Raw genomic sequence first — 51,673 nt, 5'->3', positions numbered from 1 at the left:
ACTCCATATGATTTCCAAAAAGACTTCCACAATGGACTCCACTTGGAAGAGCAAGGCTTAAGATTGCATAGAGTAGGAAGCCTAGGATAGAATTTCACCTAGGGACCCTTATTGGTCTAACTTGAGGGAAATTTTTTAGAAGGAGCCAACAAGGATGAGAACTACTTCCACAATACATGCAGGTGAGCTTTGGTGTCTACAAATTCTAGTAAACTTTTCCAAACCAAATTTGGAAAGGCACCAACATGAAAGATAGAAAATGGCCACATAGTAGATATAGTTGTTCAACACCATCCTTCCTTAGCCAGATTTGCCTAGAATCCTCTCCACTTTTCTAACTTTCCCTTCAACTTGTCAAGAAACCCATGGTAATGGAGTGGTTGGGCGAATGAATAGGTCGCTCACAAAGATGGGGAGATGCATGCTTAAGGCCAAGAGACTATCACATAAGTTTTGGATGGAAACGCTTCTGTGCTCCAATCACATTTTGGATGGAAGCCCTTATGTGCTCCAATCACATTTTGAATAGGTGCCCCACCAAAGCAGTTGAGGTGATGACACCTTAGCAAGCACTTGAGTTGATTTGGGTTATCTCCCAACATTTGGATGTGTACTCTAAGCCCATGTGCCTCCGAAAACGAGAGGGAAGGTTGATGTCGTGCATATTGGTAGGCTATAGTAGTGAGAGTAAGGGCCACAAACCTTACAATCCTATGAATAGTGTCTTTACTAGTAGGAATGTCATTTTGCAGAAAACTCAAATTGGGCCCTTCTGTTTTAAAATAAAAAACAAGGTTCATTTGATACCTTTGACGGGCAGCTACCCATTTCATTTGATGATGCATCCGAGATGCCTATGGAGAATAATAATTTGCAATAAGACCCTAAAGTGATTGATGCCTCAATCAACCTATGCCTGATCTTATCACTAAACAATACATTGAGCACGCAGTGGCACGCGAAAGTACAACAATGCCAGAAGCTAGGATAGTTTAAGAGAGCAAGTTCACTACACCTCTTTCGCCACACATGTAGTGACACTAGAGATTTGAGGATGCTCATTGTGAATTGTAAGTTACTTGAGATTGATAAACATGATTGCTTTGATGTTGCACGTGACAAAGTGCATTGGATGCAAGCTTTGCAAGCAGAGATAACTACAAATAGAAAATTCACACTTGGGAGTTGGACTTGCATGTGTGCAAGAAAGCAATTAGTACTAAGTGGTGGTTAAAGTTCAAATGCAAATCAAATGATTCTATAGACAGGTACAAAGCCTGTCTTGTTGCAAAGGACTATGTGTAGAGGAAAGGCATAGATAACAATGACACCTTTTCACACACTTATCGTATAACTACCATCACGGTGTTGGTTGCTCTAGATGCAGTTTATGGATGTAATATCCATTAACTAGACATTAAAATCGCATCCTTGGAGGGACCTCCTAGAGGAGTTCTCTCTCTCTTAACCCATTGGTTTTGTGATACCTAGCAAAGAACACAATGTTTGCAAGTTAAAGAGGCTAGAAGTAGGCCTAGTTTTTTTGGGTTCTTTGTGAAATCCATAAGTATTATATTACAAGAAACTATGAAACTGTCCCTGCAAAAAGAGGGGACAAGCAGTTACAACATCAAAAGATCTCATTATAGGACAAGAGTAGGATAATCCAGATGATGTGCATAAAGAATGATTGCTGTAGAGAAGCACAGAAGAAATTATAAACAAGCCAAGGTCACCAAAGACTTATGATTATGGTCCTATATATAGTCCATAGTGCCCAAATATGGACTGACTTCAAGCACACCGGGCACGCGCATAAACACCTTTTTTGTGAAACCACGCACATAAACACACACACACACACACAGAGGATGAGTAAGACAGAATCAATATGAAACGACTGTAAGTCTCTTATCAAATGCCCAACCACAGCGCACGCAGATATCTCAACAGTTATTTTTTTGGGCTTCAAAACCCGAGTTCATGAACCTACAATTACTCCATACAATAGGTCACCCAAGTCGGAAACCACCAAACAGTAAACATGACTCAAATTTCCAAAATGATTCAAGAAGAACAACCCCACAAGAGAGGAGCTTTGACCTCTTCCTGAACTTGCTCTTCTCAAACTATTCCTACTTTTCTTCCAGCAGAATTCAAAGGCATTTTCACAAAATACACTCTGACAGCCCTGTCACTAGGTATAAACCTTGAAATGTCAGGAAACTTTCCAATAGCTCACATGTACAGTAGCCGTGATAATTGAACATATCTAGAAAGGTTCTTAAACCCTTTGGTTGCCACTATGACATTCGTAAGACAAAATGAAAGAAGAGCATGCTTGTTGCTCACAGAACAGCAATGGGAAAATCCACTTTACCAGGAAGACTAATACGGACTTGCAACTCACTCACAAGGCAAGCTCTTGATACCTGTTCTGCTTCCTTTGTAACAATACTTTGCAGCCGGACAACGCCTTTGTCAAGCTCATCCTGCCCAACAACAACCATCCATGGAATTTGTTTGCTTTTTGCATAATCCACCTGTTTCATGATTTTGTTGGGTGAGACACAACTAAACTCCGCTTTAACTTTTGCAACCCAGAGCTCCTTGACAATGTCAATTGCTACTTTCACAATATCACCAAGTGCAACAACAAGAACCTCTGTCTGTGTGGCTCTGAGGTGCTGTTCAAACACACAAGAATGAAACCCTTAGGTTCTTTATGATTACACTGCAAGTTGAAAGTAAGCATCTCAATATTCCCTCAGTAGAGTTGTAACAAAAAATTTACTAAGAGGTTCAATTATTGGCATGCATTATCACAGTACTGATCTGTATTTAGGAAATGGTACCTGATGCTCTGCTTCCATAATAGCAAACACACGCTCTATACCAAGACTAACACCAACGGCCGGCACTTGTTTTCCACTGAACATGCCCACCAGGTTGTCATAACGACCTCCTGCAGCTATTGATCCCACCTAGCAGGTTTGCAATTTTCAAGTGGTTAGAAGCGCATTACATACAATTCATCAAGTATATATATACTTCCATTTCTAGAGTATGGTTTCCTCTCTTACTGCCTTACCTGGGTAGTTCCCTTGAACACAGCTTCATAAATTACGCCTGTATAATAATCAAGGCCCCTTGCTAAGCTCAGATCAAATACAATCCTATGGAGACACTTTGCAGCCTGTAGATACCCAAAAAGAAGTGATAATTCTTCTAAGGCATGACTTGATCCCTGATGCTGCAAAAAAGGGCTGCCAGCTTGTCTCAGTTCAGTAAGAACTACCCAAGGATCACCTTTTTTCTGCACAAAGGTCCCTATTCGATCCGCTGTTGCTGTCGATAAGCCTTTCTCGTCAACCTGCCCAGGAAAAAAAAAAAAGCATGCATGAAATAAACAAAAAGAATGGCAGACCACATTGCTTTGCCCCCCCCCCCCCTCCAAACCCTCTAGGTGGGAATCAAACGTCAGGGCAGGTGGGGAGACATCCGTTACAAAAAAGATGAATCCACAATACAGGGATTTTCTCTGGAACAAACATTTTATTGTATTCCAATGAAATGTTATACAAATGAATGGAGAATCAAGGACTACTGTCTCGGAAAATACATTTTTCCATGCCATCTGCGGGCTCCAAAGGAGATGACAACTATTAAGTGTGACACTAGCATATGATAAAAAATCTTTACACAAGGATAAGAATCCATTTCTATGTACCGAGATCGAGTCTGATGTTCATTGAACGTTACACAAATGAATGGACAATCAAGGATTATTGTCTCACAAAATATGTTTTTCCAAGCCTCAATGCGAGCTCCAAACAAGACAACTATTAAGTGTGACATTAGCATATTGTGACAAATATTTACAAGGATAAGAATCCGTTTCTACGTAATGAGATCAAGCTTAAGAACATTATAAATATTGGAGTGAGGTGGATAGTAAAAGAAACAATAACAGTCTTTCGGGACAAGGTGGCCTTGGGGTTCATGCATGTCCTTGCTGGGGTTCAGGAAGAAATATTTCACACCAGAGACTGTAAAGTCACCCTCTCGACATATCTAAAGTCATCCTTGTTCAGGCAAGAACCTCTTACCACGCAAATAGCATAGGCTTTAACTCCACCCTCTACACATATAGGATTTCAAGGCATCCCTGTTCAGGTGAAGAACTTACACCAAAGTGGGCCCCCTCTTACCACTCAAATAGTAAACGAAATACACTGTTAGGGTTTCAAAGACCCGAGCTTCATTGGCCGCCGGGGGTACAGGAAGAAAGCTCCCAAAGCAGAGGCCTAGATTGTATCAGTTTCAAGGCAACCCTGTCAAGGGCAACAAGCTCAGATATTATAACACGCCATCGCATGATATTCAAGTGGATGAACCCAGAGATTAGGCAGAATGGGCGCTTGCCTCACTCAGGTATTTGCAAAATTCTTTTCAATAATCAATCCACATTGTTCTTTTAGCCTGCAAACATCAAACATTCAAAACAAAAAGCATGGACTTCGAAGTTCCAAAACCAGATTCCGCCTGAAAGCCCAAGAACTCCCCAATGCCCGGTACAAAAGAATTTTACGAGCATTTAGCCCCAACAAACAATAGGTAAAGAGAGGGAATTCAGAATTTGTTCTGCAGGTTTAATCCCAAGCCTAGAAATGTGTTCTGCAGGCTTACTCCCACATCAAATTGCGTTGACACAATGGGCTTACTTTCTCTTGTTTTATGTCTCTTGCTTTTCAAACAGATGTGTGGCTTTTTAGGAGACAATGTACAGGTAATGTGCATGTTTAGAAAGATTGGAAGTCTTGACTGTGCAAGGTATGAAATGCTTTGACCTGTGTTCTTGTAACTGGTAACCAACATCAATACCCTACTTGTTTGCACTGTCCATGCCACCTGTCACTAACGGATAGCACCGCATGCAGGGGTCCCAAACCCTGCTCCTTAGATGTGCAAGCCTCCCCAAGCCCCCGAAAAGCGGCAGGACATTTGAGGAGAGGTTCCACCAAGTCATCACACATCTGCATATGCGACTAAAGCCCCCCCAAATCTACATGTCAAGCAGCACATTTATGAGGCATTTCAGCCTCGATTTTCCCATTAGTTCACATAGCCCACACGAGGGGTCTGCACACACATCACATGTTCCCATGTTCCAACACTCTCCCATGGGCCAAGCACTGAATACAAGGTGACCACACACACAGGGCCAGGTCAGCTTTGTCTATTACTCAAACAGGGCAGAATTCCGACCACCCACACGGGGCCAAGCCAGAAAAATCAAGGCAACGACCCACAACAGGCCAGTAAATACAACTGCCTACACAAGACAGTTCACAGACAGCTCACGGACTAACACAAGCCACCAATCCCCATGCCAATCGTCTTCAAACTTTTACAATAGTTCGCTTTGAACATCTGCGCAACAGGGTGTAGTCCAGTATGCATGCGTAGCCATCCTCTCTCTACAGCAAGAGCTGCCCCTCTCAGACCAGTCACAGTCACTGTGGATTGAGGCACACATGTGGGTTACCACATCCCAGCAAGCATGTGCAGCCACAATACAGTAGTTTTACAACAACAGCCGCACGCCAAAGTGCACAATCAGATACAATTCACAGTAACTGTTATTGCTGTAACACCAGATATTGGAAATGGAAGCAAGAGTTCAGGAGAATACAAAGCTGAAGGAAGCTAAAAGGAGATTGCAGCAGCAACAATGAAAAGAGTACACTCGGCTAGTCATAGAGACAAAACCCTACGATGGACCCTAACTAGGGATGTGTTGTGACTAACTCACCCACACACTTAACCTCTAACTGAGATTAGCATAGAAAAGATCTTATAAACGAAAAAAGTGCCCCTAGGCCTAGCCCCTTATTCCATTAGAGATTAATATTACTAACATTTCCTCACCGAATCCACTAACCCAAAACCCGACCCTATACATACATACATACACATGTGCGCACACACACACGTATATATGTGTCCCTTTAGAGGGGGACACACCCAAAAAAAATTACCAACTAATTAATTTAAAAAATCAACATTTATATTTATATTTATTTATGTATTTATTTACTTTTTCCTTGTGTATATTGTTTTAAACTAATTTATTTATCTTTACTCCTTTTTTCGACGCACCCCTTACGGGAAAAAGGCATTGCTAAGCATCTCTAACGCCCCTCATCATAAAGGACACATTTCAAACCCAACTATAGTTAGATGCAATAGAAACTTTAGGTACTCTCGGGTACTCATTAGGTACGTTAGGTTTTTTACCGTCCCACCAAAAAAATCATTCCGACCTAAAATCAACATCCAGACGTACAATGCCTACTTTGTGAATCTGCTCTTGCCGTCGCTCTCCGCTCCCCTGTTCGGTTTTGCTGGTGGGGTGTGACTCTACTTCAGCCTTGACTACCCGCAGCCCATAAAGCCCTGGCAAGTACCTACAACTGTGCAATAGATGCAAGGAGCAATGCAGAGCATGGAGTCTGGACACCACCGCATTGGGATGCACAGTGTAGAAAGCTATGTGGAGTGCACATTGCAAAGGATGGACCGCAAAGCAACATGAATAATTGGCAGCTTTGTGATCAGCCTTGATGGGACAGCATCAACAGGTTGGTACTCCATGACAACCAACTATGATCTCTACTTTGAATTCAATATTCGACTATGCAATATGAGTATTGCATTTGTAATCTATTTGGCATAGTTGTTAGATAGTCACATACGAAATCTTAGGTACGAGTACCTAAAGTTCCTTGAACTTAAGAAATGTTAGAAATAGGTGAGTGGTTGTGTGTGTATGACTATAACTTGATAGTGTTAGTAGGTTATCACTTTATGGTTCACCTCATTAGAATCTACCTCCTCGTCTTTGGCAACCATCCTTGCTTTGTACTTATCAATAGACCTCTCGCTTTAAGTTTCTTTTTATAAACCCACTTGCATGCAACCACATTCTTTCTAGATGGAAGCAATTGGATCAGTGTGGTTATTATGATCGTGTTGATTTGTTATTTCGTGGCACTCTTCCAATGCATATGCTTGTCAGCTTGTAAATGTCTGAGGTAAGTTCTCATGCAGATATGCAATATAAGTGCTGCATTTGTAATCTATTTAGCATAGTTGTTAGGTAGTCAGGTACGAAACCTTAGGTTCGAGTACACGAAGTTCCTTGACCTTTAGAAACAATTTTCCGATATATAAATATGTGTGTGGTTGTTGTGTGTGTGTGTGACTATAACTTGATAGCCTTAGTGGATTATCACTTTATGGTTTACCTACATTGGACCACCCAATGTCTTTAACTATTGAAGATTACTCTCACCATCAGAGCGAATGCTCCAACCAAATTCCTTCCATCTTTCCTTGATTAGGTCAATAGCACTGTTGATCTTCCTATCTCATCATCATGCGCATTCGTGTGCATTGCCTTGTAGCTCAAGCCTATCCATGTGTCTGTAGCTTCCATAGCTGCAATAGCCTTAATCATTCTCCATATGTCTGTAGCTTGCAATAACCTTAATCATTTTCTTCCACTATGGAGTTTGTAAAACATTGAACGCAAGATTGCATGCAATGATTGTCTTGGCAATATCAATATCAGCAACGCGTTGCTGCTCATTCTACCAACTCCTTGAAATTAAGGTACCCAATATACCTGGATCCCTACAATTGAAGATACTCGTAGCCACATTGTCTCTAGATGCATGGAATTGCACCCTCCTCGATCTTGTTCTCATGTGCATCAAATCCTCCTTTGTAGTTGCATTATAGGATTGAGAGGCTCATGAAAATGGTGTGCATTATGTGTGATAACAGCGTGTGCAATATTAGGGGAGCAAGTAGGAGATGCAAAAATGCCCCTCCCACCAAACCATATACATGATGAATCAATCATGTTGTAGAGCTTGTGAGAAGGTGTGCACAATAGTTGCATTTCCATGCCTTGGTATGTGACCCACTTGGAAGGGTTTGGGTAATGCTAAGGGGGTTGTTGTTCAAACTTGAATTGCTTCAATTGTAAAACAAATGGAGAATTAGAACAACTCTTAAGAACAATGTAATCATACAATAGATGTGGAGCCAAGAAACTCTCCTTACTGCTCTAGCCCTTGTTCAATGATTACTAAAAAGAGGAGTCCCTACAGTGTGGGAACTTGCCAAAGTGCAAACGTACCCAAATGGCAAAGATTGTTAAGGTAACTTCAATGCATGTACAGGGGACAGACAAGTGGGCCTACTTGACATCCAGGCTGATCACCTCAGAGTACCGGAGATAGACCCGACAGAGCTTGGGATAACAAGACGTTCAGAGGATGCACCACATATCAATAGATAAGGACAACATCTACTGGATATGGGAGCTGGATATATGGGCTCATTCAGGCCACGTGGCTTTGTGGCATTTCAAACCCATAAGCATTGTTGCATATAATGGTGGAAGAAACCTATCTCTCTCATCCCTCCTGGGACTTTTTGGGGGAGGGAGGGAGAGAGAGAGAGAGAGCGCTCAAGCATGGCTATGGGACTGTAGAGAAGGGGGAAGGGACGAAATTTGGAGATGGGGAGAGAATAGCAGAAGGAAGGGAGGAGAAGAGAAAAGAAGGGGAAAGAGAGAGGAAGAGAGAGAAGGATGAGGGGATAGAGAGATAGAGAGAGGGAGGAGAGGTTGGTCTCTAAGGCGAAACCCTCATGTATCGCCACCATGTGTGGGCATAGTCTTGCACATGCATACCTGCAAAAATGATGCACTCCTCCTCAAACTTGGGGTAGAAGAGGAAACAGTCTTCCAGCTTCGTGAGTCACTCCTCTAACTCATTGGGAGTGCGACTGTCCCCTTTAAACTTATGCACTGTGAGTTTCTCCTTGATATCCTTGGCTGCATAATTCTTGTGTGTGTAACCTCTAGAAGTGCGGGCATCATCACGCTTGAGGTTCACATAATCGGAGAAGGGCATCTCAAGTTTGATGGCCTCTATATGAACACAAAGAATCTGCCAACATGTCATCAAAAGTGGCTTGCTGCCCACCACCAATCCCCTGCTGCGTAGAAGCTGCTGCTATTTGATGCACTGGCTGCGTATGGCTATATGTGCTCGCTGGGAGAGCGATAGGAGCATGAACCTCGGGCTGGGTCCCTCTGCCAAATGCATCTCTCCGAAATGATGGCATACCAAAGGGCTGAGAAGAGGACTGACCTCTCTTCCAACGGTGTGGGCTGCCATATAAACCCAAGCCATCTCTAGGCATACTCGTTGGTGTGGTGAAAGGAGCACTAGCCGGATGCACACCAACGGGTCGGCCCAAAAGAGACGGCTCAGCCTGCATAGATGCAAAAAGCTTAGAACCAAAAGATGGCCTAACATCCTGCAAGAAGGTGCTCTGTGGCACAGAAAATGCATCATGTAAGTCCAGATAATCCCCAAGATGGGGTACATGCAATGGTCCAGAAGACTGATGCTCATAGGCACCACGGGCATCTGCCATAAAACCCCTGTGTGGAGCAGAAAAAACATCCTAACCGTCTGAATGGTCCCCGTGCTAGGGTGCGGCCTGCTTACCCTTATCCTGCAATGAGAAAAGTTGAAGATTGACCATTGACAAGTTACAAAATGCCAAAGGCAATATAATATATGATTCATATATGTCAAGAGTCAAGACTCAAGACTCAAGTCAAAAGTATAAAATTCAGATTCCCAAAAGCCTAGGAAGGCCAGTTGCTACATTACTGGTGATATGATCAAAATCTAGAATGTAGATTCTAGAATCTAGATAGCTCAACTGCTCAAGAGTCCTCCTCCTCCTCCTCCTCCTCCACTACCATCTCCTCATCGTCGTTGTCCTCCTCCCCCCCCTCATCATCATCAGTGAGGGCGTTATCAGGCTTATGAAAACCAATGAGCTTGTCATGAGTGTACTCCTGTCTCATCTTGTTAAGCAAACGCAAGTTTGCATTAACAAAGACAAGATCGTTCGCCCTGCGCTTTAAGACGGTTCCTCTTCTTTGTATGGATGTGGGCAAAGCTGCTCCACATGCGCTCCTACCCACATCCGCTCACAAGAGGAGCTACAACCCTAGCTGAGAATCCGAATGGCAAGCGATTGCAGCTGTGGGGAATCAGCTCCATAGTCCTCCCACCATGTAATAGACCAAACTCGAAATCTGAAATTTTAAAGCCCATAAAATTCAGATATATGGCAAAGCTCATGAAATCTGAAAATTATGAATCATTAAATAGTATTAAATGAGTTAAGATTACCTGTCATGTTGGGCATCTGGCCATCCAAATATGCCCTCCTTATTGCGGTAATTCGCGAGCTGGTCCTTCACTGTCCAGCGAGCCTCTGACATTTGCACCATCTTCTGAAAAGTGAGGTTCCAACCACGGACCACCTCTGCATCACTTTGTTGTGCAGTGTCCTTGTGTTGAAACTCTGGGTCCAACACAAATGCAGCCGCATGAATGGGAGAGTAGTACTGATTCCACCTAGTCACAACCAAGTCCTCCAACTCTTTCAACCTGCATGGATCTTTCTCTAACACTCTGATATTTTCTATCATACGATCCATCCCCTCATATACGTTGCCAATAAAATGCAACAAGACAATCGGCTTACACAAGTCATAAAAGTGTGATGCATCAGCCCAAAAGTCATCGCTGCCTATGCACAAATAGTAGACCAATATCCCAAGAGCTTGCTTTGAAGTGGGCCATGCATCCCACGATGGGCTTGCCACAACCTGCTTAAGAGCAGGTCTCATTTCAATGAGTCGGCGAAGCAATGAACCCAACTATCTCTCTTCCATTATCAATTACAGTTTTTACCCAAGGTAATTTGCCAATGTCTTTCAAGTTTCAACAGATTATTCAAACAATGGGCAACACAAGAACTCCGTTGAATATGGGGGTACTTTTGTTCCAATAATGCACCTGCAGCCCTATTGGTATTTTCACCATCTGAAACCAACTGCACAACATTAGACGGGCCCACATACTCCATTGCATCTGCCCACATCTGCATCAAAACATTTGCTGTTTTTTGTTGTACTCCGCACTCTATGGAGTGCATGTACAAAGAAGGTCCTCTGCAATATGCCAAAATACCCTCTAGTGATCGACTACGTACATCACTCCAACCATCTACTACCAAAATGACCCCATACTTATGCCATTTCTCCTTAACAGGCTGAATGGCCTCATTAACTGCCTTCATCTCATCCTCTAAAAACTTTCCCCTCAATGCATCAAAAGTTGGAGGGGTGTATGTGGGCCCAAAGGCTGTAATTTCAGTCACCATCTCCTTGAAATAAGCAGACCGTGCCACATTGAAACTAATCCCATTCGAGTAAAAGAGACGGGCCACGGTTGCATCTACCTGTGCCTTCCTTAGTAGATGCCATGCAGTATAAAGGGTGCTTTGCCTTCGTGCAGGTGGGAGAGGTGAAGGAGATGCAATAGGAGTAGAACCTGTAGCTCCAAAAACATGTGCACTCCCAGAAGATGAAATTGTAGTAGCAGCAGCAGAGGGAAGAGGACTCCTTTTTGCAGTAGCCATATGAGCACCTGAAGTAGCTCCTCCACCAGGGGATGCAATAGTCCTACCGTTCTTCGCAGAAGGAAATGCCTCGACCTCTCGTGCCAACCTTGCTTTCTCTTCCTCAGAGATTTCATTGCATATTGTAATCCCCTCTCCCTTGATGCCAAGAAGATGGACCTTCATCCTAACAGGAATCCCACCTCTTTTCAATCCACAAAGCCTGCATTGTCCAACTTTCCAGTAGTCATAACTTCATGGTGACATCATTGATCTTTTTTATAATGGGGAATGGTCCAAATCTCCTGAAAGACAGCTTAGCGCATCGCTTGCCCACCTCTTCAATCTTTGCTTGATGATTCTTAAATAGACCCATTGACCGACCCTCTTTATACTGGACATCTCGTCTGGACTTGTTGGCTTGGTGCGTACGATGCTTGAGATTTGGCTCTCAAGAGTGGCTACCACCAAGTCTGAATTTTTGAAGCTGACATTCCAAAGACAACGTTCCAGACAACGAGTTCGTAGTCATGCCATTTGGTCTGAAGAATGCACCACCCACTTTCAACATGATGATGTCTCGGGTATTCACAGATTATTATTGAAAAGTGCGTGCTCATTTGTTTGGATATATCCTTATCTTTTCCACTACTGCAGAGCATCATATTCACCTTGTGCGAAGTGCCCTACAGTTATTGCACAATAATCAGCTATATGTCAACAGACAAAGAAGCGAGTTTGGGCCGATGGAAATCTAGTATCTGGGCTACATCATTACAGTTGGCTTTTCTATAAGAAAAGTTACTTCTTCATGATGCCCACCCCGCCCTTACCAAGGTATCAATGGCACTTTGGAGAAGCTAGAGCACTATTTCTATTGGCCAAAGATGCGAAAGGATGTATAGGGCTATGTTCAAAACTGTCAGATATGCCAAAAGGTCAAGGCTTCCCACAAGAAGGTGACTGGCTTACTTATGCCATTGCCAATACCAGACGGTCCTTCGTGGGACCACTTCCACAATCCGCAATGTTTTTCATGTAGCTTGGTTGAAGCTACATTTCGGACCTCCTCTTACCGAGATTTCCGATGTGCAATAACCTGAAATCGTTGATGAAGCTGAAGTTTTGCAGCCAGAGCAAACCCTTCTTCATAGATGGAAGCATGCATCAGGACACAAGATCCAGGAGTTGTAAACCAAGTTCCGTGATCGAGGTACCCATGAAGTAGTGTGGTTGGACGAATATTTTTTCCAAGAGTTCCCACAAATTTTGGCGGACTACTTGGAAGCAATGAACCTACAGCCAAGTTAAGGAGGAGGGAATGTCACATGCACCCTTGCACTTGGGTGCAATGTGACACCACTGGCTACATCGACGAGTGCATTATAGTTCCCATAATAGGAGATTTTGTTGTATGCTGTGACCCCTTTGTGAGCCCTTGTCCAGGGACAGTCAGGCACATGCTACGTAGGTCAGTCTCTCAACCTTAGGTCAAGTCAGACAGTTAGTCCTTGTCCACTAGTACCCACTAGAAATACCGAGACCTTGATGCTGTCCACACTAACGATGTAGGGCACTTCTGCAAGGCAAGGAAGAGGCTTGTGCGGTCCACTGGTATGCAGGGTTACTGCCTGAGTGACAGTGAAAGCTGAGAGTAATATAAGCTGAGAGAGAGCTGAGATATGACTGAGAGACAGAGCTGAGAATTGAGCTGTGCAAACTGCAAAAGAGAACTTCAAATAACTGATGAAACAGTACCCAAACCTTACTCCGTTTGCTGGTCCAAATCCCCAACTGTTGTGCTGCGTAGACACCGTCCAAATAGGCTGAACTGAGGGACAAGGGCTGAGGCTGATCAGGGCCAGATCTGGAAGTGTTTAGGGGCTGCACAAGGGGGCTGGAATGGAGCTGTAGGAGTGGCTGAAGGCAGGGAAGCTGGATGAGAAATGAGGGCTGCAGCCTCCCTTTATATAGGGGGCTGTGGGCTGAGCTAACCAGCCCCAAACTGGCCGACTTTTAGTCAGCTGGTTTGGGCTGGCTGGTTGGGCCCTTTGCCCCATAAAAGCCTGCCTAGGGAGGGGCACAGGGCAGCCAATAAAGGTAGCCCTTCCCCAACCCATTCTTCCTCATTGTCCCAGTCCTGAGGGGGTCCTTCTGGGCTCCTATCCTAGGCTGAGACCTAGACCTACCTAGAATCCTAAGACGGAAACACTAACCTACCCTCAGGTCATTCGGTTTGCAATACGTGTGCACAGTGCACTCTTCAAAAGCGCGTTTCCGTGCTCTCTCAAAGCACGCTTTTCCAAGTATTAAAGCAAATTCGCCCCTGATTGGCGGAGGGGGCCCTCAGTGAGTACAGGGACCCAATCGGTTGTCATTTTTATCCTCTCTCTACCCGCATCTGCTCTCTCTCTCTCTCTCTCTCTCTCTCTCTATGGTGCATAACACTAATTCCTCGCTAAAGGTTTAAAGAAGGTCTTGCTGTGATTACACGATCAGTTAACCGTTGCATATTACATTCAATTACCGGATTCAAGTAGAATAGGAAAATTGGGACTACTTTGAGACATGCACATGGAAGGTCATGGAAGCTATGAAATCTCTTATGAACTAGCAGCCATGTGAAGTGAGAATCTCATGCATGGTTTTGAATGAGTGAGAAAATCAAGGATCTCCTTTTCAACTCTAGTGGATATTGGCAAGAACTAATTGAATCTATTGTTTATGCCACTGCTATTGATAACATGATCAAGATATTCCAATTCATTAGACTTACTTGCCTTGGCATAGAGTTGGTGGGTCCTCAATAGCTCAAGGACTTACTTAGCATGCATTAGATGCTTCTTGTTGTAGATGAGTATGTCATCAAAGAAAACCAGGATAGTGTTAGACTCGCAGATGCCACCACGTGTAACGAGGGAAAGCACCAGGTGCGGGGGTCCCACTCTTGTCCCTGTAATGAAGGTGGGAAATAGCACGGAATTAGGTGGGAAATAGGTGGGAAAAAATAAGGGAAACTGGTGGTAAGATAGGAGAAAGAAGGGGGACTATATAAGTCAGCGCCTAATGATTTGTATGGTACCTTTTGATGTGACATCTAATCCTATCTACTCTCCCTCCTCCTTCCTACTACCTACTGCCTCCGCTCACACTCTCTCTCCTCCCTCTCTCTATCTCTCTTTCCCCTCATCCTTCTCTCTCTTTCCCTCTCTTTCCCCTTTTCCTCTCTCCTCCTCCCTTCCTTTTGCTATTCTCTCCCCATCTCCAAAATATGCCCCTTCCCCCTTCTCTACATTGGTATCAGAGCATGACTCCGGCACCTTTGCAACCTACAGCAAACAAGCGGCTCCTCACGACGACTAGCGAGACAGCGCATGCGACCACTCAGCCAACTCCAATGACGCCCATCCAAAAATCGATCGAAGGTCCGTACAAGACCTGCGTCGGCCATCCCTACTCCCCCGCGTCCTTGCTCGATTTGTGACATGTTCACGAAGGTCCATACAAGACCTGCGTCGGCCGTCCCTACTCCCCCGCGTCCTTGCTCGATTTGTGAAATGTTCACGACGGAGGATGATGTCACAAATGGAAGAAAAACGTCACGACGATCCTACTAATGCATCTGCACTCCATAGCCAGCTGCAGAAATCGATACTATAGAGTCGCACGCAGCATGTAATCATTGTGGCCTCAGGCAAAGGGCTATCTACACCGTCATCCCTGCTCCCCCGTCGTCGTTGCTCCCACATCCCTGCTCCCCCATCGTCCTTGCTCCCCCGCCACCACAGCCACGCCATGCCTCATCGCCGTCGCCGTCGCCACTTACGCCTCAGACTTGTCATTTACATTTGTAATATGTATTGATCACTACTAAGTTAACTTCCGCTCTAAGTAATAAGTTCTAATTTGTAACTTGTTCTAAGTTCTAACTTCTAACTTCTAAGTGACATTGTGCCATGTGGTAAGTATTATGCACTATATGTAAGTTACAGATAGGTTATAGGCTATAGCATTCTAAATGTGTGTGTTCTCATCTCAAAACCCCCTTTTCTAAACCCCCCCTTGCTGACGTGGCATTTTCCTTTTTCAGCCCTCCCAAAAATCCCGAAACGTTTCTATTTCCGTTTCCATTCCCCGTTTTCGTTTCCCCTAACTGTGCACTGCACCCTTGCAGACGGCACGACCTACTTGGATATGAGATATTAATGGAATCCCCGATATGCTCTGATCGTCGCGTATCATGGCCGGCTAGACCTTCCAAAATCATGAAGGTATCTTGTTGCCAATAAGGAGTCGGCACATGCTCACGGAACCACTGAATCCCAAGAATCATGCCGCACCCCACAAAGGTGTCAGTATAAAGTCCAGCATAAAAACGGCCTTTTGAACTGAAAAAGTAAACTGGATGGCCTTATGCACGATGTGTGTGCACAAGCCGGGAGTGAACCCATCCACTACAAGCTCGTGAGACACCAAAGTGCACCCCCTGTCTTGGCAAGGTAAGGAGAGATGGCATCTTCGAAATTCAAAAGGACAATGAGCTGATGCCCTTTGGCTGTGCCATACGCTCAAATAAGAGCCTTCTTGGTCTGAGAGGTCGTTGAAAGACGACCAAGGAAATGGCGTTCAAAGTAGGCAAGACTGCATTTGTAGCTGAGGCTGGCTGCGGGACTGGAAGAGCCAATGAAGTGGCGATGGTAGAAGTGGGAGGACAATCCTTCTTGCCTTTGGCAATGAAAGCAATCATGTTCTTGGTGGAACCGTTTCTATTTGTCAAGCTGTAAATAGCCTCCCATAATGCCCGCTTTAGCCTTCTCATCAGGAGTCATGTTGGGCTTGGACTGTTGAAAATGAGAGCAGGAGAAGATGCAAGGGAGCAGAGAGCAAAACGTAGTGCAATAGATAAGATTAAAGAACTACAAGGGTGGAGATGGTTTTGTCTAAGTGACAAAATCACACTAACCCACTAACTGTGGTGAGGGGGAAAAACCTCTAGTGAGGGAAAAGTGCCCCTAACTCACTTATGGATTACATTGGTCACTGCCTAACATGGGCTCCTTCTGACCGCCTAGTCGTCTTTCTTTTGATACCGGTTGTCCTTCTTCTAATCCTTACCCGCTGGGCTTTGGAATCCTTCTAGACTTGCTTGGGCTTTCTCCCATTCAGCATCATTTCTTTATTCTAGGTGAGAGTCAACACCCGCTCATAATCAGGCGGGTCAAAGTTTTGAACGGAAAAACAAATGTTAATGTCCAATCCCCAAATAAATTGTGTCAACTTATTACTCTCAGACACGCCCAATTATTGCGCCAATGTGATGATCTTGTTATTGTAAGACAACACGGGCAACCCATTTTAGGAGAGACGAGAAAACCAATCCTCCAGGTTAAGCATATACTGCGGTGGTAGAAAACGAGCTTTGAGTTCAGTATAAGTCGTTGGGTCAGTAAGCTTACTAGCCCAATGTTGCCACCAGGTAACCGCCTCACCAGTGCGATGAGGGGCTGCTAGGTGGACTCTATCTTGCTCATCCTGAATTCGCGCTAACGGAAAATGAGCAACGAACTGATCAATAAACTGAAGGATAGCTGAGAGTGGTCACACTTACCATCATACTTAACAAAATTTGGTCTGCACCGGATGAGTGTAGTTACTTTTGTCGATGACGAAGTTGTGGCGGTGACCACTGCCACGCTCAAACTGGCCTGCATAGTGGTTAACATTTGTTTGTGTTGGAGAAGCATTGCCTCTCGGTCTAGTTTTTGTTGCCACTTTGCCTGGGTGAGCTCTGCAAGTCGTAGTGCCTCCTCATTTTTGTGTTCCTCACGCATCAACAGCTTGGCTGATCTATTGGAATATTAGGGTCATCTCCCCAATTCTGAGCAAGGAGAATGACATACAGCATAGGATGGGACAAGGAGGGTGCAATTAGGGCTGTCATGTGGGTAGCAGATAGGCTGCCACATAGGCAGATTATTTTGGGGCATCCAGCCCCTATATAAAGAGCCCCATGTGGGGGCTCCTTGCTGTTAGAAATGAGGAGGGAATGAATCACTCAATCCTCCACCCAAGATCTCTCCAACTCTTACACACTCAACTTAGATAGATGATCACAGATGCAACAAACACACACTCAGAAATAACAGCAAGTATAGACGGAGAGAGAGAGTGTATTCATCCACCTGATGGTGGGCAGAAAATGGCTCTAAGGGAGCAATACAAATCACAGCAGGGTGCTGGAGAAAACTGATGAACTCTCTCTCACAAAACTGTCCCAGATCTGAGTGCTGAACACTGCCTTGGAGAAGGGCTTTCTGTAATGCACTGGATGCTGGGCTGAATGTAGAAGTGGGCCTTTTATAGGCTCTGCCCAGGCCCCTTCAAATGACCGACCAGCAGGGTCGGTTACCCTGTCTAGTGGCCAACCATAGGGCCCCATAAACCGACCAGGGTTGGGCCGACTTGGCCAGCCACAAGCCCCTATATAAGGGTGCCCTAGGTGGCCAGTCTGTATTGCTGCTGGTGCCTCCATGTGAGGCCTAGAGCCCCCTTATACCTATTGTTGCAGGCTGCGACCTGCCCTCTGATGCTTGCCTAGGTCTCTCCCCGGCCCTACTACCTCTCACTGCCCCTTGTCCCCTCAAATCGGGGGCTCACAGGTGGGCACAGTGAGATTCTAACACCCCCCCTCAATGTCACAACTGTGGGCCAATCCCCATACATCTGATGAGGTGCTCCATCTGTTCTCGAGGAAGTGCCTTCGTGAAAGAGGTCGGACAAGTCGTCCGCAGTCGCGCAGTACATGAACTCGATCATGTCGTCGATGATGAGCTCTCGAACAAAGTGGTAATGAACTTCGATGTGGTTGGTCCACGCATGGAACACTGGGTTCTTGGCAATGGCTATGCAACTCTGATTGTCGCACGTCAGCACTGTTGCGACGTCCTGACTCACGTCCATGTCCTCCAGAATCCACCTCAACCAGAGTGTCTCATAAGCTACTGTACATGCGGCTCTGTACTCTACCTCGGTAGATGAAAGGGCCACTGTGGGTTGCTTCTTACTCAGCCAAGAGATAGCACCAGATGCAAGTAAGAAGCAATACCCTGTTGTTGATCTTCTGGTGTCAGCATCACCCACCCAATCACTGTCACAGAACCCGCCTAGTTCGATGCCTTTGGTGTAGGTGATCCCGTAGATGCAAGTACCCTTTAGATACCTCAGCACCCGTAAACCAATGACTCTTCCTGGGAGAAGCAGAGAATTGGCATAATAGCCCAACTGCATAACAAATATCAGGTCGAGTATTGTAAGGTAAAGCAAGCTTCCTACCAATCGTCGGTACAAAGGAGTATCGACCGGCTTAGATGTGTCGTGAACACTTAGCTTGAGTCCGACCTCCATGGGAGTTACTACTGTCCTGCAATCCTCCATCTAAAATCTCTTCAGAAGTTCTCTGCAATATTTCTCCTGTGAGATGAAGATCCTGTCTTTGGCCTGCTTCACTTCTATCCCAAGGAAGTAGTATAATAACCCAAGGTCAGTCATCTCAAACTCAGTCATGAGTAGCTCCTTGACCTGGGAAATCTTCTTGACATGGTCACCTGTCAAGATAAGATCATCAACATAGAGGATGAGTACCAATCACAACCCCTTCTCAATGAACAAGTAGAGGTTTGCCTCAGAAGGGCTCCGACTTAGCCCTATCTTCTGAAAGAATACATCTATCCTTTGGTACCAAGCTCTGGGGGCCTGTTTCAGCCCATATAACGCCTTCTTCAACCTACAGACCTTTAATGGGGACCCTAGATCTTGAAAGCCATGTGGCTGCTCTACGTACACCTCCTCCTCCAGGGTTCCATTAAGGAATGCGGACTTCACGTCCATTTGAAAAATAGGCCAATGGAATTGGGCAGCAAGGGCAATCACTGTCCGGATAGTAACCATGCGAGCTGTGGGAGCAAAAGTTTCATCAAAACCCATGCCTTCAGTCTGAGCAAAACCTCTGACCACTAATCTTGCTTTGTACTTATCCAAGCTGCCATCCGATTTGAATTTAAGTTTGTATACCCACTAAGTGCCGATGACTTTCCGACGCGGGGGCTTGGCCACTAAGTCCCAGGTATTGTTCTTCAGGATAGCATCCATCTCTCCCTGCATGGCAGCCTGCGATTCTGGATTGTCCTTCGCCTCCTCGAAGGACCTTGGCTCTTCAAGCTGAGCCACCAACGCAAAGTTCATGGATGAGGTCTTCTCAAGACGTTGGGACCGACGCAATCCGGAACTGCTACTCTCAGGTATATCGGTGACCCGAGAGTCTTCCAATGTTCTTAGGTACCATTGGGGCAACCTCTTATGCTTCTCAATGGGAGGACGAACTGGAACTGCTTCTGGAATATCCTGCTCTTCCTCAGTACCTTGTGAAATATCACCTGGGGCGAGGTGGGTTCGGGGATTGAACAATCTCCTCCTCCTCAACCTGAGGCTCCTCCTGGGGTCCCCCCCTGCCGCCGGGGCACCTCGACCCGCATGGGTCGGGTGAAGGGGCGGCCGGGGAAAGCGAAGCTTTAACCTCAACGTTCAGATTCCTTTTCCTCAAAGATGACAAGGATCTGCTTCTTTACTGGGTCGAAGAGTCGATAGGCCTTGGATCCTTCGCTATACCCAACAAAGATACATTTTCTGCTCCGGGAATCAAGCTTGGTCCTCTCTTCCTTGTGCACATGAACCCATGCGTTAGAACCAAAAATGCGAAGATGAGTGATAGATGGCTTCTTACCATAAAATGCCTCATATGGAGTCTTGTCCTTGACGGCCTTCGTCTTGGTCCTATTGAGGATGTGTACTGCTGTATTGACAGCTTCACTCCAATAGGCTTTAGAAAGGTTTGTCCCTCGTATCATAGCAAGCTCTATCTCTGTGGTGGTTATGTGCTTCCTCCCGGCTACCCCGCTCTGCTATGCTTGCAACAAAATGTGTTGAACTCGTCGGAGGTGAATTCTCCCCCTCTGTCTGTACGGAACATCTTGACATTCTCCCCTGTCTCCTTTTCAACTCTGGCCTTCCAGTCCTTGAATTTCTCGAAAGCCTGTGACTTTTTAGCCAAGTAATACACCCAGATCATTCTACTGAAATCATCCACAAAGAGAAGTGAGTACCTAGATCCTGCCCACGATGCTGTAGACATTGGGCCACAAATGTCGGCATGAACCAACTCAAGTGGTTTGCTGGCCCAAAACGAGGCCTCTTGTGGGCACTTGTCCCTGTGCTGCTTGCCTTCTAGACAAGCCCTACAGACACCATCATTGCCTGTAATGGGTGGAAGTCCATCCACCATCTTCAACTTTGACATTTCAGCCAAGGTTCCATAGCTGACATGACCGAAGCGCTCATGCCAAAGTTTGGACTTTACGTTGTCTCCATGAACCAACATTGCACTCCTTGGGCCACCATCTGTCCATTTGCTTTGGATGTCACGGTGACCTTGCCGTCCTCAAAGAGAACTGACATGTTGTTCTTGTCCATCTGACTTACAGACAGTAAGTTTTTACAAAGGTTGGGTACATAAAGTACTCCAAAGATATCCTTCTCCTCTCCTACGGTCGTAATGAAAGGAATGCTACCAATGCCCTTCACAAGACATGTCCGGAAATCCCCGACAGAAACTTTGAAATCCGGGTGTGTACTTTCCATGGTTTTGAACCAAGTCTTTCTATTAGACATGTGCTTTCAAGCTCTGCTGTCAACATACCAACCCTCTTTTCCTTCACTGACTGCATACGCTGAACAATGTTCACTGATTAAAAACAACTGTCCTGTCGTCACATTGGCAAAATCATTCTTAGGCTCTTCTTTGATCCTGGCTTCTCTCTTCCGCTTCTGATCCGCCTTCTTCTTTCGGCATTCTTTGGCGGAGTGGCCAAGCTTTTCATAGTAAAAGCACTTCATTTTCTTCTTTCGGTCTACGTCCTCTGACTTCTTGAATTCCTTTGACTTGCCTTTTCTAGGCTTGTCTTTGGCCACTAATGCCTTTTCGTCGATTTTGCGTAAAGAGTTTCTCTCGAGCCTCCTCCTGAAGCAGTAGTGGGCCAAGCTCCTCAAAGGTGGGTGGCTTAGGCCGTTGACCTGCAGTGACCGTAGTCACAAAACTTTTGAAACTCCATGGCAACTTATGGAGTGTGAGCAACGCCAATTGACTCGAGTCCACCTTCTGACCAACCGCTGCGAGCACGACTTTCACCTTTGTCAGATGGTCATGCACAGTATCACCCTCGTTCATATCAAGATTATAAAGTTGATGCTGAAGAGTAATGATACAGGCTGTATTGTCGGTTTCATACAGCTCCTTCAGTATGGCCCATGCCTCTAGAGATGTCTTTGCCAACTGAATATGAGCGATCACAGCATCTACTGTCGTGCCGATTAGCATTGCTAAGGCTTGAGCATCCCTCTCCTCCCATGCAGTGAGTTCATCCGCATCTACTTCAAATAGAACATCACCTCTTTTGTCCACAATGTCCTGCGGCTTCACCTCAGTCCCAATCACTATCTTCCACAGCCTCCATGCCAACAGATGGCTTCGGATCTTGACTTTCCAAATTGGATAGTTCGTCCCATCGAGCTTTCCAGCTTCACCAAAATTGGGAATGAATGAAGAAGGAAGATGACTGGAGGAGGAGGAAGGACGAGCAGTGGGTGTAGAGGCTTCTGAACGCTGATCCATCTCGGTGAATAGCAAACTGAAAAACTGAAGCAAAAAGATATACTGACCTCCCAATGCTAGCCTGAGGTGAAAACGGAATCGCCTTTCTGCCAAGGGACTCCTTCCTTCAGAGAGTGCTTTGATGAAGAAGAGTTGACAGCCTATGGCTTTGATACCATGTTAGAAATGAGGAGGGAATGAATCACTCAATCCTCCACCCACAATCTCTCCAACTCTTACACACTCAACTTAGATAGATGATCACAGATGCAACAAACACACACTCAGAAATTAACAGCAAGTATAGACGGAGAGAGAGAGTATATTCATCCACCTGATGGTGGGCAGAAAATGGCTCTAAGGGAGCAATACAAATCACAGCAGGGTGCTGGAGAAAACTGATGAACTCTCACACAAAACTGTCCCAGATCTGAGTGCTGAACACTGCCTTGGAGAAGGGCTTTCTGTAATGCACTGGATGCTGGGCTGAATGTAGAAGTGGGCCTTTCATAGGCTCTGCCCAGGCCCCTTCAAATCACCGACCAGCAGGATCGGTTACCCTGTCTGGTGGCCGACATAAACCGACCAGGGTTGGCCCTGGTCGGTGGCCCTGGTTGGGCCGACTTGGCCAGCCACAGGCCCCTATATAAGGGTGCCCTGGGCGGCCAGTCTGTGCTGCTGCTGGTGCCTCCATGTGAGGCCTAGAGCCCCCTTATACCTGCTGTTGCAGGCTGCGACCAGCCCTCTGATGCCTGCCTAGGTCTCTCCCCAGCCCTACTACCTCTCACTGCCCCTTGTCCCCTCAAATCGGGGGCTCACAGGTGGGCACAGTGAGATTCTAACACTTGCAACACTTGTGGTCAGCCTGCACATCACTGCAAGGACTGAGAAGTGGAGCTTCTTGCAGCAGCAAATGTCCCTGACACCTGCAGCAGACCCAAGTGCATAGCAACACCTGTAGGAGAGTATAAGGAGTGCCTTAAAGAGACATTTTATTGAAATTATACTACTTAGTTCCAAGATGTCGCTAAAGCACTATCCTTGCTAACAATGTACAGTAGCATTGTCCTCAACTGATGCAGAATACAAACAAGCAGAAATGCATCTTGTGAAGTTATCTGACTGAAACCTCTTTCAAGACTAGAAACACCATCTACAGAACAAGTCATCATTTACTCATGTACATATAAATGTTGATGATACGTTCATATGATCTTGCAAATCTTAATTGCCATATTATCTTTATTTCCTAGAATACTTTGTGCCTTTAGGGATAAGCCTTTGGGCAAAAAGACTCTCGACAGCCAGATGGTTGTTATAAAGTCCTTATTTTTCCAAAGAATAAATTGTTATAGAGTCATAAGAGCAGCAGCTTGTGTAATGAACTCACTATAGCAATTAGCTAGATAACAGAATTGCAAATTGGTTAAAGATATTGGAGCTCCTTTTGCTGATAATACAAGCATAAGTATGCTCTTGTATGGCCACAAAACCTTTGAATGCAAGAGACAGAAGCAAAAATTACCATGCATAAGCTTTGTACCAAAATTTGAAGATACACTATATACCTTCATTGTGGTAAAGGATATGTGATACACTGCGTTGTGAGAGGTATAGTAAATTACAACATACATAGAGCTTCAGCGTGCTAAATCATACCATTTCATCTCGTACTTGCTCCCATTTTAGCTTGTCTAGCTTGTCAATAGCTGAACAGATTGCCCTAAATTTGGCCGGTGGTACACCACATATTTCTAGCATACCATCCAGCAATCTCCTGTGATTTAGCTTCACCTGTTCTTAACATCACAATTACATCGAAAAAACAGGAGTTCAAAAAGCATCACTATCTATTTCTCAATCAGATCCATTTAAAAACCAAAGCAAATGTTGTTAACAAGGTTAGAGACACAAACATTGAAAAGATTCTAGATACTGGAAACATAAAGCACCAGGATACTTTCAAACGACACAGGTGCACAGAGCAAATATCAATGAAGCAGCTGGATCAAGTATCACTACAGCTTGTCAAACCTATTTTGACAAAAGCCTCATAACTTGCTATTTTTCTTCCCAGAACTCATGCACAAGTTCTCTACAAATGCCATAGGATAAACACAGCAAGACAGATTAGAAGAGCACAAATTGCCTTCCCCCTGAAAAATTTTAAGAAGCCCTAGCTTTGGACAATTTCCACAAACCATACTTCACCACAAGTTATCCATTCTTTCAAGTTCCATGAAGTAGCAGGATTTGTAGGCATCAGTTATACCTCATAATCACCGATGTTCAGCTCATCAAGGAGCTCTGTCAACACCTCAATCACTTCAAAATCAGGAAGCATGGGTGCAGACTGTCCGGGAGACTGTCCAGCGATATCAAAATCACACTGATAGAACTCCCGAAATCTTCCTTTTGATGGATTGTCTCGCCTGTAAACTCTTGCAATGTGATACCTTTTCATGTTGCTAATGCCATGTGTAGCCACATATCGAGCAAATGGGACTGTCAAGTCATACCTCAAAGAACAGATTTCACCACCCTACAAAATACAAGTTAGAAATAGTCAAGAGCATCGAACTTAAGAACCTCTTTTGTTACAAGGATGCTTTCGCAATTTTGTAAGCAGCAGTCCTTGCCTCACGTTAATTGCTCACATCAAACTACTGTTCCCAAGCACGTCTGTAACAAAAGAAATGTCAAAGCTGACCAAACTCAAGATGTTACATTCTGGCTCAGTTTAGAATCTTCGTGAACATTCTGAGCCATCTGACACAGTCCATATGCAGACAACCAGCAAAAAAAAATCTGCTCAGGAAATTGGATTCCTAAAAGCCCAAATCAATGTCACTTCAAGACAAAGCACATCATCAAAAGCCTTCTTCCAGGGCCTGCATGCTACCCGAAAGAAAAACTCATGTCTAAAACATAAAAAACTAAAATAACCCCTTACACATATGTACCGCTTCCTACTAAGATGCAAAATTACAATCCTAACTTTGTTTTCAGCTTATGTTCAATCATTCCAAGCATGCCTAAGGCCAATACACCATGGATAAAAGACTTCATATCTAAGATTGTGCGTACTTTTTTCATTACTTTTCAAAGCACAAGTACACGCGTTGATATGCATGCTTAGGTTTCCACCAAGATTGGTTGACTATGGTCACACCGCAAATCCAGTACCAATTATCTTTCATCACGTAACAAATACTCACAAAAGCAAAGTGCAACTCCTGCGTTTGGGCTTGTGCTAAATCCCTCCGTCGACACCAATATGATGGACGTCCACTAATAGAAATACTTATCACATCCGTACATTGACAACAAGCCAACGTCACTATCCACGATCTACTGACGACACAAATTTGTATTTGCACCTTCATTAACCATAAGAGAGGTGCTCATCGACACCTCCTTGAACCAACCAGACAGTACACATTATGCAAATACCAATATGAGGATTCTTAATAGATTAAGACGGCTCAGGAGTAAGCATGTTCAAATCTCTCAACCTCTTAATAGCACCCAAGTAAAACCTATGTACGCCAAACTTATCGTACTACTTGTATTGAAGATCCAAACACCCTCCCTCTCCAACACGCAATTCGGATTTCTTCCATTTGCAAGTTCTATTTGTTCCTTCATGGCACCATTTTGAATGTACTCTACATAGCAGTGCTCCCTATCGTTAGCAGCTATTCTATTTTTGTATTAGAGCTCTAGCTTGATTTTTTAACAAGATAAATAGCCTTGTAGTCTTCAAGAGAGGGTTCCTTTTTAAAAAGCAATCGTGCAGCCCTGTAAGGAGATCATGTTTATGGCTGCCAAAAAGCTGAAAACTTAGGGATGGATGTGTAAGAGTTTATGGGATCTCATGTGTAGTGAGAGAGGGCTTCTTTGTGGGGTGTGCCCTGTTAGAATTATTGATAAATTCTAGGTAGTGACCAATGTAAAGTCAATAAGTGGGTTAGGGACACTTTTCCCTCATTTTGAGGTTTTTCCCCCTAACCACAGTTAGTTCACTAACTACGGTTAGTGAAGGATAAGTATCCTTCTGGCCCAGCTCCTTGCTCCCACCACCTAGCTCCCTGCTCCCAGCCTGTACATCCGTGCAGCAGCCGTCCATACAATAGTACGGATTCCGTACCTACTCACGACGCCATCAACCATACAAGCAACACTGTAGGCACATTGCTTTTTTTTTTTGAACAAAAATTTGGAGCTTCTGTGCATTCTTGGACAAGTATTGTAAGCAGATTGCAATTTCTAGCAAGAAATTCGGGCTTTTGTTATTGGATTGTAATTTTGCAGTAGAAGAGCAATTTGGGAGCTTTGCAAGCTTTTTGGACTCAGTTTGAGTCAAATTCGAGCACTTGGGAATTTTTGTAGATATTTTACTCTGGTGCATTTTGAGCCATTGTTTGGCTATGGATTCAAGCAGGTGCATTTTGAGATTGTGGGTGTGCTCATTTGCACACATTGGCAGTAGAATTTGGTTCTTTTGCAGAGAAATTGCAAATTGGGGCTTTCAGTCATTTGCTCTTTTTTGAGTTGCAATTTCTTGCAAAAATTTGGGGCTTTTTGCTTAACACTGCAATTTCTTGCATTTTTGGGACTTTTAGGCAATTTACCCTCTTTTGGATGCAATTCCCCTGAAAAAAATTGGGGCTTTTGGCATTCTGATGCAATTTGGCAGTGTACAAGCATTTTGGGACTGTTGCAGGCCATTTTGGACTCATTTTGAGTGACATTGCAGACATTGGCAACTTTTGCAGTGTTTTTTGGCAGATTGAAAGCATTTGTAGGATAATTGAAGTGCATTTTTAGAGTTTGATAGGCTGTGACAGTATTTGTCACTGTGGGCATATTTTTCTCTGCAGATTTCACTTGTGCATTTTACATCCCAGGATGGGATTTTACTTGGTCAGTTTGCTGTATTTTTTGAAATTATTTGGTGAAAATGGCTCAAAACAACCCCAATGAGGTGTTCGGAGTTCTCACACAGGAGGATAAGCTGGATGGCACCAACTACTCCTTGTGGAGTTTCATGGTTCGCAATATCTTGGTTGGCAGACATCGTTGGGATTATGTCAATAGAGATGAAGCAAGACCAGATACAGCGGCTACACCTGTCACACCTACAGCTAGAGGCAGGGATAGAGGTGCAAATGCAGCACAAGAAGTTGGAACACTCGCTCCAGGAGCTCCCACAGCAGAGCAAAAAAGATAGGACTCTAGAGATGCGCAAGCTCTTTCAGTAATTTCTCTTTCTGTCAAGAGGTTCATTATACCTCATATTCGGTCATGCAAGAAATCTATGGCAGCTTGGGAGATACTAGAGAGTATGTTTGCAGCAAGAAATGATGCCAGGGTCTCCTTTCTAAAGCGAGAACTTTCCCATACGCATATGGAGGAGCGAGATTCCATGAATTCTCACCTCACAAAGCTTCAGGACTTGAGGGAACAATTGATGAATATTGATGAAGTCATTCCGGATTCAGAGATTATGACCACCACTCTGAACTCTCTTCCTGAGTCCTATCTCGGTTTCCACATCTCGCTGAATTTGTCATTGAGGGGGGGCAGCAATCCTCTATCTTTTCACATTTTTGGTAGAACTTCTATTGCAGGAGGAGCAAACTCGCAGAAATATGGCAACCCGGGCTGGCGAGCATGCTATGCTCTCCAAGTTCAAGCCCAAGGGTAAAGGGCAGCAAAAGCCACGTGCCAATCAGCCCACAAATCAGCATAAAGCTGATTCAGGACAACCCTCTTATAAGGCAAAGGGTGATACAAATAAGCAAAAAAAGAAGGGCGTCTGTCATTATTGCAAGAAGCCAGGTCATTATATTGGAGAATGCAAGAAGTGCATAGCCAAAGAGAAGAAAAGGGATTCCAGTGTGGCTGTGTCCGATGCATCAACTCCACATTCTCATGATTGGGGAGATGTTGCAGCCAACTTTGTAGAAGAGCACTATGCCTTTCTGTCTTGCTCTTCAGATTTTTCAGCCACTAATGATGATGACCCATATGCTTTCTTGACTTGCGGTTATGAACCTTCAAAGGATGCATGCTCTCTCAGTGTTGATGAGACACTTCATACTTGGTATTTTGACAATGGACATGTTAGATTTGGACATGTTACATTATTATTTGGGGATCCAATTCATTCAAGAGAGAAGTGGTATCATTATGTCTCAACTATTGCTGAAACCCTTGCTGGACAGAAAGGCATCTATCTTTGCATACCAAACACGGGAAGCCTGTTTCAGCCCATATAAAGCTTTATTCAGCTTACATACCTTACGTGCATCATCTGATACCGCAAAGCCTGGAGGTGGTTTCACATACACCTCTTCCAACAAGTCTCCATTTAAAAATGCTGTTTTTATGTCCAACTGATGGACTTTCCAATCCAAATGTGCAGCCATGACAATAACAGTTCTGATGGTTGTCATCCTGGATGTAGGAGCAAATGTCTCCTCATAATCAATGCCCTTTTGCTGAGCATATCCCTTGGCAACCAGCCTTGCTTTGTACCTGTCAATGGACCCATCGGGGTTCCGTTTGACCTTGAAAACCAATTTGTACTGATGGCATGCTTACCTGGTGGCAAATCCACAACAGTCCAAGTCTAATTTTCCTCTATGGACTACAACTCATTGTGCATGGCGTGCATCTAGTGCACATTATCCTTTGCTTCTTCGAAAGAGTCAGGCTCCTCTTCATCAAGAAGAGTCCCTGCATAAGCTATCTCAACTGAAAGAGCCCCCCCTGCGTGCCTTATTGCACTACGAGTCCTGCCAGGCAATGGAGCCTCAAGCCTACTCTCCCTGAGAGTCTGAAACAACCAATTCGGGACTGTTTTGGCTGCGTGTATCTCTTGAATCTCTTGCCTGACAACTTCATCCAAAATCAGCCAGTGGCTGAATCTGGACATGTGGATCTGGAGGAGGTTGCTGTACATTCTAAGTTTCAGCGTGGTAAGCAATGCTATAGGAAGCATCCCCTCAAACGCATCATCTGAAGAATAGCAGGATTGTAGAGACGATAGCCTTTGCTTTGTGAACTATATCCCACAAAAATGCATTTGAGTGCCTTACCTGACAACTTGTGTCTAAACTCCACAGGCACGTGGGCATTAGCAACACAACCAAAAACTCTGAAATGGTCCACTGAAGGCTTTCTCCCATATAGAGAAATGATAGGGTTTGCAGTGGAGCGATCAAAAAGTAGACAATACTCAGACACAACTGAAGAACGGAACTCAGAAAACATAGTGTCTGTCGGTAATATGAAAAACTGAATACAAGAACCTCAAGCTGTCGTGTCTCAAGGACCGTGGCTGAGGTGAATCAAAAAGATGATTCCATGTAGAGAAACTCTAGAAAAGATAGCAGCAGAGGGAGCGTAACGCAGTCCTCCGTGTGGCTCGATGATGATGAAGATAGGGAGCAGATCTGGAGCAGGAGGGGACAGATCTGGAGCAGAGGAGCAGAAGAGACAGATCTGGAGCAGGATGGGACAGATCTGGTGCAGAAGGGACAGAGCTGAAGCAGAGGAGCAGATCTGGAGCAGAGGAGCAGAAGTTGGGGCAGATCTAGAGGAGAAGATGGAGCAGCCAGGAGGCAGGAAGGAGCAGATCTGAAGAGGAGAGGTAGAAGTGGAGCAGGCAGGGCTGCAACAAAGCATGGAGGAGAAGAAGAGCAGCTGCAGGTCCTGTCCTAAGGTAGGAGTGTGGGGGCTTGTGCCTTTATAGGCCAGACCTAGCTGGTCGGCCAGCTGGTCGGTGGGCCTGCCAGCTGGTCGGCCTGCTGGTCGGCTAGTTCTGGTCGGCCAGACCAGCTGGTCTTTCTGGCCACTTGTTTGGCTGAGGTGGCTGGCCTTTTGGCTGGCCTGTGAGCTGGTAGACTGCCCCAGAAATTGGGGATTGTTAGTTGCTTAATATCCCATGCCATGCCTCATAGGGAGTGATTGTCTTCAAAGCCTTTGTAGAAGCCCGATTCAAAATATAGTTGGCACACATGAGGCCTTCAAGCCAAAACCTATAAGGCAACTTCTTACTTGTGAGCATGCATCTATCCATCTCCATGGCAGTGCGATTCTTCCGCTCAGCTTTGCCATTCCGTTGAGGTATAAGCCTCACTATAAGCTGATGCGTGATACCTTTCTCCTTCAAAAATGTCTCAAATTCATGAGACATATACTTCCCTCCTCGATTTGTGTGAAGTGTCTGCACCTTGAGTCCTGTCTCATTCTCAACCATAGCCACAAAGTGTTTGAAATGCATAAACACTTCTGATTTTGCCTTGATACCATATACCCAAGTGTAGTTGGTGAAGTCATCTATGAATGTAACAAAATAGAGATAACCCTCAAAAGCAAGTGTCCTCATGGGACCGCAGACATCACTGTGAATAAGCTGTAATTTCCGTGTAGCTTTCACTGCACCATCCTTCTTGAAGGGAAGTCTATGCATCTTGCCAAGGATGCAACCTTCACATGCATGAGGAGGAGGCAATGCATCAATCATTGTTAGAGAAAAGTTGCATGCAGGAGAGATCAGTATGATCTATGTGTCAACACATGACAATGTTGCAGACATCTTCACCAAAGCACTTCCACGTGAGAAGTTTGACGCATTTCGCAATGCCCTGAACTTATCTCCTTTGGTGATTTATCATTTCCTCGTACATGACATTGGCACTGCAAGGGCGTGCTAGAATTATTGATAAATTCTAGGCAGTGACCAATGTAAAGTCAATAAGTGGATTAGGGGCACTTTTCCCTCATTTAGAGCTTTTTTTCCCCAACCACAGTTAGTTCACTAACTACGGTTAGTGAAGAATGGGATTTGTCACTTAGACAAAAACTTATCCCCTCTTTGTATTGTTCAAACTCTATTCTATTGCACATTCGACGTTCTACTCCCTCTCTCTAGCTTCCTGCTCTCTATCACCCATTTCTATCATGCCCACCCAGAGAGGCGTAGGTAAAACATTCTTCCTCCATGCCACGTACTTGGGCATGTTTGCCAGGTCAGGCCCGAACCACAAGTCAGTTGGTGGCCTGTTTGAGGGTTGGGAACCAGTTTGGACACCCAACCGCGTCCAGTCCCCGGCTTGCCTGGTCGAGACAACTCGACCTAACTCGACCCGATCTGGGTCGGGTCAAGCTGACCTTTTAGTCGGGTCAGCCCAACCTGCTCGTCAACCAAATGGCCAGCTCTAAGCAAGCTGACCAGGTTGGGAAGGGACATATTAATAGGCCCTCCCTCTCACACCTCCAAAATACCCCTCCGTTTAAATGCACGTAGTACACTAAAACTTTTGAGGTGGACTCCCGAGACTAGGGGTCATTGCATAATCGGGTGTAACCATTTTGTGAAGTTAAGGGTAAGATGAAAGCCAATATTCGTTTTCTAGTTAGCTACCGTGATGGGTGTGTCAATTTTTTTACTATTTTTTGCGTCTTATGTCTTTATACAAAGAATTTACTTGAGGTAGACAACCTTCTTATCATCCGCTCCTCACCTCTCTCCCTTTGGCTGAGGGTGTTTTCCACATTATATTCAGTTGCCATTGCCTAATGCGGTGTCAAATTCTCTCTCTCTTTTGTATGCTTCATGGTATTAGACGTCCAGGTCAACTAGGGACCAGGAGAGCGCAGAGTTAACGCATGAAACAAGATCTATACTATAACTGCTAACTACCGCTAGATTTATGGTCCACTTTAGCAGAAAACGCAGTAAAATAAGTAGTAGTAGTAAAGGGTAGGGTTAAATCTCTCTTATGGGAAGAGGACATGAGATCCAACAGCTCTCATGTGGCTGGCAAGCTGAAAGTGTCTTCTTGGCATTAGCAGCTGGTAGGCTGATGCTTAGGAACAATGAAAAGTATGAGTGTACTTTGCATTAGTGTAAAATGAGTGAAGAGTACAGCTGAGCCCCTTTATATATTTTTGGAAAAGTGGGCAGCACACATATGCTTATGGGATTAGTACATCAGGCTGCCACGTGGCAAGCCTACAATTAAACCTAGAACCTCTATTAAAAGTACAAGAGAATACTAGAGTATTTAAAATGAATGGGACCCCCGGGGATTTAAGGCTAACTGGCCCCATTTAAGTGGCTGACTGCTAACCCTAGAGTTTCCTACTGTTACAACCCAGTCCGAGCATTGTGACACAGATCTGAAGGCAAATCGAGGGGTTGATCCACGATTGATGAGACTGGTACAAGGTGATTTGAGGCAGAGGTCAAAGGAGGCTGTTCGGAGCAGCCTGCCCGAGGTGTGGACAGCATAGGAGCACAGCAGCCTCTTCCTCTCTGCCACCCCTCATCCCGCCTTCCCTCTCTTCTTCTCTGCCCTGAGGGTTGTTTTTTTCCAGATTCAACAAAGGTGTGTGAGATTGGAGTGGTTCCATGGGACCCCGTGTACGAGTAAGGAGGACAAACTCAACGGAACTAATTATGCCAGTTGGAAGCTGAACATGAAGCTTTGGTCCATTCACAAGGGCCTTTAGGAGATCATTCAGGGTTCAAGAGAAAGCTGAAGCGTCCACGGAGCTCGATCCATTGGGATGCAGACCGTGAGGATGCTTTTTTGGAAGAGTTACAAGAGTGGCAGGAGGGTGATTCCAAGGCGCATTCTGTGATGGGTGCAGACCAATTCAAAAGAGGTGTCTCCAGCATTCCAGACTTTGACCAATGCTTTGGAAGTGTGGTTCAAACTGGAGGATCTCTATGCCAGGGATTCATCCACGAGGGCTGTCACTTTGCAGGGGCAACCAGATGGACCTGAATTCAGCAATTCCCAATGCAAGTGAAGGTCATATATGACCAGCTCTGGCAATGGATGCTTCATTAACCTCTTCTCAATTGGCTGCGATGATCCTCACCAAGCTCCCACTAAAGTACGAGATGGTTGCTCGAGCGTTGCGGTGCCATGTCAGGACAAGTCGGCTCGGTTTCAAGGACCTATGCTCCCTTCTCCTAGAAAAGGAATCGGTTCACCTATCTCAAGGTAAGATGACGAAGCCTCCTAAAGGTGGTGAGGCATACTCGGCAATACACAAGAAAGGAAGGCAAAGGTGCTATGCATGTGGGAAGAGAGGGCATCTGGCCAAGGATCGTTGGTCCAAGGACAAAAGCAAGTCTCAGGCCGAGACATGAAGTCAAACTCATCTTCAGACCCCAATCCGGTGCTCCCAACATAGCTACAGCCCAGGAACTCCAAATTGCACCAAACAGTAAGGAACGACTTCCTGCACGTGTCACAGCTAGAGACGACATGTGGGCACGAGAGCGGGCTGAATGCAGCTCCTATCATTTGAAAGTCTGGCAGGCAAGGCAAAACTGTGGAGATATGGACCAGAGATGTTCAAATTTCATTCCTTAACATCGTAGAGACCATGGACACCATGTGTTTTGGACTTCATTGTTCGAGGTTCTGAGACGTGATGTGTACACCAGAGAATATTGGGCATGGGCTGTCCCGCAGATCATTATTCTCCATTTGGAATTCCATGCAGACTAGTATGGGAAATCAAAATGAGGAATTCGCTGTTCGACATGGCATTATATTTCAAGGATCTAGGCTGTCCGGTGCTCTCTCCAAGGTGAATCCACTATTTGCCATGCTGGATGGTCCCATGGTTGCATCTTTGTCGGCTTGCTTCTTCAGATCATTTGTACACCATGAGCTGCAGAGAGGACGTTAGAGATTATGGCATCTCATGTGTACTAAGAGAGGCTTCTTTGTGGCGCAGAGAGGAGTACATAAACATTCCTCCTCCAGGCAAAATTACCAGGTCATATTTGACAGGGTCAGGGCAGTGTAATGAAGGGGGGAAATGGGCTAATTTAGAGGCCCTCTAGGGGGATTTTTAGGTGGGACATGTGGAGGGACTATATAAGTCTCCATCCACCACTCATTGTAGCACCTTTTGATGTGACGTATAATCCTATCACTCCCACCTCTTTCCTCCTACGTGCTGCCTACTCACTCTCCCAATTTCTCTCTATCTCTCTCTTCCCCTCACTCTTTCTCTCTCTCTCTTCCTCTCCCTCTACAACTTCCTCTCCTTCTTCCCCTTCATCTCTCTCCCTCCTACCAATTCTACTCCTTTCTCTAATCTGCCCTTCCCCCTTTCATTGCATTGGTACGGTCCAAGAGTATTTGCAGCGCTTCTGGAGGCTTTCCCTGTTTGTGCAGGATGTATCTGAAAAGGGAAAGCTGCTGCGTTTCATCCAGGGATTAAGTCCTTCTCTGGCTGAAGATGTGAAGATGCAACCCTCAAACTATTGAGAGGGCAGCTCAGCTGGCAGAGGTATTTGAACTGAAATATTCCAGCAAGTATAAGAGTGGAACGGGCAGCATACATGGTGCTGCAAATGAGGCTGATAAGAAGCCTGAGATGGGTGACTAGCATGATAAAAAATTTGCAGCAGCACCCTTTCCAAGGTTTCCTACTGTTTCAGGTCGTAAAATGCCCTATGCCAGGCCATACATGCCATCAAATGCCGACCAAGAACTAAGCCTACTGCTGCAAATGAAAATTCAGAAATTAAACAATACACCAGGGCCATAATGGACAGCTAGAAAAAGGCAAACTTATGCTTTAAGTGTTAGAAATGACCCAACAGAGCGTACGCACAGCGGAAGACTGATAGAATTGCCAAGGAGCTCACACAGTGTGGTGTGGGGTGTGGAATCACAAACTTCTTAACTTAATGTGCATAGATGTGCAAGCCAGTAAATAGACAATGCTCAAAGACAAATATAGAAGCAACACTTTATATTTCCGTCCGTCCACAAAATAGGACAAGATACAATACCAAAAGGTTCTCCTACTAGATGTCAAGCACGTCTAGATCTCTAAGCCCACGTGCTCCACCTCGACCGTATGTAGACTCTCTATCCACAGTGTTCTTCTCCACCTTACTACCTGTGAATCAGCCTTGCTAAGCTAGGTCTGCGACTCTCCAGCCTATATGTCCTCCTGGATGTAGGCTCATAGGCTGCTGGTCTGCTGCTCCTTCTGCTCCCTGACGTGCTGCTGCAGTAGATGTGAAAATGAGGGCAAGGGGCCTCTCCTTTTATAGGTCACAAGGCCCTTTCAAATGGACCGACCAGCCAGCCCTAACTGGGCCGACCTGGTTGGCTGGCCCAACCGACCTGGTTGGCTCAGCCCAACCAGCCCCATTAGGGCCCTTTGCTGGCCCATTCCAATGCGGGGTCCAGCCCATAGGTCCTCCCTTTTCCAGGCCCTGCTGCAGGTCGCAATCTTGCCCACAAGGCACACCTCTGCTCCTGCTATGCTGCGCCATGTGCCAGCTCTGCTTGCAGGTCGTGTCCCTGCCTGTAGACACCCGCCATGCTGCCGTATAGGGGCCATACCTGTCCGTACAGGTCCTTGCCTGTCCCACCATCTTTTGTGCCTCTGCCAAGCTCTTGTGCTGCCCTGCTACCTGCTGTACACTGCCCTGCAGCAGCCCGTACTGATGCTGATGTCATCCACCATGTGGCGCCATGTCCAGGTGGTGCTGCCCACATGACAGCCTTGCTGGTGTCCATGTGGCAGCCATCTCTTCTCTCTTGGCTGTGAGGTGCTGCCCATGTGGCGCCCCCCCCCCTCTCTCTTCTCTGGGCATCTTCAGCCCTAGGTCTCCCTCCCCCACGCTCTCCTCATTTGGGGGCTTACAGATGGGGAGGTTAAGTGTGGGGAGAAATGGACCCCTGAGCATCGGGATGTTTGCAAGATGTGGAATACTAGTTCAGCCAAGCTCAATATCATTGTTGAAATCTCTGATGATGAGGATTTGGTTGATGCCACAGATTCATTCGATGCCTCTCATGATGAGACAACAAGATCACATGATGCGGATGAGGGTCCTGACAATGGAGCCACGAAGAGGATTGATTTCCCTTTTGATCCGGGTGGTGCAACTGGTCATGGTATTCATGATATGTCATCACTGCACTCGTGGTATGCAAGGTCGAAGACCTACGTCTTTTCTTATGAAGCATCAGGTTGCTAGGGATTTTCATGCACGTGAGGATTCTCGTGGAAATGCTCCTGTGGACAAAGATTATTGGGATGCCCAGCCAACACTTTATACCATCTCTCTTCATGCCTTGATGGGTGCTAAAACTGCTGAAAGTATCAGATTGAGAGAGCAAATTAATGGCAAGACTGTTCACATGCTTGTGGACAGCAATAGCACTCATAGTTTCATCAATTCTAAGACCTTACACAAGGTGGAACTGATTGCTACTCAGATTGATCATGGGTTGAGAGTAGAGGTGGCAAATGGACAGCATTTGCCAAGATGCAAGGATCAAGCTCTCTAAGGATTATGATTTTGTTAGGGATCTCTTGGCATTGGATATGGGCCCAATCGATGCTGTCCTGGGCTGTGATTGGCTGAAATCCTTGGGCAAAATCAGCATGGACTTAAATGCCTTGTCACTCAGCTTTGTTCGCAAGAGAAGATCTATTACATTGCATGGTATTGCAACCCCTAAATTGCAAGTCATTTCAGCGAAGCATCTGGCCAGAGAAATCAAGGAGGAGTGTGCCATCTATGCACTGAAAGTGTCAGTTTCTCAGCATTTCCCATGTTGAGGATTGTCATATGCAGAAATTGCTCTCAGAATTTGCAGATGTCTTTGCTGATATGCCCTCACAGTTGCCTCCACGAAGAGATGTTGATCATGCCATAGTGCTTCAGCCTGGTAGCAAGCCAATTAATAAGGCTCCGTGTCTCTCGAAGGGAGAACGAGAAGAAGTGACCACACAAAGTACGAGAATTGCTTTCTCTCTCATAGCACCTCTCCTTTTACATCCCCAATGCTCTTGGTTAAAAAGAAGACGGTTCATACCGCATGTGCATTGACTACAGAGACTTGAATAGGGCTACTATCAAGAACAGGTTTTCGATCCCTAGGATAGATGACCTGTTTGATGAACTCAAAGGTGCTCAGTTTTTCACTAAGATTGATTTGAGGTCAAGCTACCATCAAATCAGAATGAGAGAAGGAGATGAGCACAAGATAGCCTTTCGCACAGAAAGAGGTTTACATGAGTTCAAAGTTATGCCTTTTGGATTGACCAATGCACCGGCGACTTTCCAGGCACTCATGAATAAGATTTTGCAGCCTCTTCTTTACAAATATGTGCTGGGTTTTTTTTATGACATCCTCATTTACAGCAAGGACAAGCAAGAACATATCAAACATGTCAAAACAAGTCCTGGAAATCTTGAGATTGCATCAGCTTTCTGCTAAAGCCAGCAAATGCACATGGCAGAAGAGGTTGAATATCTTGGCCACATCCTAGAAGTGTGGGCCAAAGGGCCCCAGCTTTAGAGCCCTTAAAGGGCTGGACCAGCCACAGTCTGGTCGGCCAGATTAGGGCAGGCTGGTCGGTTTTCTGCAGCAGGCCTTGGGGCCCATAAAAGGAGAGGCACTTGCCTCATTTCATTATCCAACAGTTCAGCAGAACAGGCAGCAGACAGGAGCAGCCAGAAGACATTTCCTTGGGCCTCATCTTGGAGGTGAAGGAGAGTAGGAGGTGTGCTGCAGACTGAGCTCTCAAGGGCTGAACCTTGGCTGTCTCTCAGGGCAGCAAGGTGTTGTGATCTGGACGGAAAGTCTACTTATGCTCAAGGTGGAGCACGTGGGCTCGAGTCTAGAGATAGCCGACAGATAGGAGAAGGACCTTGTGGTTAGATCAGAGGACCACACCATTGGTGGGACTCTGGATCTCTCTCTTTTGTATTGTGTCCATAGTTTTGGACGGAAATATATGAGTTTTGGTGTCTTCTATATCTGGCTGGTTCATTGTCTATTGATGAGTCTGCACATCTATGTGATGCACACTAAGTAAAGAAGTTTGTGATTCCACACCCCACACGCACACTGTGTGAGCTCCTGGGCATTACTATAAGTCTTCCGCTGTGTGTAACCTCTGTTGGGTCATTTCTAACAATTTGGACTATCATTGATAGATTCAGCAAGCAAGCTCATTTCATTCCGGTTCGCAAAACCATACAGGCAGATCATAAGGCTAAGCTTTTCATGGCACATATCTTTAAGCACCATGGTATGCCTAAGTCCAGTGTCAATGATCGAGACCAATCTATTCTGGAGAGCTTTATTTGATAATATGGGGACGAATCTGAATTTTTCTTCTTCTTTCCATCCCCAGACAGACGGTCGAAGTGAAGTAGCAAATTCTACAGCATTGGATATGCTGAAATGCTACGTGGGTGACCAAAGTTCAGACTGGGAAAAGTACCTACCATTGGTAGAGTTTGCTTACAATAATACAGTACACAGCTCTACAGGGAAAGCCCCCTTTGAGGTCATTTATGGGAAGGTGATTCTGCCACCTATCCTGAGGACAAAGGATGAAATATTTGCAGCTGATCAGTTTGTGAGAGACCTCCAGACAGCTTATAGCCAAGTCCGGACAGCAATTGAAAGGTCTCAAGAGAAACATAAAAGAGCTACAGATAAGCATAGGAGACAGTTAGATCTAAAGGAAGGGGATTGGGTACTTTTGAAGTTCGAGAAAGCTAGGCTCCGTAAGTTTAAAGCAAACAGAAAGTGTATGCAAAGTTATCTCCCAGGTACTATGGCACTTTCAGGGTTACAGAAAGAATAAATGAGGTTGCATATAGGTTAGCATTGCCAGAGCATTGGAGGATTCACAATGCATTCCATGTGAGTCTCCTAAAGAAGTTCCAGGGGCCAGAGCCTACAAACCCAGTATCAAAGGATCCACCAAAAGTGGATGAGCTAGAGGAGGTCCTTCAGCCAGAGCAGATTGTGTACCATACTGTACGCAAAGGCCCTCAAGGCAAGGAGTTTTACAGGTATCTTGTAAAATTGAAGATTTATACGGCATTAGATGCCAAGTGGATGGATGAAGACATGTTATCCGATCATCCACAGCTTTTGGATGTTTACAAGGAAGCTTTTCACTTGACGTCAACTGAATAGAAGCCGAGGGGATGTCACCACAATGTAAATATCCTAAGTCAAAGTACAGTTGACCATTTATTTGATCATAATTAAAGAGTTTTCATATGTATTAATTATGGTCAAAGAGTTCTTTTAATGGTCAGAGAATTGACTACGGTCAAAGATACTTGACTCTGGTCAAGTAAACATGACTTCGGTTGGGGAGACTTGGTTCATTACCAAGAGGGTTAACTGCGGTTAACCAGAGATGTCACGATCTGTGACGTATTCCTTTCTCTATTTCTAGACTTATGGATGGTTTGATAAATGGACACTTGTGGAAGGGTATGCCCTTTCGACGGGACACTTCCTATGAGGCACAACCCTATGCCCTTTCGACGGGACACTTCCTATGAGGCACAACCCTTCACAAGAGACATTCTATTGAAGAGACATTCCTATTGTAATGTACCCTCTCATCAAGGGTCACACCCTTCACAAGGGGTACACACCTCTTCATGCACATATACTTTGGAGTACACACCTTTTCATGTGTGACTCTTCACTCTCTATATAAGAGAGGCCCAATTGTATGGATGACACACTACAGATACACTACAGACACTCAAGCAATACAATTATTCCTTGTTCTCTGCTATTTCAGTCTCCTTTCTGTTCCTTAGCACATTTCTAAATATAGTAAATCTAGGATTTCTTACAGTGGTATCAGAGCAAATTTCACTCCTGCCTGTAGGAAATGCCCCCCACCTTCTAGCGCCGATCTGATACATCTTTTTCCGCTAGAAGGATATCCGTGCACATTGTGCATGGAAGAGATGGAGAGGATGAGCGTAAAAATTTTTAGCGCCAACCCTGCCTAAAGTCATCTATGGCCTCTCCATCTCCCACACATCACGAGTTGATGTGAATGGACACGACAAAAATCGTGTCTTTTCATGTGCTTGGGCTGTCCCAAAACCAAGGGACGCACCTTTTCCACCATCGGACACACCTTTTGATGAAGAGTTTTGACTCCTCACCCAAGGAACACACCCCATCGTGGAAAAAAGGACACACCTCTTCATGTGAGGACACCCCTTTTAAAAACAGGGACACACCCCTTCATGAAAAGGTGCACCTATTCCAAGGGTCACACCCCTTCGAATAGGCACACCTTTTGGCACCGAGCACTTATAAAAAGGACACCTAGAGGGGTTAAAAAGGAAAACCCAGCCCCAAACCTTAGGTCTACCCTAGATTACCCAAGGGTTAAATAAACCCACCCTTTAATTTTTTGGGCAACCACCCAACCTAAGGCAGCACAAACGAAAAGACAAAAAGGGACAATCCAATTTCAACGCCCGTATAGTTTTTCGTCAAACAGATTGGCCTTCCTGCGCAGCCCCTAGCCCTCGCCATTTCACTGCCCTGCCCCCTCGCCATATGCAGCCCCTGCCCTCGCCAGTTTTTCGGCCCTGGTTCCCTGCCAGCCTGCAGCGCCAAATCAGCGCCAATCCCTGCAAAGCCTGCAACCTGGTTTCGCCAGCCTCCATCGTGATCCAGCCTGCAGCCTTTGACGCCTTTTATCGCGCTCCAGCCTGCAGCCTGTTTCGCCATTGACAGCCTGCCCCCCCCCCCCCTTGTTTCGCCAGTCTTTACTGCGATCCAGCATTGGACATCTGCAGCCTGTTTCGTCATAGACAGCCTGCCCCCCCTTGGTTGCGCTACATTATCTGCCAGATCAGCAGCAGTTCAGCCCTCCTCTCGCGATGAAGACAGCCTGTTAAAAGCACCCTGTTCCTGTTTTCCAATCCGGACCAGACAGGCCCCAATCTGCTCCTCGCAACCCACTGCAACATGGACCTCCGGACAGAAATCTGCAGGCCTTTTCTACGCAACAATTTGGCAGATTATATCAATGCCAGGTGGATTCTTTCCATTCTACTTCTGAGGATTCTCTTGTCATTATCAAATTACAGCAAATGAAAGAGGCTTCCTTAAAGCATGGAAACCCCTGGTAATTCACCCGGCATTTCAAGGACACCTCAGGCATCATCTACTACACAATATCGTGTTCAGATTCCACAACCAGCCCATTTCGGAGCTTTGGCATCGTGGGTCTTCTATGTCACGTGCCCTCCTAGTGATTTGGACCACATCCTATACCTTTTGCGTGAGGCACCTCAGTTACATTACTTCCTCAGCACAGTCCAGGTTGTGTTCCACGAGACACGAAGATACCCAGAACCCGATATTCCTCAAGAGTTTGCTGTCCATCTTTGGAGAGAATTTTACCCCTCACCTTCGGCATCTCCAGGGTACTCTCCACCTCCTTCAGCTCCCAGATATCCTCCTATACAGGTTGTACCTTCCCCAAGACAGTATTTACACTCTGAAGGCACTCCTTCTCCTGGATATCCTCCACTTCCGACAGCAGCTCCTTATCCTTTCTTAGATCCGTGGACTCTGCAACCTATTCATGTACTCTCACGAGCAGTAACACCCATTTCGGCATCACCAATGTTACCTCAGACAGGACCTCCTTTACCAGATTTCCACGGATGGTTCCATCCTGCCTCGCCTGCCCCCTCCAACATGAGCAACCTCAGGGAGTAGCCCGAAAGTTCCAGGAATGGTACAAACTAGAGCGCAGGTTCGTGCTTTTCTCACGGGGACCTCAAATATGTCGCAACGCTCACGTGCAGCCTCTCCAAAGATCAAAGACTCAAGTCCAAAAATGACCCCTGAAGTCAACATATAAGGCGAAACATTACTGCAACTTCAAATTTCCCAGCTTTAGGACAGCATCTCCGACTTGGTCCAGAAAGTCCAACAACTCCAAGATTCTTGCAGTACCACACATACAAAGGATGACGTGACGTAACCAGACGACTATGCGGATTCATTCCCACCAGAGGTAGAAAGCACTGAACTACGTGCCCTCTACCGTTTACTTCAAGCTTCCAAAACTAAAAGACTTGACATCAAACTTCCGGAAGCCTACACTGGTCAACGCAATCGCCGAACAGTTGACCAATGGCCCGCAAAAATGCGCATGTATTTTGATACTGTTGACCTCACTGAAGGCAAAAAGATCGCCTTGGCAGCCTCCCTCCTCAAGGATACAGCTTTTCTATGGTGGCAAAGACACTTAAAGGACGGCAAAAGTGTGTTAACATGGGAACGTTTTGAACACGTGCTCCGTAAGCAGTTCATACCTGCCAATGCGGACTTCCAAGCACGATCAAAACTCCGACAATTGGAGCAAACAGGCTCCCTGTCTTCCTACATCTCTCAATTCACCACATTGGTGCTGGAGATTGATGGGTTAACTGAGGATGATCGCCTTCATGCTTTCATCTCAGGCCTAAATCCCTCGTTACGCATTGATGTCCTTAAAGCAAACATCACCACCACAGCTGGCGCTATTGCTTACGCAGAGCGCATTACAAATTTCCAAAACACAGGGAAGCAGAGTGCTAATCGAACACAGAACTCTACTATGGCCAAAGGTGCTCGCCCTCAAGATAACCCCAGGTTTAGAAAAAACTCAGGAAATCAAGGTCAGCGACAGTCTCAAGTTCCCCACGAGTCTCAGAAATCGTATGCTGGATTCCAACAGAAGCACTCCTCCAAGGATCGCGCCTCTTCTTCTTCACAAAGTCATTACCGTCATCTCTAACATAAAGGTGCGGCCACTGACAAGAAGAACAACTCCAACACAAAAGGACTTTGTACTTCCCAAACAGAAGATGCTACCCCAGCACAAGACAAGAAAGGCAAAGCTGCTCGAATGGCAAATACCATCCACCTGAGCCTTGCCAGCAACCCCGAACCTTCCCTGGCCACTCAAGCACTTTGTGTTCAAGGATCGATTTGTGGAACTACGGTCACTATCCTCATCGACAGTGGCTGCTCTCATAACTTTCTAGCTAGTTCTATGGTCGACAAACTTCGGTTGACCACCAGTCCTAGTCTCATGGACTATCAGATTGAACTCGCCAATGGAACTACTTTCTTGTGCAACACCAGGATCAAAAACTTGTCTTTTCGCATCCAACATTATACGGACAAGTTGAACTTCGACATCATGCCTCTTTCTCGGTACAATGTCATACTTGGACAAAGTGGCTCTACGACTATGATCCATCATTCAGTTTTCGCAGCCATACTATCCAGTTTGTCCACCAGGGAAAACTTATTGAGCTAACTGGTTCTAGGGACTCTCCTTCAACCCCAGTTGCCTCTGCCCTACAAGTAAAGAAGTGGGTTCGTAAACGTCAAGTAAAGACTTCACTTCTGTTGGTTACGGCAATAGAGGAGACACCAACAAAGGATCCTCCTGAATACCTCAACCAACCTTTTTTCCAGCCCTACCTGGATATTTTTCCACGGGCGGCAGTAGAGGAGACACCAACAAAGGATCCTCCTGAATACCTCAACCAACCTTTTTCCCAGCCCTACCTAGATATTTTTCCACGAGAATTGCCAAAGCAGTTACCACCTGGATGACCAGTGGATCACCCAATCGAACTTATTCCCGGCAGTAATCCACCATCGAAACCTCCTTATCGGGTTTCTTACACTCAAAATAAAGAAATCCAAAGACAGGTCACCGAACTACTCGACAAAGGCCACATTCGGCCCAGTCGCAGCCCTTTCGGATCTCCTGTACTACTTGTGGAAAAAAAGAATAAGTCAATGCGCCTCTGCATCGACTACCAAGCCCTCAACAAGCTCACTATCAAAAACAAGTATCCATTGCCTCGCATCGATGACCTCTTCGATCAACTTCTACACGCAACACAATTCTCAAAGATTGATATTCATTCACGTTATCATCAACTTCGCATACGAGAAGGCGATGAGTACAAGACAGCTTTTCGAACAAAGTATGGACACTATGAATGTTTCGTCATGCCTTTTGGGTTAAACAATGCCCCGGCCACATTCATGACACTAATGAACGACATCTTCAGGCCTTTCCTCGATAAGTTCGTCATCGTTTACCTCGATGACATCCTCGTTTTCAGCAGATCCCTACATGAGCACAAACAACATCTTCACCGGGTTTTTGAAGTTCTCCACGCAAATTCTCTCTACATCAACATTGAGAAGAGTGAGTTCTTCAAGACCCAACTCGAATATTTGGGACATGTTATTTCAGCTCAAGGCATCTCTGTGGATCCCAAGAAGGTCGAGGTAATCCGAAACTGGCCTACTCCTAAGAATGTTCATGATGTCCGCTCTTTTCTCGGATTGGCAAACTTCTACCATACAAAGGTCTATCAGTTTTCCGAAATCGCAGCTCCTATGTCTGAATTATTGAAAAGCACAGCAGTTTTTCAGTGGCTTCCCGAAACAGAGTATAGTTTCCAACAACTCAAGCAAGCACTCACTACCACACCAGTTATGGCTATTGCTGACCCAAACCTTCCATTTGAGGTCATGACCAACACTTCCGACATCGCTACAGGAGCAGTCTTGATGGAAGAAGGCAGAGTTATTGCTTTTGACAGCCATAAACATTCCGATATCCAACCCCGATACCCGGTTTATGATGAGGAGTTTCTTGCCGTTGTACATGCTTATCGCTCTTGGAAACATTGTCTCATGGGAGCCGACTCGGTGGTCAAGACAGACCATCACTCTCTAAAGTATATCTTTACTCAGCCAGTCATTAACGCTCGACAAGCACGCTGGGTTGAGTTTCTGGCCAACTTTCACATGACCATTGAGTACATTCCAGGACTACGCAATGTAGTTGCAGATGCTCTCAGCACGTTAACTCTAGCATCAGCTATGGTAATCTCTACATTATCTGTGGATGTTCCGAATTCATTCAAAGGAAAGTATTTCAATGATAAAGACTTCGGCACAGCAGTACAAGTTCTTTCAAAAGATCAACCTTCGACTTCCAAACAGAAGATTTTCTCATCCTATTCTTATACGGACGACCTTCTGTATTATCAAGATCGCGTCTGTGTACCACATGACAAGGATGTTCGACGTCTTTTGTTGAAAGAGCATCATGTAGTTCCTTATGCTGCCCATCCAAACATTACTCAGTGCAACATACTACTGGCCTCAGATGAAAAGCGACGTCATCAAAATGGTTACATCTTGCTTATCTTGTCAACAAATGAAAGCAAGCCGACGACTTCCAACAGGACTTCTTCAGCCTCTTCCAGTTCCAACTTGAAGGTGGGAAAGTATTTCCATGGATTTCATTACAACACTACCACGATCCTCCAAAGGTAACACTCAGATTATGGTAATTGTTGATCGATTGTCCAAAATGGCACACTTTGTTGCTTGCAAAAGCAGTGCACAGGCTCCGGACATCGCCAAACTCTTCATACAACACATCTTCCGACACCATGGATTGCCCAAGAAAATTATATCCGACAGAGATCCTAAGTTTACCAGTCACTTTTGGATTTCACTGTTCGAATCTTTGGGTACAACTCTACTGTTCAGTTCAGCCTACCACCCAGAATCAGATGGCTAGACTGAAAGAGTCAACCAAGTTCTGGAAGAAATGCTTCGACATTATATTCCGTCACGCCTAGCAGCTTGGGAAGAGTATCTACCACTCCTTGAGTTTGCTTATAATAACTCTTTCCATAGTGCCATCAGCATGACTCCATTCCAAGCAGCTTATGGCCACACTCCGATCGTACCAACGAATTTTGTACTTCAACATCGATGGCCCTAGCTGATCAACTGGTTCAAGAAATGCAAGACATCTTGGTTCAAGAAATGCAAGACATTCTACTCCAAGTCAGGGATCATATGCGAAAAGCGCAAGAGCGGTATCAACGGTCTACCAACAAACATAGACGTCACCTGGAATTTGACACTGGTGACATGGTGTTATTATTTGTAGCCCCACATCGCTATAAGACGGTTAAGTCTGTGTTTCCTAAGTTACGACCAAGATACTATGGACCTTTCTCGATCGTCAAGAAAAATTCACCTTTAAGTTACAAATTGGAATGACCACCATCATGGGGTAAAATCCATCCGACATTTCATATTTCTTGGCTAAAGACGTACATTCCAGGCGATGAAGCAGTTCCTCCTGCAAGTGATTATGTCCCAGAAATCGAAGACGATTATGTTCTCCTTATTCCTGAGCGTATTCAGGACCATTGACAGCGAGAGACTCAACATCGACTTATCACGGAATTCCTTGTTCTTTGGCGAGATCTGGACGACTCCGACACTACTTGGCAATCTGATGAAGACTTACAACAGTACCCTGACATTTTACAGCAGTATTTTCAGAATTTACTGTGATATTTTCTACATCAGTTCATTATCTACACCAGGGTCTTATTTTGAGTGGGAGGGGATGTCACGATCTGTGACGTATTCCTTTCTCTATTTCTAGACTTATGGATGGTTTGATAAATGGACACTTGTGGAAGGGTATGCCCTTTCGACGGGACACTTCCTATGAGGCACAACCCTATGCCCTTTCGACGGGACACTTCCTATGAGGCACAACCCTTCACAAGAGACATTCTATTGAAGAGACATTCCTATTGTAATGTACCCTCTCATCAAGGGTCACACCCTTCACAAGGGGTACACACCTCTTCATGCACATACACTTTGGAGTACACACCTTTTCATGTGTGACTCTTCACTCTCTATATAAGAGAGGCCCAATTGTATGGATGACACACTACAAATACACTACAGACACTCAAGCAATACAATTATTCCTTGTTCTCTGCTATTTCAGTCTCCTTTCTGTTCCTTAGCACATTTCTAAATATAGTAAATCTAGGATTTCTTACAAGAGAACCACAGAGCTGACTACGGTCAGAGAGTGTTGACTTCGATCAACAAGACTTGGCATGCGCTAAGAGGATTAACTACAGTTAACCAAGATGTGCCAACTTCAGTTGGAGAATTGTGCCAACTTCGGTTGGAGAGTTGTGCCAACTTCGGTTGGAGAGTTGTGCCAACTTCGGTTGGAGAGACTTGACTATAATTAAGGCGCCTCGACCCTTGGTCAAAGCCCCTTAATTATGATCAAGGGCGTTGGCTTCGGTCAACCAAAGAATAAATATATATTTTTATATTTGTTATGTGTGCACATGTGTTCACTGGGGACGCCCACCGTGACTAGAATTAGTCCACAGTGTGTTATTTGCATGCAAAGCGCTAACAATTAATGGGTGCCATGGTGGTGCGCTTTAATTAATTGTTGCAGGTACTAGGAAGAGTTATTTTCCTAAGCGCTACGGGAGCCTAACAAGAGTCTAGGAGGCGGTTCACGTGACCAAATGCTTCGAAGACTCTAGAGTGCCCTTAGTGGCATGTAATTAGGAAAGTAATGTAGAATTTGACAAGTGGCTTGTTGCCAAGAAAGGGAGCCTAAGAGCTCATGTAATGATTCATTTACGTTTGAATTTTGTATGAACAGCTCTACGCTGAACTATGTATTCCTTCTTCTCTCAAGTAATAAAATCCTTCAGGGGGGTTCCAGCCCGACTGTTGTCCTGGGCCCTAGTGTATCTGTTGAGAGAGGGAGAGAGGGAGAGCAAATGAGAGCATCTTTGCTGTCTTTTACAAGTAAGATTACACTCTCCCTACCAATTCTACTCCTTTCCCTAATCTGCCCTTCCCCCTTTCATTGCAGGAAGAACCACAGGCTGGTTGGTGGCCTGTTTGAGGCTGACTCGTGTAGGCCAGCCAGGCCCATAGTTGGGGCCCAATTTGGGCACCCAACCAGTCCAGTCACCTGACCTGCCTGATCGGGACAACCCGACCTACCCTGACCCTGTCTGGGTCGGGCCAGGCCGACCTGCTGGTCAGCCAGTCAGCCAGCTCTAAGCAGACCGACCAGGCTGGGAAGGCACCTATGTATAGGCCCTCCCTCTCACACTTCTACTTGTCATTTGGAGCTTCAATCCTCACCTCTCCCTTTGGCTGAGGTTGTTTTCCCAATTATATTCAGTTAATATTGACTAATTCAGTGTGTTTGTGTGTGTATCTCTTAATTTTTTTTAGGGATCGCCAGTCCATAGATCCTAAAGGGTCTCAAGAGGACTTTAATACAATCATATCATCTCTCTCTCTCTCTCTCTCTCTCTCTCTCTCTCTCTCTCTCTCACACACACACACACACACATGCTTCCGCACGTGTACTAATTTCACAGGATGTAAATGTAGAAAGCGTATTAGAATCACCAAAAATTGAGAGTGCAATGCCATTACATGTTAAAGAATTTGTTTTCACCGAGTATGACAGAACATTGCCATACACCAACAAGCATGCAGGCCATGGCAGCTAGAGAAAGGTCCGTTTAAGCTATGAAACTAGTTGAGTAATCAACTCTAGCACAGTACCGAATCAGTTGACCACGCATTATTACTGTGGATACTGTGGCTGCTAAAGCATTAGTGTAGTTTGTCGCCCCCCTACCAAAGCCGCTAGGCACTTACAAGCAATGCTTTTCAAGCTGCTTTTAGACATACATTATGAATAAAACACTCTGTGCAGGAAAGAGAGATAAAGATACCTGATCAGCAAGGTCATATATGAGCTTTGAGTCTTCACCGTACTTTCCCATTAGAGTTTCCCTGAGCTCAAACACAGGTGTGTCAAGAGCAACAGCACCGTGGCGCTTGAAAACAGAAGCGATAATGCCAAAGGCTCTCTCCCTTATAGCCATCTGATCTGGACCAAAATCTCTTGTACCCTGCTCAAAGCAAATCCCAAGAAAAGCGCTCAAGTAGACAGTACTAAACTCCATAGAGATAAACTGATAACTACCACACCACTTTCTCAACTTAAATCTATCTCCTCACTTTCAAAAGTTACCTCAAAAGAAATTTGAAAACAGAAATAAAACTTTAGGTAGCCACGAGTTTCTCATCTAGCTACGAGTTAAATGACAGCTTGCTTCATAGAATGCAGCTAGGGAGTGCAATCCAAGACATGCCAAGTGCCCACCTTCGAAGACTATGTTGCAAATTAGGGCAGAGAGAGCAAACCTTGGGAACTTTAGGCACTCGTCGGGAGTCATTGCTCTCTAGGATCCCCTTCACGTTATCCACATAAGTTTGAAAGTCGATTGCCTTTGGATCGAAAAACTCCTCAAGAAAATTCGCCCAAGAAGTCAATGACTCAGCATTAAGAATTTGCGGCTGTGAGCTTTCTTGGAGACGTCTCATGAGAAGCTGTCTCACGAGACTCGTGCCTCTCCCCAAAATGAGCTCTTCTGCTACTTTTCTTTTCCTTTCAGAACTTTGCTTTTCCTTAGGTCCCTTTCGCCCCCCTGAAATATTTGATGCACCTATTTGCTCTGTAACCTCAGCAACCGCCCCGTTTGCATCCTTCTGGGGCATTGGCGACTTACGTGCATGACCCTTCTCAGCCAAAAGGGCCTCTCGAAGGTCCAAAAGAGCAAGGGCTGCTCCAGCTTCCCACGTTAGCACCTTTCGAGTCTGCAACACGGCATTGTAAGCTTCATTGCAGAATAAAACTCCGCACAACTCCTTTGAAAACAGCTTAGAGAACATGGTTGATAAAATCTGCTCAAAAGACTCGACGCACTTCTTGCATGTTTCCTCAAATATTTGTACAGAACTGTCGTCCAATTCGCGTCTCTCAGTCCTTCCATTAACCTCGATAATTCCCTGAAGGCACTCAGAAAGCCTCTTCAGGCTGTTCGAAGCTAGACGCTGCAGATTAAATACGAGAGAAAACAAACTAGTTATGAGTGGAGTCACCGTCGGTGCTGAGGTAGATGTGCTGGGGATAGCTAAAGAGGGTCTCGCTTTCGTAAATCCTGTACTGTTAATTTCAATTCGTGCTCTAGATGACACAATTCTCACATCCTCTCTGACAGACCCGTGCACAGCAGGAATGGATGAAAACCAACCCCCATCTCCCATATCCTTTTTGGAAACAAGCTTCGATCCCGATAGAAGTACGCGCATGTCGCTTGCGACATCAGATTCTAACTTATACGAAAATCCTTCATTAGAAGTTTCTGTATCAAAAGCCTTGATGCTGGCTTGAAGAGCGTCACAAGATAAAGCTGCAACCGTATCGGCAACAAGACACAAGCTGGAAGACAGATGCAAAGACAATGCCGCCATTGCCGAAGATGCTGCCGTTAAACCCTGCAAAATCTCCAGTTCATTCCTCGTTACTCCTATTTCACCCGCCTGGGAGATGCTAGCCACCAAAAGCTCCCACTCGATCCCATCGCCGACGAGGAAAAAGCGTTCTGCAGATGTAGGGCAACCTTGGCTGGCTTGCTTTCCAACTGAACCGCGGAAACGCTCTTTCAATTGGTAGATATTACTGACAATTGTCAAATTGATGCCGACATCGCCTTGACAGATAGGAAGGTCAAGTTTCACGCCTTGATTGAGAACCTCTGCCAAGAATGTGGGAAGGAAGGGACGTATGAGGGACTGCTGCAGAAGCAACTTGTTCAAAAGAACGAGCAACGTAGCCCGAGCCTCCGGCTGGGAGAGGAACGTTCCGTGGAGCTGCGATGGAGGAGGAGGAGGGACGTCTGGGACGTCCAAGACGGGGGGGGATTTGGATTGTTGGGAACGAAGGTGCTCAAAGGTGGAAGAATCGATTTCCACGATGCAAGATTGATGAGCGACAAGGTAGACGGAGGACGGGGAGAGAGCAGAAGGGGAGCCCTTGGCGATGCCGCCACCCAAGCTCACCTTGGGGACGCCTCGAACCTCCGCCATCGCCGCCGCTGCTGCTGGTGCTGGTGCTGCTGGTGCCTCAATATGGTGCTTTGTGAGAGAGGAGACCGTGAGACTCACGAAAAGGAGAATGAAGTGCTCTTCCTAATCAAGACCTATCATTATTCAGGAAACCCTCCCCACACCATGGCCACATTTGCTTTAGTTTGTTCACACGATTAATAGGATTCATTTCGATTTTAGTCCTTGCTTTTACTCGTCACTCCAACTTTACATTTTTTGGCCTCGCCTTCGTATACTTTTTGGTGGCAAAGAGAAAGATATTTATTACTTTTGTTTTATTAATGAAGTTTTGTTTGCAGTGAGGCACTAGCAGTTTGTTTCCGCTTGGGTGGGCACTTGGAATTTTGTAGGTTAATGACGCTTGCAATTTTTTACTTGCACTTTTGCCTTTTTGTTGATTGTCATTTGCACACTAGTGGTCGTGGTATTCCGTAACCAGTCCATATCACGCTATCCTTTTATTTGGACTGTCTTTCAAACTCAGTTATGTTGGGTGATGCGATGAGATCCTTTGCTAGTGATTGTCCTCCCTTTTTCGCTAGGCTAACAGTGTATTGGTTTTGTATTTATTTGAGCGGCTGTTCATTTCATTTTATGTTGTTTTCCCCTACCTCTACTTCAAACATGTTGCTAGTGCCTTGAGTTTGTATGGTCTCACAACACAGCACAA

General features: G+C 45.3%; 1 protein-coding gene across 1 annotated transcript; it reads right to left on the bottom strand.

Annotated features, from left to right (window-relative positions):
• Positions 1–2,053: 2,053 nt before the first annotated feature.
• Positions 2,054–51,097, bottom strand: LOC147898949 (Class II aaRS and biotin synthetases superfamily protein). Its single transcript, XM_087377990.1, has 7 exons — positions 49,258–51,097; positions 48,783–48,962; positions 24,543–24,812; positions 23,930–24,064; positions 3,092–3,373; positions 2,856–2,984; positions 2,054–2,687 (listed from the first exon to the last, which is right to left on the bottom strand). Exons 1-7 carry the CDS (start codon positions 50,980–50,982, stop codon positions 2,349–2,351), a joined length of 3,060 nt encoding a protein of 1,019 aa, XP_087234116.1. The 5' UTR covers positions 50,983–51,097; the 3' UTR covers positions 2,054–2,348.
• Between the last annotated feature and the right edge of the window lie 576 nt (positions 51,098–51,673).

Source organism: Dipteris shenzhenensis, chromosome 8 (assembly GCF_047967505.1).
Source record: "Dipteris shenzhenensis isolate YYH24624 ecotype China chromosome 8, Dip_SZ_1.0, whole genome shotgun sequence".
NCBI classification, from domain to species: domain Eukaryota; kingdom Viridiplantae; phylum Streptophyta; class Polypodiopsida; order Gleicheniales; family Dipteridaceae; genus Dipteris; species Dipteris shenzhenensis.
Note: the sequence above shows the minus strand (reverse complement) of the source record. Positions and strands in the feature narration are given on the sequence as shown.

What these genes read in the sequence shown, in the direction of transcription:
- LOC147898949 (XM_087377990.1), bottom strand. Translation starts at nt 50,982, where the DNA reads ATGGCGGAGGTTCGAGGCGTCCCCAAGGTGAGCTTGGGTGGCGGCATC. An exon ending in TGTTCAAGGGAACTACCCAG is followed by an intron (nt 2,985 to 3,091) that starts GTAAGGCAGTAA and finishes CAAACCTGCTAG; the next exon opens with GTGGGATCAATAGCTGCAGG. An exon ending in TTATGGAAGCAGAGCATCAG is followed by an intron (nt 2,688 to 2,855) that starts GTACCATTTCCT and finishes GTGTTTGAACAG; the next exon opens with CACCTCAGAGCCACACAGAC.